This window comes from Henckelia pumila, chromosome 3 (assembly GCF_033568475.1).
Source record: "Henckelia pumila isolate YLH828 chromosome 3, ASM3356847v2, whole genome shotgun sequence".
In the NCBI taxonomy this organism is placed as follows: Eukaryota; Viridiplantae; Streptophyta; class Magnoliopsida; order Lamiales; family Gesneriaceae; genus Henckelia; species Henckelia pumila.
The window spans coordinates 39,697,314-39,768,647 of record NC_133122.1 but is presented as its reverse complement, the minus strand read 5'-3'; the positions used below and the strand labels follow the sequence as shown (position 1 = coordinate 39,768,647).

General features: G+C 35.9%; 6 protein-coding genes across 14 annotated transcripts; 4 read left to right on the top strand and 2 right to left on the bottom strand.

Moving 5' to 3' along the window:
* Positions 1 to 22,829: 22,829 nt before the first annotated feature.
* Positions 22,830 to 25,715, top strand: LOC140889580 (metal tolerance protein 4-like). The gene is made up of 7 exons (XM_073297295.1): positions 22,830 to 23,123; positions 23,342 to 23,514; positions 23,622 to 23,820; positions 23,920 to 24,098; positions 24,178 to 24,328; positions 25,019 to 25,152; positions 25,245 to 25,715. Exons 1-7 carry the CDS (start codon positions 22,928 to 22,930, stop codon positions 25,422 to 25,424), a joined length of 1,212 nt encoding a protein of 403 aa, XP_073153396.1. The 5' UTR covers positions 22,830 to 22,927; the 3' UTR covers positions 25,425 to 25,715.
* A 6,427-nt stretch (positions 25,716 to 32,142) lies between these two features.
* Positions 32,143 to 35,777, top strand: LOC140887864 (PHD finger protein ING2). Of its 7 annotated transcripts, none has more exons than XM_073295428.1 (8): positions 32,143 to 32,403; positions 32,647 to 32,740; positions 32,832 to 32,903; positions 33,044 to 33,252; positions 34,307 to 34,370; positions 34,832 to 35,088; positions 35,208 to 35,246; positions 35,497 to 35,776. In XM_073295428.1, exons 2-8 carry the CDS (start codon positions 32,695 to 32,697, stop codon positions 35,599 to 35,601), a joined length of 792 nt encoding a protein of 263 aa, XP_073151529.1. In that variant the 5' UTR covers positions 32,143 to 32,403; positions 32,647 to 32,694; the 3' UTR covers positions 35,602 to 35,776. The 7 variants fall into 7 exon arrangements, with proteins under 7 accessions (XP_073151529.1, XP_073151530.1, XP_073151525.1 ...); XM_073295429.1 differs by having other exon boundaries at positions 32,629 to 32,740; XM_073295424.1 differs by having other exon boundaries at positions 32,143 to 32,434.
* A 1,204-nt stretch (positions 35,778 to 36,981) lies between these two features.
* LOC140892957 (uncharacterized) lies at positions 36,982 to 38,487 on the top strand. The gene is made up of 3 exons (XM_073302023.1): positions 36,982 to 37,099; positions 37,197 to 37,913; positions 38,218 to 38,487. The coding sequence occupies exons 2-3, from the start codon at positions 37,301 to 37,303 to the stop codon at positions 38,427 to 38,429; spliced, it is 825 nt and encodes a 274-aa protein (XP_073158124.1). The 5' UTR covers positions 36,982 to 37,099; positions 37,197 to 37,300; the 3' UTR covers positions 38,430 to 38,487.
* A 70-nt stretch (positions 38,488 to 38,557) lies between these two features.
* LOC140890545 (uncharacterized) lies at positions 38,558 to 44,915 on the bottom strand. The gene is made up of 8 exons (XM_073298414.1): positions 44,351 to 44,915; positions 43,350 to 43,709; positions 43,012 to 43,271; positions 42,527 to 42,668; positions 41,990 to 42,361; positions 41,737 to 41,868; positions 41,132 to 41,260; positions 38,558 to 41,023 (listed from the first exon to the last, which is right to left on the bottom strand). The coding sequence occupies exons 1-8, from the start codon at positions 44,528 to 44,530 to the stop codon at positions 38,945 to 38,947; spliced, it is 3,654 nt and encodes a 1,217-aa protein (XP_073154515.1). The 5' UTR covers positions 44,531 to 44,915; the 3' UTR covers positions 38,558 to 38,944.
* A 4,021-nt stretch (positions 44,916 to 48,936) lies between these two features.
* Positions 48,937 to 50,647, top strand: LOC140891913 (uncharacterized). Its single transcript, XM_073300605.1, has one exon. It carries the CDS (start codon positions 49,000 to 49,002, stop codon positions 49,588 to 49,590), a length of 591 nt encoding a protein of 196 aa, XP_073156706.1. The 5' UTR covers positions 48,937 to 48,999; the 3' UTR covers positions 49,591 to 50,647.
* Positions 50,648 to 58,824: 8,177 nt separating this feature from the next.
* LOC140886281 (kinesin-like protein KIN-7K, chloroplastic) lies at positions 58,825 to 70,836 on the bottom strand. Of its 3 annotated transcripts, XM_073292805.1 has the most exons (25): positions 70,561 to 70,836; positions 70,304 to 70,359; positions 69,722 to 69,984; positions 69,538 to 69,635; positions 69,267 to 69,356; positions 68,878 to 68,930; positions 68,083 to 68,148; positions 67,947 to 68,000; positions 67,629 to 67,688; positions 65,295 to 65,373; positions 64,971 to 65,038; positions 64,793 to 64,855; positions 64,536 to 64,640; positions 64,028 to 64,132; positions 63,665 to 63,772; positions 63,447 to 63,590; positions 61,896 to 62,078; positions 61,580 to 61,738; positions 61,209 to 61,442; positions 60,888 to 61,025; positions 60,673 to 60,795; positions 60,534 to 60,584; positions 60,172 to 60,219; positions 59,891 to 60,085; positions 58,825 to 59,616 (listed from the first exon to the last, which is right to left on the bottom strand). In XM_073292805.1, exons 3-25 carry the CDS (start codon positions 69,973 to 69,975, stop codon positions 59,047 to 59,049), a joined length of 3,048 nt encoding a protein of 1,015 aa, XP_073148906.1. In that variant the 5' UTR covers positions 69,976 to 69,984; positions 70,304 to 70,359; positions 70,561 to 70,836; the 3' UTR covers positions 58,825 to 59,046. The 3 variants fall into 3 exon arrangements, with proteins under 3 accessions (XP_073148906.1, XP_073148904.1, XP_073148905.1); XM_073292803.1 differs by having other exon boundaries at positions 70,304 to 70,836; XM_073292804.1 differs by lacking the exon at positions 70,304 to 70,359 and having other exon boundaries at positions 58,826 to 59,616.
* Between the last annotated feature and the right edge of the window lie 498 nt (positions 70,837 to 71,334).

The window sequence follows — 71,334 nt, the reverse complement described above, 5'->3', positions numbered from 1 at the left end:
TATAGGTTGGAAGGGAGCTGGCCGATCAGAAATTCCATGGAAAAGCTGTAGGTGCGCAGGGTTAGGGTTATGGGGAAGAAGGCTCTGCTGGCCCCTGCATGGCCATGGACCAGCGGGGCGTGGCCTAGGTTAGGACCGACAGGACCCTGGGAAGGTCTTGCCGGCGGCGCTCCGGCCGACCATGGCCGGAGCAAGGCGGCAGCAGCCCTGAAAGGGCTGCTGCTGCTCGCGCAGCGTATGGAAGGGAAAGGGGGGGATCGGGTTGGGCTATGGGTGGGGGTTGGGTTGGGTCCTGGGGGTCTGGGTCGGGTTTGGGTAGTATTAGGGTCGGGTCAGATGGTCCGGGTCCGGGTTCGGTGGGTCGGGCTCGGGTATTTTAATTTTTAAGTATTTAATAGTTTAGGTGTATTTTGGATTTTTTTAAATTAATTAGAAAATTATTTGGGCCTCCAAATAATTTTATTTGGGCCTTATATAATTTATTTAAGTTAGCCCAATGATTTTTATGGGCTTGGAAGCCCATGAGAATTTTTGGGCTAGTCAGTGGATTTTTGGGCCAGTCTAGAATTTTATTGGGTTTAATTCAGTTAATGGGCTTAAATATTTTTATTTAGGCCCAGTTAAGTATAACTAAGTGATTTAGGCTAAGATATGATAATTAGGCTTTTATTTAAGTTTAATGGGCTTAGAGTGAGTGACCAGCAGTCTGGACCAACCCATGAAAAATAAATAAGTCCGAAATATATATTTAATTATTTTTATGCATAAAGTCTATTTTAAGTATAAGTATATTATATTATGAAAAATTAATTAAATATATATTACGGACATATTTTCAGTGCATGCATTCATGAATAATTTTATGGCATGATTTAATGTTTAAGGTTGAGCTAGAAAATAATTTTATGTTGGAAGTTGAAGTAGTGTGACAATTTAAGGGGGACCAGTCCCCACATGTTAAGGGCAGTTTACTGTCAATTTAAGGGTAGTTTACTACCAGTAAGAGGTGATTCGTCACCACCGCGTACGTTGGTTCTAAGAGACTGATCAGTCGAACTTTTAAGTTTAAGGTTACACTACGGATATGACCATGCGATGTTAGAAAATGTTATGCTCAACAATGTTTATGTATGTAATATATGATTATATATAAGATCAAGTTTAAGCAAGATTTTCAGTCATGATTCATGATTTTTAAGCATGCTCATTCATGTATATGATATGTATTAATGTAATTATGTGATGCATTATTTTTAATCTTGTTATAAAGGATTAGACATGTTGAGCCTCTAGGCTCACTACACTTATATGGTGCAGGTGAGTACGTAGAGGAAGATGTAGTTCCTACCGGTGGTGAGGACGTGTGAGCGGACGCGCAGTGATCCCCCGTGACCGCCGACTGAGTTTTCATGGATATTTTAAGAATTTTAAAACTCTGTTTCTTTTATGTTTTGTCAGTGGTGAATTTTAGTATTATTTTTATTAAGTAATTTTATTGCATGCAAACTTTTAGGTAGATTGTCTGACATTATTTTAATTAAGTTTGACTCAGTTATTTTAGTAAAAATGTTGCGTTTTATTTATATTATTTTTAAATCTATTTATTTTGTGCATATATGTATGGGCATGTATGTACATCTATTTTACTTAGTATTATTTAAAAAAAAAAAAATTCCGCATATGTTATTTTAGAATGTTTGGGTCGTTTCAATTGGTATCAGAGCCGCGTTCTTGGAGGGGTCATCACTGCTGTGCGAGCTCAGAAATCCACGCTACCGTTCTGTAAGTTTTAATTGCTTTTAGTATGATTTAGTAGTAGCATGTTTAAGACTTAAGCATTTATGTTAGCATAAATTTTTTAAGTACTTAGTTATGCATGGCGATTTACGTAAAGAAATATGTGGTGGTGCAGAATGCCTTCGAGACCAGTTAACAGACGCGGGGACCTCCACCTCCACCTCCGCAGAATCCGCTTTCGGCATTGGAGCAGGCCAATGCAAACATGATGGCTGGGATTACTGCTCTGTTGGAGCAGCAGGTGGCACGTCCGAGACTTTCCCATGATGAGGACGTGGCTGAGAGGTTCCAGAAGAAGGGACCGAAGGAGTTCTCAGGTGCCACAGATCCACTCGTTGCTGAGGGGTGGATCCATTCTTTGGAGAGCATCTTTGCTTACATGGGGTTGACTGATGCGGACAAGGTGAGATGCGCAGTGTACATGCTGAAGGGTGATGCAGACTTATGGTGGGAGAGTGCATCACGGGGAGTGAATCTGACTACTATGCTATGGGCATACTTCCGGAAGATGTTTTTCTCCAAGTATTTCACTGAAGACGTGCGCAGTAGGATGATTCGAGATTTCATGAGTCTCCGGCAGGGAGACAAGACAGTTGTGGAGTACATCCGTCAGTTCGAGAGGGGCTGTCACTTGGTGCCATTGATTGCTAACAGTGTACCTGAGAAGATGAGATAGTTCATTGAGGGGCTCAGGGCAGATATCAAGCATGACGTTCGTATGGCGGATGTCCTCACTTATGAGACTGCAGTCAGTAGAGCCTTGCGTTCGGAGGATGGTAGGAGAGAGATCCACAGGGAGCAGCAGGGTAAGAGGCAGTTTCAGTCTGGATATCAACGACCATCTTCGCAGCCTCCTGCGAAGAAGCAGTATACTGGGCCCGAACCAGCAGAAGCCATAGCAACAGAGACAGCAGCCTAGGGGCGGGGCCCCTAATGCTGGAGGATATCCTACTTGCCCGAAGTGCCAGAAGATTCATTCAGAACCATGTCTTCTAGGAGCGGGCGTCTGTTTTCATTGTAAGGAGCCAGGGCACCAGATGGCCAATTGCCCGAGGAAGAAGAACACTACAGGGAGAGTGTTCGTGATGCAGGCTGAGGAGGCAGACCCAGATACCTCCTTGATCACCGGTATATCTTACCCCTAGTATTTTATAATTTCTTCCTTTGGTTAAGAATTTCAATTTTTCTTTGTGGAATAATTTGTTATTTGGGATTTTTCTATCTGCATGTTAGAATAGGAAACATGTTTTACTTGTGATTAGAATTAAGGGTTATTAGTGACTCATCTTTGGGGAAAAAGTTTAGTAGTGGTATGAAGTTGTTGGGATTCTTCTGTGTGCAGGGAGAATTCTAGTTGGAGGCAACTCCACGTTTGCGTTGCTAGATTCAGGGGCTACGCATTCGTTTATCTCCCTAGAGTTTATCAGACGGATAGGCATCACACCTGAGATTGCCTACAGTGGTTATGATGTCACTATTCCATCAGGACAGATTATTTCTACCTCTAGTGTCATTCGAGAGCTGGAGTTGGAGCTGCAGGGGCACTACATTCACGCAGATGTAGTGGTTTTGCCGTTGAGCGGTTTTGATTTGATATTGGATATGGACTGGTTGACAGTCAATGGAGCTTCGATTGATTTTCGTCGGAGGACAGTGTCAATGAAACCACCGGGAGGCGACCCGTTTACTTTTCATGCATCTCAGAGCAGTGATATTCCTCAGGTGATATCTCTTATTTAGGCGAGGAAGCTGTTGAAACGGGGTTGCCGAGGTTTCCTAGCGAGTATTGTCACGGCCTCAGAACCAGCCAGTAGATCATTATCAGAGATAGATTTCCGGACGTCTTTCCGAAGGATGTTGCAGGGATTCCACCAGTGAGAGAGGTGGAGTTCAGTATCGACTTATTGTCAGACATTGTGCCTATCTCAAAGGCACCGTACAGACTCGCTCCTACCGAGATGAAAGAGTTGAAGGAGCAGATTCAGGAGTTATTAGAAAAAGGCTTTGTTCGTCCTAGCTTTTATCCATGGGGAGCTCCAGTGTTATTTGTGAAGAAGAAGAATGGCAGTATGAGAATGTGCATCGATTATCGAGAGCTCAACAGAGTCACCGTGAGAATAAGTACCCACTGCCGAGGATAGAGGACTTATTTGATCAGTTGCAGGGAGCTTCTGTAGTAACCCAGGTTCCATTTTAAGATAATAATATGTTAAACATGATTAATGGTTAGTAATTTCAGAGTGTTATTGGACTTTGGAGGAGAATTTGGGCTTTTGACTTTGGGCCGGATCGGAAGCTCCGAACCCAGATCGGAAGCTCCGATCCCAGCCACTTCGGAAGCTCAGCGGAAGCACCGAGATTGGAAGCTCCGATCCTGGAACGGAAGTTCCGATCTCCAGCTGCCAGCAATGCTCGATGACTCAGCCGCGAGTTTTGACAAGTGTTGGACGTAGAGCAGATCGGAAGCTCCGATCGGGCGATCGGAAGTTCCGATCCTGGCGTGTCCTGCATGCACGCAGTGAGCTGGATCGGAAGCTCCGATCCCGAAATCGGAAGTTCCGATCCTGGCAGGGAATTTTGCCTATAAATAGGGCTTGTTCGATTTCATTTTGAAATACGAATTCCCGAGTTTCTTTCTCCAGTTATATAGTGTGAGATATACACTTGAGGGCCCTATCGGTTATAATAGAGGTTCTGGAATAACCAAGCTGTGGTTATAGTCATCCGGGACTAGCGACTCCAAAGGGCTAACTACGGACGAAGGTATGGTCCGGGAATTTGTTTACGTTTTGGGAGTACTTATTAGCTTAGTTAAGGCTTTTAGAACTTGTGTAGTGATACAGCGAACTTTTGAATATAGGCTTGGACCCTAGGATCCTATTATACTTGAACTAGCCTAGAGGTACGTACACATTGACTGAGATTTCCAGCGAGTATACATGTTTATATGTTGCATTTATTTGGCATTATTATATGGCATGATATATGATTTTCCGCTTTCTATATTCATATGTCATGTGCATATACACTTTGAGCCTATACCTTGTTATACCTGACTATAGAGCCGCTCAGCTCTATACTCAATAGTCTGTCACTGAGAGTACAACGACGGCGGGGGCATTTATGTCTATCTACTCTGGTGTACTAGACGAGTGTGGTTGCACCCAGAGGTTGATCCGTGCGGTGGCAGCACTCATATGGCGCCGGTTCTGAGCATTACTTTTCAGATGACCTTGTACCAGTCATCATGTTGCATGCATTATATACATATGTTTACTCATGTCTATGTACTGGGCGTTAGCGCTCACGTCCTAGTTGTTATCTTGGACACCCTATTCCATGGGGCAGGTCGCAGGATGGACGGAGCTGGTAGTTCAAGGCAGGACTAGGGAGCAGGAGCCTTGAGGATTTTACTATACAGCAGGATTCGATAGCTGTATAATGTTTACTGTTTAAGATTTCGATTTGGTTGTATCACTACAGATTTAATCCTGGATTATATTACTAAGCTGATATGTAAATTATGGTTTTGTTTCCGCATGTTTACTATGTTAAGTTATTTTGCTGTATTAAGTTTAATGCATGCTATTAGTTGCCAGTTAGTAGGTGATACCATGAAGGGTCACTACATTTTTGGTATCAAAGCATGCTTAGATTTTGGGATAAGTACTTGGGATTTAGTTTAGTCTTGAGTAATTTTTGCACATTTGGGATTTTAATGTGCAATTCTTTTCAGGATATGGCTGACGAGAGTCACGGTAGTGTTGGCCAGGGAGGTGGTCATCATCATCGTCGCCATCATCATCATGATGATCATCATCGTCATCATGAGGGTAGACGTCGCTACTCTATCAATAAATTCATGCAAGTAGGACCGAAACCCTTGGTGGGAGGCGAGAATCCTGAACAGGCGAGGAGTTGGATGTCTAAACTCGAGAGTACTTTCGTGCTTTCGATTGTACTGAAGATCAGAAATTGGAAGTTCTAGAATTTGTTCTAGAGGATCGAGCACGTTTTTGGTGGGATACCAAAGCTGCTCAAGCACGTACTGAGAGAAGACAGGTGACTTGGGGGATTTCTGTCGGGAGTTCCAGAAATTGTATTTTCCTCCGGCTGTTCGCCAAGCACGATCTATGGAGTTGCTTACTCTGAGACAAGGATCAATGACTATTGATCAATATCAGCAACGATTTCTTGATCTGCTACCTTTCAGTCCTCATATTAATGAGAGTGATGCATCGAAGTATGATATCTTTCTACAAGGTTTGTGAAACATCCTAGAACTTCTAGTGAATTTTTTTTTTTAAATCTCTAATTATAAAATAATGAATATAAATATACATATGCCCATACATATATATATCATACATAAAAATAACTTTACTTAATTTAAAATACAAATACACAAAGGATACAATAAAAGTACACGCATGCAATCAAATACTTAAAATTAATTACTAAATAATAATTTATAAGAATGCCATAATAAAATTCCTAAATAATATTTCTTTCACAAAAATTCAGGAAAACTTAGAAAATAAATACTTAAATCTAAAATTCATGCATATACTGAAAAATCTATAATAATAAAACATATGCAGAAATAAATGTTCTAGTCTCAATATAAAATTCATCTTAGAGCAATGGTCACGGGTTCTAGCCGCCTGGATACTTATACGCCCTCGCCGCCAGTCGGGAACACATTAACTTCATTAACATTCTGCTCACCTGCACCATTTAAATCTAGTGAGCCTAGAGGCTCAGCACGTTCTATCTTTACATAACAAAATGAAACCACACACAAGCACACATCATATAAAATACGTGAATAATAATTATACGTGCATGATCTTAAAATTATATGCATATAAACATAAATAAATAATCATACTGCTAAATCATCATGCTATAACATAATTCATCATACTTTATAATTTTCGTAAAAATAACATATCATGATTTCTTAGTTCTCAACAGGTCGTATCCATGTCGGTGGCATCATACTGAGCGATTGATCAATCTTAAACCAACGTACGCGGCGGTGGGATTTCCACCTCTGTGCTGCCACTTCACCAGCCCTCTCAGCTGGATCCATAAGCTCATCATACTTATACATCATTAGGAAGGTCACCGGGCCCAGGTATCCCGGCCTCCAACCACATCACTTTCCATCTTCGCTTCAACTTCCATAAAAATATATTTTTCTTAACATGCATTTAAAATTATCATAAAAATTGTTACATGATGCATGAACATAAAAATTCTTATTATTTCTTTATTTTCATGAAAATTTGTCCGTAAATATATATTTAATTTATTTTCTTAAAAATAATACTTATATATCTAATAAAAATGCATACATGAATTAAATATATATTTACGAACATTTATTTTTCCAAGGACTTGTTCGAGCTGCTGACCACTAGACTTAACTCAAAAATTCCTAGACTGGCTCAAAAACCAAAAAGCCCAACCTGACCTGGCCCATTAAGCTTCATGGGCCCCAGGCCTATGAGAAACTAATGGGCTCACTAAAAACATAATTTAGGCCCATTAACTAATTAACTTAAAATTAAATTAATAAAATTATTAACTAACCATTAACTTATAAATTAGACCGATAAAATTATTAAACCCGACTTCGCTTGGCCCAATAATTCTCATGGATCACACGGCCCATGAAAAATTAGTGGGCTCACTTTCATAATTATTAAAGCCCATTAAATTAGTCCAATTAATTAATTAACCAAGCCCAAACCCATTAATTGTTAATTAATCTCTTATTTAATTTAAAATAAAAACACCCGAGCCCAACTAATAAAACCCAAACCCGGACCCAAAAAAATTGACCCAAAAAAATTTAGACCCGACCCGGACCAAAAAAACCCGAGCCCGGCCCACTTAAACACAAGACACAACTCTAGCCCCTCTTCCTTTCAACTTCTCACGGCAGCCTCACATGTTGGCCATTTGGCCGTCCTGCTCCGGCCACCCCTGGCTGGATCCCCGCCCACAGGACCTCCCCAGGGTCCTGTGGGTCCTTCCTGGTCCAGCCTTGGCTCGAACCATGCAGTGCATGGCTAGGCCATGGCTGGTTTTCTCAAGCATAAAACCTGTGCACACATGCTTCTGTACACACTCACTTCCCTTTCCCTTTTCGACCTGCTCCGGCCATTACTGGCCGGAGCCCCGGCTACTGGACCCTCCCATGGTCCAGTCACAACATGTGACCCAGCCCTGGCCCGAGCCAAGCCATGCATGGCTCGGCCAAGGCCCCTAAATCCCATACAAAAATCTGCACGCCTAGCTGCTGTCATGGCTCATTCCCGCATGGTTCCAGCTGCTTCCAGCCCTGAACCAGCCTTCCAAACCCGACCCTAAGGACCATAGATCAGACCCCTAGCCCTTGGTCAGCCCCTCGAACCAGCCTTAAGCAGAAATCACAAAAGAAACCGGCCATGCACATGAAAAACGTGAGTAACTTCATGATCTTCAAATAACTTCATTCAAAACTTAAATATCATGCATTAACAGAACATTCATGATTAAAAAAAACATTGTATATGATTTAAACGGTGTTCAAAGATGGATTCAAAACGTTCCTTGTTGAAGATTTGGACCAAACAAAGAAAACGACGCGTATCGAGCTCGCCGGGACGAACGATTTTAAAAATCCTTGCCGAAAAACCTCAAGAAAATTGTGTGTGCTGTGTTTTTGATGATGGAAAACTTTCTGAAGGTTGATGGAGGCGGCTAAGGGAGAGTAAAAACGTGAGGTGTGGGGTTGGGGTAGGGTTAGAATGTTTCTAGAAAATAAAATATCTAGTCTACTAATTAAAAAAAAAATAGTATACCCTACTTAAAGATTTTTAAATACAAGAATTAATCTGATATTAAATCCTTAATCCCGAAATAAAATAATAGGGTATTTTTAAAATTTAATAAAAGTCATCAAAATGACTTAATTTGGCTAAAAATAAATCCTTAAATAAATATATAATAAAATACTAATTGACAAAATACCTTAAAATAATATTTTAAGGCTCATAAACTCATAAAATATTTTTGGGTGAAAAATCACAACTCGTCCGTCCACGGCCTCGCCTACGCGATCATAAAATAAACTTTTTCAAATAAATTCATAAATCACATCATACATATTTAAATGCCGAAACAATATTTAAAACATGCAAATAAATCATTTAATTTAAATAATCACTCATAAAAACAATTTAACACATTTTCACATTATTATAAAATTATAAAATCCCCTAGTTATGCATGCGAATTTACGTGACGAATTTCTGGGCGTTACAGTTTGAACCAAGATATCTACTCTCAGGTTGCCGTCTGTGATGACCCGGTATCTTTTGAGACTTTGGTGAACCGTTGCCGTCTTGTGAAGACTAGCAACAGGCGGGCACAGTTGATGATGCCAGGACAGCCTAGTGGATCTTTTGAGCCTCGAGCTCAATCTGTTGTGCAATCTGGACCTACGTCTTTTTCTACTCCTACTACTTCATTTGGATCTCGTGGTTCATGAGGTATGTTTCGTTTTGGAAAGAAGAAGAAGAAGGAAGAATTTTGTAGTCATTTTGGAGGGAAGCATCCTGCAGCTTCATGTCGGAGAGCTACTGGTGCTTGTTATATTTGCGATCAGCAGGGACATCTGCGGAGATATTGTCCTCAGCGCATGGGTTCTGCTAGTGGATCGGGATCACAGGTTGGATCTCAGACTTCTATTGTTCCACGTCAGCAGCCAGCACCACAGAGTTCTTCTGGTTATCGTCCCCAGTCTCAAGGGCAGGTGTTTGCTCTGTCTCAGGAGCAGGCAACAGAAGGAAGCGTTCGCATGTTGGCAGGTACCTTTCTGTTTTGTGGTATTCCTGCACTTGTATTAATTGATACTGGAGCATCGCATTCCTTTATTTCTAGTCGCTTTGTTAAGAGACATAGATTACCTTATGTATCATTAGATATGGATTTAGTTGTATCTACTCCGTTGGAGCAAGAGATAGTAACTAAGCGTCTAGTGATGGGTTGCCTTCTGGAGTTTGAGGGTAATGTGTTAGTAGCTAATTTGATGATATTAGCGATGACAGATTTTGACTGTATCTTGGGAATAGATATGCTGACTTTGTATCATGCTACTGTGGATTGTTATCAGCGTCTGGTACAGTTTCATCCGGTTGAGGGTGATAGCTGGTATTTTTATGGTGAGGGTGCGCGACCTCCGATGCCACTTGTTTCGGCTCTGAAGGCATGTCATGTCTTGGAGTCAGGTGGGGAGGGCTACCTCATTTATGCAGTTGATATGTCCACGAGTAGTACGGGTATTGATCAGTTACCGGTTGTCAGCGAGTTTCCTGATGTATTCCCTGATGAGATTCCTGGTTTTCCTCCGGTGCGAGAGGTTGAATTTGGTATTGATTTAGTACCAGGAACTACGCCTATATCCCGAGCACCTTATCGTCTGGCACCGTCAGAGATGAAGGAATTGAAACAGCATTTACAGGATCTGCTTGATAAGGGATATATTCGTCCGAGTGTTTCTCCGTGGGGAGCACCTGTTTTGTTCGTCAAGAAGAAGGATGGATCGATGCGATTATGTATTGATTACAGGCAGTTGAATCGTGTCACCATAAAAAATAAGTATCCTTTACCATGGATTGATGATCTGTTCGATCAACTACAGGGTACTTCTGTTTACTCTGAGATAGATCTGAGATCTGGATACCACTAGATGCGGGTACGAGACTCAGATATATCTACGACTGCTTTCAGGACCAGATACGGGCATTATGAATTTCTGGTGATGCCATTCGGTTTGACGAATGCACCGGCAGTCTTCATGAATCTGATGAATCAGATATTTCGAGAGTATCTGGATAGATTTGTCATCGTCTTCATTGATGATATTCTTGTCTATTCTCATGACAAGGATGAGCATGCACAGCATTTGAGGATTGTTTTACAGACGTTACGAGATAAGCAGCTGTATGCGAAATTGAGCAAGTGTGAATTTTGGCTTGATCGAGTAGTGTTTCTCGATCATGTGATTTCTAATGAAGGGATATCTGTTGATCCTAATAAGATAGAGGCAGTGCTGAACTGGTCTCGTCCGACGACGGTTGCTGAGATTCGTAGTTTCTTGGGTCTAGCTGGATATTACCGTCGGTTCATCGAGAATTTTGCACAGTTGGCAAGGCCTTTGACACAGCTTACTCGGAAATATGTTGCCTTCATATGGTCCTCGAATTGTGAGGAGTCATTTCACGAGCTGCGTGGACGTCTTACTACTGCACCTGTGCTAGCTCTACCTTCTGGATCGGGAGGTTATGTTGTTTATACTGATGCCTCTGGTCAGGGGTTAGGATGTGTTCTGACACAGCATGGATATGTTATTGCCTATGCTTCTCGACAGTTGAAGACGCATGAGACTAATTATCCAGTGCATGATCTCGAGTTAGCCGCCATTGTATTTGCGCTCAAGATTTGGAGGCATTATCTTTATGGCGAGAAATTTGAGATATTCACGGATCACAAGAGTTTGAAGTATTTATTCACTCAGGCTGAGTTGAATATGCGACAGAGACGCTGGATGGATCTTCTGAATGATTATGATTGTGAAATCAAATATCATCCAGGTTCTGCCAATCTTACTGTTGATGCCTTGAGTCGGCAGGTGAGACTTTCTGCACTTCAGACTAATGAAATATCTCATATGATTCAAGAGTGTTGTTCATTGAGTTTTACGCTCAAGCACAAGAAAGGGAGAAATGGGATTCGGTTGTATACTATTTTGTCTGAGCCAGCATTGTATTCTCGGATCAGAGATGCTCAGATATCTGATGTTAAGACTCAGCGTTTGGCACGTCTAGCCAATGGAGTTAATACATCTGGATTTCATTTCCAGGCAGATGGTTTATTGTGCTTATCTAATCGAGTGGTTGTACCTAATGTTGCGGAGCTCAGGAACGATATTCTTTCTCAAGCTCACAGGAGTCGATTATCAGTTCATCCTGGTAGTATGAAAATGTATAAGGACTTGCGAACTAGATTCTGGTGGAAAGGGATGAAGCGAAGTGTGTATCAATTTGTTTCGAGATGTTTAGTTTGTCAACAGGTCAAGGCTGAACATCGACGACCAGGTGGATTACTGCAAAATCTTGAGATTCCCGAATGGAAGTGGGAGCACGTGACTATGGACTTTGTTACCTACTTGCCTATTACATCACGTCAGTGTGATGCTATCTGGGTCGTTGTTGACCGTTTGACGAAATCAGCACACTTTATTCCTTACAACCGGGAGTATTCGTATGATCGCATGGCACGCTTATACATCCAGGAGATAGTGCGATTACATGGGATTCCAGTGAGCATAGTCAGTGATAGAGACCCACGATTTACCTCACGTTTTTGGGGTAGTTTTCAGGAGGCATTGGGTACCACTCTGAGTTTGAGCACTGCATATCATCCGAAGACTGATGGGCAATCAGAGCGGACGATTCGTACGCTGGAGGATATGCTACGTTCTTCTGTCATGGATTTTGGCTTATCTTGGCAGGATCAGTTACCTTTGATCGAATTTGCCTACAATAACAGTTATCATCGTAGTATTGATATGACACCTTTCGAGGCATTATACGGTCGACGGTGTCGTACTCCGTTATTCTGGGATGAAATCGGGGAACGACAAGTCGAGGGTCCTGAATTGGTGCAGCAGATTATAGACAAGACAGATTTGATCAAGCATAGGATCAAAGTTGCTCAAGATAGACAAGCCAGTTATGCTAATATTCATCGCAGGCCACTTCAATTTGAGCCTGGTGAATATGTGTTTCTCCGAGTATCACCTTTCAGGAAGGTGATGAGATTTGGCGTGAAAGGCAAGTTGTCTCCTCGTTTCATTGGGCCTTTCCAGATATTGGAAAAGATTGGAGATGTTGCATATCGTCTGGCATTATCGCCAAATCTTTCCAGTATACATAATGTTTTTCATGTGTCGTTACTTCGACAGTATATAGCTGATGAATCTCATGTGATTCAATCTACTGATATTCAGCTAGAGCCAGATCTGTCTTTTGTTGAACGACCAATCTGTATCCTAGACAGGAAGGAGAAAGTTCTTCGGAACAAGATTATACCACTTGTGATGGTACAGTGGCAGCGCCGAGGCGTTGAAGAAGCAACTTGGGAAACTGAGAGTCGTATGCAAGCGGAATATCCAGAGTTGTTTGCTTTGTACTTTTGATTACCATGTAAGATGTAATTACAGTTGTTGTAATAAAACAAGGTTTGATGTTTCATATTGTTATCTTAATTTTGTCTTTAGATGTTATTTCGCGGACGAAATATCTAAAGGTGGGGAGAATGTAGTAACCCAGGTTCCATTTTAAGATAATAATATGTTAAACATGATTAATGGTTAGTAATTTCGGAGTGTTATTGGACTTTGGAGGAGAATTTGGGCTTTTGACTTTGGGCCGGATCGGAAGCTCATAACCCAGATCGGAAGCTCCGATCCCAGCCACTTCGGAAGCTCAGCGGAAGCACCGAGATCGGAAGCTCCGATCCTGGAACGGAAGTTCCGATCTCCAGCTGCCAGCAATGCTCGATGACTCAGCCGCGAGTTTTTACAAGTGTTGGACGTAGAGCAGATCGGAAGCTCCGATCGGGCGATCGAAAGTTCTGATCCTGGCGTGTCCTGCATGCACGCAGTGAGCTGGATCGGAAGCTCCGATCTCGAAATCGGAAGTTCCGATCCTGGCCGGGAATTTTGCCTATAAATAGGGCTCGTTCGATTTCATTTTGAAATACGAATTTCCGAGTTTCTTTCTCCAGTTATATAGTGTGAGATATACACTTGAGGGCCCTATCGGTTATAATAGAGGTTCTGGAATAACCAAGGTGTGGTTATAGTCATCCGAGACTAGAGACTCCAAAGGGCTAACTACGGACGAAGGTATGGTCCGAGAATCTGTTTACGTTTTGGGAGTACTTATTAGCTTAGTTAAGACTTTTAGAACTTGTGTAGTGATACAGCGAACTTTTGAATATAGGCTTGGAACCTAGGATCCTATTATACTTGAACTAGTCTAGAGGTACGTACACATTGACTGAGATTGCCAGCGAGTATACATGTTTATATGTTGCATTTATTTGGCATTATTATATGGCATGATATATGATTTTCCGCTTTCTATATTCATATGCCATGTGCATATACACGTTGAGCCTATACCTTGTTATACCTGACTATAGAGCCGCTCAGCTCTATACTCGATAGTCTGTCACTGAGAGTACCGCGACGGCGGGGGAATTTATGTCTGTCTACTCTGGTGTACTAGACGAGTGTGGTTGCATCCAGAGGTTGATCCGTGCGGTGGCAGCACTCATATGGCGCCGGTTCTGAGCATGACTTTTCAAATGACCTTGTACCAGTCATCATGTTGCATGCATTATATACATATGTTTACTCATGTCTATATACTGGGCGTTAGCGCTCACGTCCTAGTTGTTATCTTGGACACCCTATTCCATGGGGCAGGTCGCATGATGGACGGAGCTGGTAGTTCAAGGCAGGACTAGGAAGCAGGAGCCTTGAGGATTTTACTATACAGCAGGATTCGATATAGCTGTATAATGTTTACTGTTTAAGATTTTGATTTGGTTGTATCACTACAGATTTAAGCCTGGATTATGTTACTAAACTGATATGTAAATTATGGTTTTGTTTCCGCATGTTTACTATGTTAAGTTATTTTGCTGTATTAAGTTTAATGCATGCTATTAGTTGCCAGTTAGTAGGTGATACCATGCAGGGTCACTACAGCTTCAGTGTTCTCTAAGATCGATCTGCGATCTGGTTATCATCAGCTGCGAGTTAGAGATGCAGACGTGTCCAAGACTGCTTTCCGGACACGTTATGGGTATTACGAGTTCTTAGTGATGCCATTTGGGATGACCAATGCTCCAGCGGTTTTCATGGATCTCATGAACTGGGTATTTCAGCCGTATATTGATCAGTTCATCATAGTCTTCATTGATGATATCTTGGTTTACTCTAGGAGCGTTGAGGAGCATAGACAGCATCTACAGACAGCCTTGCAGACTTTGAGGGAGCATCGTTTGTTTGCCAAGTTCAGCAAGTGCGCGTTTTGGCTTGAGCAGGTGGCATTTCTTGGCCACATTATTTCTATAGATGAGATTGCAGTGGATCAGTCGAAGGTTGAGGCAGTGCAGAAATGGGGTATTCCGAGGAATGCTTCGGAGATTCGCAGTTTCTTGGGTTTGGCAGGATACTATAGGAAGTTCATCAAGGGTTTTTCCTCTATTGCAGTACCCTCGACTTCCTTAACCAAGAAGAATGCGAAATTTATTTGGAGTCCAAACTGTCAGAGGAGCTTCGATCAGCTAAAGGAAGCACTCACTACCGCACCGGTGTTGGCGATGGCAGTACCACACGAGGAGTTAGTGGTGTACACCAACGCATCTAAGCTAGGTTTAGGCGCAGTACTTATGCAGTGTGGTAAGGTTATTGCTTATGCGTCGAGGCAGTTGAAGATTCACGAGCAGAACTACCCGACACATGATTTGGAGTTAGCAGCAGTGGTAATCGCTTTGAAAATCTGGAGGCACTATCTGTATGGCGAAAAGTGCAAGATTTTCACGGATCATAAGAGCCTCAAGTACTTCTTCACTCAGAAGGAGTTAAACATGAGGCAACGGAGATGGTTGGAGTTGGTTAAGGATTATGACTGTGACATTAGCTACCATCCAGGTAAAGCTAATGTAGTGGCCGATGCTTTGAGTCGGAAGTCGTCAGTGGTATCGTGTTTGACAGTGCAGTTACCACTGCAGAGCGAGATTCAGAGGTTTGATTTGGAGTTTTACTCGAGTGGTAATGCACCGATCTTGTCAGTGTTGATGGTGCAACCGATTATACGAGATCGAATCAGAGATGGACAGTCTACAGATGAGGAGTTGCAGCGTTAGAGGCAGAGAGATGAGGCCAAGGGTGGTCTTCTATATACAGTTATGGATGACATTGTTCAGTACCGTGGTAGGATGTGGGTACCGAACGTCGATCAGTTGAGAGATGAGATTTTAGCAGAGGCTCACACATCTCCATACTCCATTCAACCCGGAAGTACGAAGATGTACCGAGATTTGCAGCTATTGTATTGGTGGCCCGGGATGAAGAGAGATATCGGGAGAGTTGTGTCAGAGTGCTTGACTTGTCAGCAGGTCAAGGCTGAGCATCAGCGTCCAGCAGGACTTCTTAGACCTCTTCCTATTCCAAAATGGAAATGGGAGAACATTACGATGGACTTTGTAGTTGGCCTTCCGAGGAGTACTAGAGGGTGTACCGCTATTTGGGTGATCGTGGATAGACTCACCAAGTCAGCTCATTTCTTGCCGGTGAGAACTACCTACTCCTTGACACAGTATGCAGAGCTTTACATCAAGGAGATTGTTAGACTGCATGGCATACCAGTGTCGATAGTATCAGACAGAGATCCGAGATTCACGTCTGCGTTTTGGAAGAGTTTGCACACAGCATTGGGGACTAGACTTTTGTTCAGTACAGCGTTTCATCCCCAGACAGATGGTCAGTCTGAGAGAGTGATCCAGGTTCTTGAGGATCTACTGAGAGCTTGTGTCATCGACTTTCAGGGCTCGTGGGAGACTAGACTGCCATTAATGGAGTTTACCTATAACAACAGTTTTCAGTCGTCTATAGGTATGGCTCCTTATGCAGCATTGTATGGGAGAAGATGCAGACCTTCTGTGCATTGGGATGAGGTTGGTGAGAGGATTTTACTGCGTCCTGAGATCGTGCAGCAGACAGCTGACATTGTGACTCGGATTCGGGATCGTATGAGGACTGCTCAGAGTCGTCAGAAGAGTTATGCAGATACTCGACGACGAGATTTGGAGTTCGCAGTAGGTGATCATGTGTTTTTTAGAGTGTCACCTATGAAGGGAGTGGTACGATTTGGCCGGAGAGGTAAGCTTAATTCGAGATATATTGGACCTTTTGAGATCTTGGAGAGAGTTGACACTTTACCGTTTGGCCTTGCCACCAGGGCTTGCGTCAGTGCACGATGTCTTTCATGTATCCATGCTTCGGAGATATGTCTCTAACCCGTCGCATGTGTTGAATTACGAGCCTTTGCAGTTGCCACCTGATCTAGTTTATGAGAAAAGGCCAGTACGGATCTTGGCTAGGGAGGAGCGGAGACTTAGGACGCGGGTCATACCGATGGTCAGAGTCCAGTGGTTGAATCACTCAGAGGAGGAAGCTACTTGGGAGACCGAGGCAGACATGAGGACTCGCTACTCGGAGTTGTTCGGGTAAGTACTTTAATTTCGAGGACGAAATTCAAATTAAGGGGGGGAGAATTGTAACACCCAGTATTTTTTTTATACGTAAATTCGCATGCATAATTAGGAAATTTATTATTTAAAATTTTAGATTATGGGTTAAATATTTATGTGAAATTATTTGTGCATGTTTTAAGTTATTTTCAAGAATTTAACCCATAATTAGTGATTTTCACGATTTATGGAAATTTAATTATTTTATCGCGTAGACGGAACCGTGAACGGACGAGATACCAAATTATTTAGCCAAAAATATTTTATGAGGTTTATGAGCCTTAAAATAATATTTTAAGGTATTTTGTCAAGAAAATTTTAGTATTTAATTATATATTTATTTAAGGGTTGATTTTTAGCCAAAATAAGTCATTTTAGTGACTTTTATTAAATTTTAAAAATTTCCTATTATATAATTTCGGGATTTATACTTTGATATCAGATTGTTATTATTATTTTTTAAGAGTTTTAAAGATTATGTTAAGGTATAAATTATTTATATTGAGTAATATCTATTATTAACACATTATCTACCAAAAATTTAAACCTAAATCACTCCCTAAACTTATTCTAAACCCCATCAGCCGCCTCATATAATCTTCATCAGCCTTTCTTCACGTTCTTTTCCAGAAATTCAACTTCTAGCCGATCAACCTCAAATTCTTTTGAAGATTTTGTCCGTTCGTCGTCCCGGAGCCTCGTATACGCGTCTTCCTTCGTCAAATAAATTCAAGGCATGTTTTCTTGCACACCATATGAGCTATTTAGATCATTCATGACAGATTTTATTGAGTTTTGGTGGTTATGCATTATTATGATCACGTTTTTTGGGCTTGAACTTAGTTTTATTCTCGGTTTGTTGCATAACTCTATGTTCATCCTCACGTTTTCTGTTTGGGTGCGGATCCGACTGCTGGTTCAAGGTTCAAGGGTTGTGTTAGAGTCTTAGGGGTCGAGCCATGGTCAGGTTATAGGTTGGAAGGGAGCTGGCCGATCAAAAATTCCATGGAAGAGATGTAGGTGCGCAGGGTTAGGGTTATGGGGAAGAAGGCTCTGCTGGCCCATGCATGGCCATAGACCAGCAGGGCGTGGCCTAGGTTAGGACCGGCAGGACCGTGGGAAGGTCCTGCCGACGGCGCTCCGGTCGGCCATGGCCGGAGCAAGGCGGCGGTAGCCCTGAAAGGGCTGCTGCTCGCGCAGCATATGGAAGGGAAAGGGGGGATCGGGTTGGGCTATGGGTGGGGGTTGGGTCGGGTCCTGGGGGTCTGGGTCGGGTTTGGGTAGTATTAGGGTCGGGTCAGATGGTCCGGGTCCGGGTTCGGTGGGTCGGGCTCGGGTATTTTAATTTCTAAGTATTTAATAGTTTAGGTGTATTTTGGATTTTTTTAAATTAATTAGAAAATTATTTGGGCCTCCAAATAATTTTATTTGGGCCTTAAATAATTATTTAAGTTAGCCCAATGATTTTTATGGGCTTGGAAGCCCATGAGAATTTTTGGGCCAGTCAGTGGATTTTTGGACCAGTCTAGAATTTTATTGGGTTTAATTCAGTTAATGTGCTTAAATATTTTTATTTAGGCTCAGTTAAGTATAACTAAGTGATTTAGGCTAAGATATGATAATTGGGCTTTTATTTAAGTTTAATGGGCTTAGAGTGAGTGACCAGCAGTCTGGACCAACCCATGAAAAATAAATAAGTCCGGAATATATATTTAATTATTTTTATGCATAAAGTCTATTTTAAGTATAAGTATATTATATTATGAAAAATTAATTAAATATATATTACGGACATATTTTCAGTGCATGCATTCATGAAATAATTTTATGGCATGATTTAATCTTTAAGGTTGAGCTAGAAAATAATTTTATGTTGGAAGTTGAAGTAGTGTGACAATTTAAGGGGGACCAGTCCCCACATGTTAAAGACAGTTTACTGTCAATTTAAGGGTAGTTTACTACCAGTAAGAGGTGATTCGTCACCGCCGCGTACGTTGGTTCTAAGAGACTGATCAGTCGAATTTTTAAGTTTAAGATTACACTACGGATATGACCATGCGATGTTAGAAAATGTTATGTTCAACAATGTTTATGTATGTAATATATGATTATATATAAGATCAAGTTTAAGCAAGATTTTCAGTCATGATTCATGATTTTTAAGCATGTTCATTCATGTATATGATATGTATTAATGTAATTATGTGATGCATTATTTTTAATCTTGTTATAAAGGATTAGACATGTTGAGCCTCTAGGCTCACTACACTTATATAGTGCAGGTGAGTACGTAGAGGAAGATGTAGTTCCTACCGGTGGTGAGGACGTATGAGCGAACGCGCAGCGATCCCCGTGACCGCCGGCTGAGTTTTCATGGATATTTTAAGAATTTTAAAACTCTATTTCTTTTATGTTTTGTCAGTGGTGAATTTTAGTATTATTTTTATTAAGTAATTTTATTGCATGCAAACTTTTAGGTAGATTGTCTGACAGTATTTTAATTAAGTTTGACTCAGTTATTTTAGTAAAAATGTTGCGTTTTATTTAGATTATTTTTAAATCTGTTTATTTTGTGCATATATGTATGGGCATGTATGTACATCTATTTTACTTATTATTATTTTTAAAAAAAATTCCGCATATATTATTTTAGAATGTTTGGGTCGTTTCACTTAAAGCTTAATTGAGATTAAAAGAGGCTTAATAAATCTTTTTAGAACACTGATAAAAAGTGAATTATTGTATATATGTGTGTGTATATATATATATAAATTTTTTTTCAAGTCATTTTTAATTTTTATAAAGACACAATATCTTAATCTCTACACTTTCATATCGTCTTTAATTTTTTTTAAAGCTAAAACTGTTTTATTAGACTCATTACACACGATTAAAAAAATTGGAAAAGTTTCCACTTGAACAACGGAAATATATATATATATATATATATATATATATATATATATATAATCAATAAAGAGAGATCAAAATATAAAATAATATTTAACTTTGCGAGTAGAAATATATAAAAATCATGAAATCAAATTAACAGTGTTTAGAGCTCAAGTGACGCATATGTTCAAATTGAAATTTTATTGCTGCCGTGGGGAAACCTATTTAAAAAAACAATGAAATGATGTGAAATCCGAGTGAAAATCATGGTGAAATCTTTGACCATATAATTAGGGACGGCTCATAAGAATAATCTCTCTAAGAGCACCCCAAGGAACGATCAAGCTGGGCGGTCAAGTTCAACTTGATTGCCTCTTTTTTTCCTCACCCCCTTGGAGGGGTGAGAAAATCGCACGCGAATGTTTTTGCGTGCGGTCATGTGGGTGGGTTTCGCGCGGAAGTCAAGCCAACAATCTTCTTTTTTTTTATATAATTTTTTTCCATGCGGGTCCCACCATTTATCCTTTTTTAATTTTTTTTCACATGGGCCCACCATCATTTTTTAAAAATAAATTAAAAAAATCAAAAAATTTAAGAATAATTAATAAAAATATTAAAAAGGTCAACCACTATATTGCATTTTATTTACTTATTTACTTGTGTCAAGTATAATTCATGTTTATTTTTTAATGTTTATTTTTTTATTTTGGAATATTATGTATGCCTTTAAAATTATTTTTTTATATTTTAAAAATATTGTTTTTATTTCTTATATTTATGTGCATTTTTTAATGTAATTATAAATTTAATTAAGTTTATTTTTTATTTGTTATAAATTTGTGTATTTTATTATGTTTTAAAAACATTATTTAATATATTAAAAAAATAATATTCCAACATAACCACATCATTGTATAAACATATAATGAAGTTATCAACGCTGACATCGTCATGCGATCAAGTTACCAACTTGACCACATCAATTTCCTCGCATCCCTGTATATGCTCTAATGGCACCTCAACTTCAATAATAGTGGCCGAATCCTAATTTCAGTTTCATATTAGGGACTGAATCTGTTTTGACCCAAATATTTCAAATCATCGTCATTCAACAATTTCACTTTATTTTCCTTACATCAATAAATAGTTTGTTCGTATTAAATCTAACATAAATCCCGCCTTTATTTTTCTTACATCTCATATTCAACGTGATAAACCAATTTTCTCGACGATGAATGAATCAAAGTATTCAAAAATTGAAATTCGGGTCGCACACTAGGGTAGTGTTTAAGAGAGTCTTTGGGAAGCATTTATCGGCTTTTTTTAAAAAATATTTTGAAATTTTGTAAAGAAAAAACTGATAAGTGCTTTCTAAAAAATCTCCCAAACATTACTTAAATACGGTGGCTTCACAGTTTTTTCAATTAACATGAATTATGGTCAAATTTTTTATTTTATTATTATTATTATTATTATTTTTTTAAAAAAGGATGAGATATATATTAACAAAAAAAATCAAGAATCTTGGGGTTAGGTGCCTCATTAATGAATCCTGATATGACTGAGTGCTGAAGGACAAACCTCATCTGCCCTCATTTATTGTATCTATGCACAATGCCTTAATCGCAACAAATTGTACCAATCCCAACTGGCTCATATCCACATCAATCACCCCATTTTTACCCTCCAAATACAATCATTAAGAGGGAAATTTTTGGCACCCTTCATTTTTTTTAAAAAAAATGAGTACATGTACATCTTATGTTTACTTATATAATAATATAAAATGGATAAATATTATCCAAGCCTTAACTAAATCCTCCTCACCTTAGTATTACTTATCCTTGTTTTTATCTTACACATAAATTTCATAATTACCATTTTCCCACCAACCTAAAAATCACACATCCAATAAAATATAAATGACATTTTTGGAAAAAAAATTTTTAAATCATTATTTAATCTTACTCTTAAAAATCAAACCAAACAAAATACTATTTTCAACACAAATTACCAATCTTTATTTATCATGTCTTTTATCATTTATATTTAATAATCATTCAATAATCCTATCAATTGAACCAAACACTGCCAAATTAAATAATTGTTCATCTTACTTCATGTTCGAGTGAGTCTCTTCTACAAATAATATAAAAGATTCATGTTCTCATGAAAAATGATATTGTTTTATCGTGAAATATAAATTGATAGTAATATTATTTGTGTTATTGTTCAATGTCATCTTAGCAAAATTGCTATTTTAAAATTCCACATATTCTTACGTTTATCATATTATATTATATTATATATATATATATACAATTTTGCTATCCTGCCCACCCACCGTGCCCACCATGACGTGGCACTCAACTATTGGATGTGATGAATTGTGCGTCCAATAGTTGAGTGCCACCTCATGGTGGGCACATTAGGTGGGCACGATGGGTGGGCAGGATAGCAAAACTCTATATATAAATATATATATATATATATATTATCTGAGCAAACTTGCTATTTTGAAAGTAAATATCATTTGTATCAACTATCAACCTCTGTATCAACCTTTCTCCAAAAAACCTAATACTATTATTTACACAAAAAATAGACAAAGTTGGAAACGAAATTTGATGGGATTGCGACCATAATAAAAACAAAACAAATGAGAGAAAGTGGTGGAGCCCTTGCCCTTGTTAAGAGGAGCTAAATCACATGTTTTAGGCGGGTAGGAAGAGAAGTGGAATTTATATATATATATATATATTTCCAAGAATTTTCCCAGCCGATTTTTCTTCTTGTATGGTATTCTGGGATCGTTTTCAGACAGGTGCGGCGCTGTCCCTTCGGAATCTTTGCGATGGATGCAGAGACGCCATTGTTGTCGAGCATGCAAGAACCCGTAGAAACGTTGTTGAAGCATCAAAAGAGTAGATATTCAATCAACACTCTGCGATGTGATTTCTTGTCCAAATTGCCCGACAAGGTGAAGTCGGGCCTTGATCCTGAATCCCCGTTTCTCATCGACTTCTCCAAAACACCCGCCTTAGCTCAAGGTACCCACAATAAAAAAAAAAATTATTTCTTTAGATTAATCTCGCTGTTTCTTGTTTCTTTCTTTGTGGGTTCTTTTGAATTCGTTGAAAAATGGGCATTCTTTCTTTCTGAGATAAATTTGAGCTAACATAGCTGGTAGATTTTCCGCTGGGAAAGTTGGTATCTTTTATATATTCAATCCATCTGTATGGATCTACCTAAGTTGTTTGTATTACAGGCGAGAGAGAGTACTATGAAAGGCAAATCGCGACCTTGAAGTCCTTTGAAGAGGTTGACTCCCTGCATTCATCTAATGCCATAGATGAAGAGCTGGAACTTCAAGAACTGGCGGAACATGAAAGGGCGATGAACATTTCGAACTGGGCCAACGTCTTCCTCCTCGGGTTTAAAGTAATTAATTTGTAATCGATGATGGTCATTGATTTTTTGTGGTATTGGCTTCTCCAAAGCTGAATTTATATATGTTATATAACATATTCAATTTTTGGGTTTCACAGATATTTGCTACTATAAAAAGTGGGTCGCTAGCCATTGCAGCTTCAACACTGGATTCTTTGCTAGATCTCATGGCCGGAGGAATACTTTATATCACTCATTTGTCAATGAAAAACATCAACATCTACAAGTATCCTATTGGGAAATTGAGAGTTCAACCAGTAGGCATTATCATCTTTGCTGCTATAATGGCGACTCTTGGTGGGTATATACAGAGGTGTTCTTTTAAGCATTTATGGTTTTATATTCTGCAGAGGAACATATATGAATGGAATGTTGAGCTTTTTCGTATTTTTTTAGGATTTCAGGTGCTGATGCAGGCTTTAGAACAGCTGATTCAAGACAAGCCTACAGAAAAGATGAGTTCAAATCAACTGGTCTGGCTGTATGTCATCATGCTTACTGCTACTGGAGTCAAGCTGGTTCTTTGGATTTACTGCAGAAGGTCTAAAAACAATATCGTTAGAGCCTATGCCAAGGTCTACTCTCACACCAATTAATCAGTTTTGAGGATGAAAGTTATTTCACTGAATATATTGATATACATGACCTATTTAGGACCATTACTTTGATGTGGTAACAAACGTGGTGGGATTGATAGCTGCGGTTTTAGGAGATAAGTTTTATTGGTGGATCGATCCTACCGGTGCTATTTTTCTGGCTCTTTACACCATCATCAATTGGTCTGGAACTGTTCTGGAAAATGCAGGTTTCTTCTTTATATACATTTACACATCACACACAGTGTTCTGTTTGCATAGGAATAACTTGACCATGTTACTATTACCATATTCCCTTTTAAGAAGACAAACCCATTCGTAGTTTTAGGTATGTTTGGTAAGTTTCTTTCAAGTTCTAGATATACATGGCAGGTTTCATTCAAGTTTCTGTGGTAACGAATACAGAGGCTTGTTAGAGGCGATTGTTTTTAAAAAGTTTGAGCTTATGAGAGTTGGAGACAACAATAGTTTTTCTATTCTAATATTGCATCTTAAATCTAAGTTGAAGATTGGGGAACATTTGACCTAAAGAAACATATGATGCACATACCTGAATTTTGGTCAGGTATCGAGCTACGAAGACTCGGAAACTACGTCTCAAGACCAGCTTAGTCCAATATTTCTAGCTTGTGAGCTTTTGCTCTTGCACTATGTGAAACTAATCTGTCCCAAAAGATCGAGGCATCGAGCTAATGGAAAATGGTCAATGATAGCTTTATACATTCAACAAACTTCTTAATGATCTATATTAGGAATATCTGCCATTTAAGTGCAAGGGTAATTGAATGGCTAGAAAATTTATAACCGCACGTGGACCCTATGGATAGAGTTTCTTGTAAAACTTCAAGTAAAATGCTCACTTTTGGCTATTGTGTAATGGTTGGATCATGTTTTTGTAGTTTCATTGGTGGGACAATCAGCTCCCCCTGAAGTGCTGCAGAAACTTACCTATCTTGTTTTGAGACATGATCCTCAAATAAAACGTGTCGACACTGTCCGTGCTTACACCTTTGGTGTTCTTTACTTTGTGGAGGTAAGTTGAGCAGCTTGTTCCGTATGGCTTCCTCCGTATATATTTATGTGAAATCAAGCCCGGCTTACTCATGTGCATTCGAATGGCTGCAGGTGGACATTGAGCTTCCAGAGGATCTGCCATTAAAGGAAGCTCATGCGATCGGAGAATCACTGCAGATAAAGATCGAAGAACTTGCCGAAGTCGAAAGGGCTTTTGTCCATTTGGATTACGAATGTGATCACAAGCCTGAACATACAATTCTCAGCAAACTTCCAAATAATGACTCCTGAATTACAACATTTGCTCATTTTCTTCTTAATTCCTCCATATACAGTCGTTCCGAAAATTGTGGGCAGAAAGTAACATGTTTTTGGGACCGGGATTTAGGTAGCTTTGGATTGTGGTTTCTATGTTCTTGCGTATACATTAGTCAATGTTTATCAAAGTGTACTAATGCTTCTCATATTTGAAGAGATCGTCATCATATTATTGATAATGACTTGATGAGATATTATTATGATTTGTTATGACGATTGGAAGAATTTTTGAGACGTTGTAATGTCATTTTCATTCATATTTCAGTGTGATTGTGTGAGCAAATATAACAGGGACATAAAAAGTATCAACAATTACAAGTGGACAATCTGTTTGAAAACTTCTAACATCATTTTCAATAAATAAATGTTCTGATGTAGATATCTTGCTCAAATATTGAAATGTAAATAACTACAGTTTCATTTATAACGAAAATATATTCTATAAATGCTTTGTATTATCTATCAAACACTTATCGACTCTACTACTAACCATCGAGGTTTAATATTATCTATATGATTTTATTATGTATCTTATTGACTCTACTAACCATCGAGGCTTAATATTACTATATACTAGCGATGAAAGCACATGCAGTTGCGTGTGTCATATAATATATAATATTTTATGAGTTTTTATGGTAATTGAAAATTATTATTGAAAAGATAATACAAATTTAATATGCTAATATAATCAATTTGATATTTGAGATATATACTTGTGAAATTAATTATAAAACAAACATGATACAATTTTTAAAAAAAGGGTTGACCCGAAGGGAACCCCATTCCACATGAGTCAGAAGCTCATTGGCTCATGCAGAAGTTAAATCGAGGGATGTGCACGAGCGGCAGATACCTGAAGGAGAGAGCAACATGGCCAACTCCAGAGCATACCTCCACAATATTTCAGCAGAGAATATGCTTGATAAGTGCATTTTGTGTGCATTATTTCATGTTATTTTTATATCTATTTTGTGTGCATTCATATTGTTTTATGTGTGTGTTTATGCGTTTTAGTTTATGTGTATGTATTTCACTCCTCGGGTTGATTTTGTAGGAAAATGGATTTTTGAAGAGTGAATTACGGAGCAGCTTTGTTCAAAAAATCAAATTTAATTTTAGAGAGATCCAAATCCGATCTCCACCGTTCAGAATGAAGTTCAAGATGTTTTGGAGTTGCTGATCCAGACTCTATTTTTTTGTTTTGCGCGCGCGAGAGTTGCTGATCCAGACTCTGTTTTTTTGTTCTGCGCGCGCGCGTGTTCCAGCATCAGATTTGTTCCGAAAGATCCTTGTTTTGGAATAAAATTAATTGGTATGGGTTTCGGACCATATAAATAGAAGATATATCATATTTTTGGGGGTTCCGAAGTTCCAGAACGCAGACAACGCAAGGGAGGCGGCTACAAGGCTTGGGAGAGAAGATTTTTCTTTTCTTTTCTTCTTCTTCTTTCTTTATTTTATTTTTTAATTCTAGTTTCAATTATTGAGTAGTTTATTTTCAACCAAGACGGCGTGATTGGGCCGAACAAATTCATGTAGAAAACTTGGATGTTTGTTTGTGATTTTTCAGACTTGATTTTATTTTATTGATTGTCAGATTTATATTTGTCTTGTGAATAGCCTGATCAACTATTTGCTTGCATGTTAATTGATTCCAAGTGACGAAGGAGGTATTGATTTTGATCACTCTGATAATTAACACATGGTAAAACCGACTAGAAATAGAATTCGGTTTCAGTGTGCGGTTGGGGTGTAAACTGAATTTTTACAAATATTTAATGCATTCAAATTTGATTAGAATTACGAAAGATTAATCCGTCAATATTTGAATAGGTTTGATTGTTCTAGAAATAGATCTTTGAACAAGATAGAAAAATTCCCGTGATCTAAGATTAAATCCGAGTCCTGAATCAACTACATGTTACATGATTTGTTTGGTACCTACGTGTGTCTTGGTTGTCTCGTTTTAATTATTTTTATCTTTAGTTATTTTTTAATTCTTATTTCTTAAGCAGTTTTTATTATAAATTCTTATTTTATTTAAATCAAATTGTTTTTTATGATTTTGTCTAGATTAAGATAAATAATTAATTCTTGAGAATTGACTGCAGTCCCTGTGTGATCGATACTTGGACTCTCAGTCTACTTTACTATTACTTGACCTGGTACGCTTGCCAGTAGATTCATATCACACCGATTTAGCCGGTCAACGCTTCACACGAGGATCGAACCCGCAACGTTGGGAAATCTTTTTCCACGTCACCTCAGGTTTTACCAACTCGTCTATGCCCCTGTAGGCTAAACAAGATACAATTTGGTTGTAGAAAAGGTGGAAAAGGACTAAAGGAGTGAGAAAAAGATGTTGAGAAAAAAGGTGAACAAAGAAGGGTAGAATTGAAAAATGGTTTTTGGTTTGTCATGACACACCGAAAATTAGTTATTATAAGGTACTCAACTTTTATATAATAGTATATATATATATATATATATAGGACTTTTCAGCTGCCCAACAATATTTTTCCACCTCGTTCCTGATCACTAAAATCCGGTACCGGGTTTTAGTTGTTTTTTTAAAAAAATTTGCATAACTAAAACACGATACCGGGTTTTAGTGATCGGGGACGAGTTAGGCATCATTGGTTGGGTAGCTAAAATTTTCTCTCTCTCTCTCTCTCTCTCTCTCTCTCTCTCTCTCTCTCTCTCTCTCTCTCTCTCTCTCTCTCTCTCTCTCTCTCTCTCTCTCTCTCTCTCTCTCTCTCTCTCTCTCTCTCTCTCTCTCTCTCTCTCTCTCTCTCTATATATATATATATATGGTTTACTATGTATCTTCACTCACTACGTATACATATTATATACTTATGCTTGCATATATTTTTAAAAAAAATTGGAACATCAATATATTGTAAAAACTCTTGTGAGATCGTCTTACAAGTTAATTTCATGAGATGGATCTCAACCCGACCTAAATCATGAAAGTATTATTTTTTATGCTCAAAATATCGATTTTCATGGTTAATATGAGCCGGGTTGATCTATCTCATGGATCAAAACCCATAAGACGATCTCACAAAAGACATATTGTAAGACCCTGAAAATATTAAGATATTAATTACGGAATTCGAGATTTAAATTCAGAATTTGGGAGAATATTAATTGGAGAATTTATGAAGATTAGAGAATTAATTTTCGAGTCGAAAATATTTAATTTGAGAATTTACGGATATTGAGATTTAAATTTTAAAATTCTTAAATTAAAAGAATAGAATATTTTAATTGATTATTTATGGGAATTAAGATTTAAATGTTGAGTTTGAAATTAAAAAAGATTTAATTAGAAGTTTAAAAGTGAGTAAGGACCGATTTGCAATTTGTCAAGAACTCAAGGACCACAGTGCAATTTTCCCTTGCTAGTGGGAAATCACACGTGTGATTCAAATAGGAGAATTGCATGTACTCTTGTATTCATTCAGCATCAATAGACGAGAGAAAGAGAGAGAAAAGCTTCCGAAGCCAATTTCATTATTTTTAGTCCCGATTAAATTCAATCCGTCCAATAGAATTTCAAATAAATCATATATTTGTGATCACGGCTTCGAGTGCTACACTTTAACGTAAGTTTGATTAAGTTCTACCATGTTTGAATTTTAAGATGTTGTTAAAATTAAGATTTGATTGTATAAATAAGTTATAGTATATACGACAATAACATATTTAAATTGGATCGCGAAAAAATCCGTTTGAACATGTTTTTGAATTATCGAAGATTTTCTGAAATTTTTAAAAATATTGGGCTGTTGAAATCGTGTTAGGCTGCTGGTATTGAGGATGATATTGAGTTGACATGATTATATTTATGGTGTTTATGAATTTGGAAATATCAAATTTGAACCATTACGCCGTCGGTTTACGTTTGAATATTTTCTGGAAATATTGGCTGCTGATTTCGAAATTGAGGGATAGAAATGATGATGATATGTTGTTTAGATTGTTGTACTGATGTTGTTATGCTTTTAGAAATATCGAATTTAAATCGTTCCGCCGCCGGTTTGAATTCTGATTAAGTGATTGAGTTTTTGAGTTATGAAGTTAAGTTGTTAAGTTGTATAAGATTGAGAAAATGATGTTTGAGATTTATAAACACTTCATTTCAGTTGGAAGTGGAAGTTATCGAAGTCTAATCAACGAGTTCGAGTTGTTGAAGAGTTGATCAAAATGAATCAACTAGAAAATGGAATAGCAAGAAGGGATTGGGCAGAATTTTTATAGTTGTCATTGATTAAGAAGTGAAAGAATTTAGAGATTTGAATCAAGAGAAAGGTATGATTCGACATTAACCTCGACAAGTAGAATAAATCGAGAACGTGGTGGTTTTCGAGTTTATCAAATCACATACATGCATGATTAGTTCTTCTTACTTGATCTTATTTGATCTACTTGACTTAGTTAATCTTGTGGCTTAATAATGAGTTTGTTTGATTTAAACATGCTTCCTTAATTGAGATTGATGATTATAGATTTCTTGGAGTTTTGTTAAATGTGTAGGTTGTTTATAGAGTTTGAATGTCAACCTCTTGAGACACAATTCTTTCGAAATCCTGAAAATAGAATCGAAAAGAAAATATTGGGCGTGGTGGATTTATATATGGGAGGCGAAGGAACAGACTTAAGTTCTATTGCCCCGATTTCCAATATAGTGTTCACAGTCCAGGGAATAAGAGCTTGTTACCACCCCAAGCGGGAGCGTAGGTGGGAGGCCTGATTTTTGTGCCTCATTCTATTTTCGAGATCCCAACGAGATGATTTATGAAAAAAAAATATCGATTCTGTGAGATTTGAATCCTTGAACCCTCAACTTGTACTTGAGTCTCTATGATCATGATTTTCTTTGAAAGAAATCCGGCAGGTAAGGGTAGATAGAAATTGTGATTGGTGATAGTTGAATCTTGATTTGACATGTTCATATGTTTTATATATATATATATCTTTCATACTGAGATTTATTCTCACCGGAGTTATCCGACTGGTGTTTTGTTTGTATGTGTGCAATGCATCAGGTTGAAGCTTAAGCGAGTCAGACTTAGCTTGGGGAGCACGAGAAAAAGCCTTAGAAGTAGAGATCTCGGGTTTAGCAGATGTTTTTGCTCCTTAGATGTTGGTCAAGCATGCTTAGATATTAAGTGTACTTGATTTGTGCAAGAATACTTGTTGAGTACTTAGTTTACTCTAGCCTTTTTATGTATTTAAGTTACTAGACAATGTGAGAAATGCATATGATTATACTTGTTACTTGGTATATGTATTTATGCAAGATTAAAGGCTTGAAGTTCTGGGCAAGATTTGATAGTTTTTGTAAATTTTTGCACCGACCCATTTTGGTAGAATGAGTATAACTTTTTACTGAAAATTCCAATTATGGTGAGGTTGGAGACATTGGAAAGCCAAGACAAAAGATCTATAACTATTAACTTTTATGTTGATCATTTTTCCAAATTCTGTGTTGCACCTCGAGCACAACCCTGTTCCAAAGTTTCTGCCCGAAATATTGAAGGAGCGCCCGAGCTGCAATATTTTGCAGCTCGAGCGCACCACTGTTTGGATAAAAAATAAATAAAATTTGTTGTTTGCTTAGATCTTTGCTTGAATTTGATTAAGTTTAATTGCCCAATGAGAATTGAGATTAGCACCCGAGGTTCCCACACCTATTCTAAATAAATAAATATACATATATATATATACACACACACACACACAATTTTGATTATCTCACCCTAATATGCAGGAAATTTGTGAGCAACTGCATAAAAAAATGCTAAAACATAATATCGTATTTTAACGGTCGGCCACGAATTAGATGCAACAAATCAAAGCTATAGATAAACATATATAATATATACTAGCGAAAAATGCACACGATTTGCGTGTGTAAAAGTGAAGTTTTTTGTATTTATATTTTTTTTAAAGTAAAACATGGAGAAGTGGAAGAGATTTAGTGAGTATTTGATAGGAAAAAGTAATTATGGAATAAATAATTTTGGTATCCTCAAGGTAGTTATAATAGTGTGATCAATAGTATAGATATATGCTTATATATACTAGTATTTTTTTCTCACGCAATACGTGCATATATATTAGAATTTTTTATTTGTGAAAAAAAATATATATATATTAGAATTTTTTGTGTTAAATAATAATTTTTTTTGAATTCAATAGATTATATTAAAATAAAAGGTTTTTATATTAATTTTTTATGTTATGAGTTATATGATTATTTAACTTAAAAATTCAAAGCATAGATAAAGATATAAATAGATTTTGTTAGAAATATAAAGATTAAGATAAGATATAAATTTACTAAAATGGGTTTATAAAAAAAAGATATTTTGTAATATGAGAAAAAAGTATATTTGGATTATAAAAAATTAGCAAAGTTAGATATCACTGTTACTAATTTAATAATGCTAGAAGGTGCTAGAAAAATCAAATTTGATATTTTGACGTGAACTTTCAAATATAATTCTCATATAAATAACATGGTGAAATATTATTCAAGGATGTAATTTTGCTATCTAATTCTCAACAAACTAGTTTTTTTTTTTAAAAATTGATCTATCATCGAAAATTTCAACAATAGTATATGATATTTGTTTATTTTGAAAATTGATATTTATTTATTTCGTTAACAAACAGAACGTATACATGGCCACTGGTTTACAATAATTTACCGAGCTGGCGAGCTTGATACTCCGGTTCCTGTAAGAAGATGACGTAATTAAGGAAATATTTAGGAATAATTTTTCTAAAATCCCAAATCAATTTTGGTACATGCGTTCTTGCTCCAGCTTCCGAGCCCTAGAAATCAATCAATCGTCCCTCCGCAAATTCTACAACTCCGGCTGTCGATTCCTGGTCCTCGTCCGTGAAAAAGTTCCCAATTTCGAAGCCCTAAGTGGTAGATAAATCAAGATCAGATTCATCTCGAAGTAATTGCATGAGGATAATTGTCTTATTTTTATCATATTTTGCTGTATTTTTTAAACAAAAAAATTCCTAGCTTTATGGTAAGTGAAACTTGAAGTATGTGTAGCTCAATTGTCATCCCCGAAGTTTAAACTTTTGGTCAATTTCTATGTTTGTCTACACGTTCTCCATTATCTTTGTATCTACCTCATTTCAGTGTGCTGTTAAACTGCAGAAGAAGCGACTTTGTTAGCGATCGAAACAATCTTTTTTTTTTGAAGAAATGGCTATTGCAAGGACGGGAGTTTTTGTAGACGACTATGTAGAGTGTGAGCTTTTCATTGCTGTGTAATTTCGGTGTTGGTTAGCTTATAGCGGGTGATATTGATTATTTGTTGTTTTTTGGGTATGTAATGAAAGATTCCAGCACACTCCCGGGAGAGTTGCAGAGACTTCTGAACACCATTCGCGAACTTGATGAACGCTCCCAAGGTTTAGCCGCTGTCATCTGATGTTGTATTTGTTAGTGTATGCTTTCTTTTGCATGATCGATTGCTTATGTTGCTGCACTCAAGGTATTGATATGGAAAAATGACTGACATTGCCCCTGCATCTGAATGTTCTCAATTAAGCTATGATAAACCACACGAGGCAGCAAACCAAATACTCTCTGGGCTTGGCATCTCAGGTGAACTCTATGTGGAGGAAAAACAAGGAGGTGGAAGAGGAGGATGAGGACGAGATATTTGAAAAGCTTCGAAAGGAGATTGAGGCAAACCAGGACAACGCCCTCAGCCTCTGTACTGAGAAGGTTTTACTGGCCCGACAAGCTCATGACCTTGTAAGCCCTTCAATATATATTTGCTTTTGTTGCATTGATTACCAGTATCAACTATCATGCGGAAAGTTTCTTTTCTCTTCATTTTGATTATTATATGTGTTCAATGTTTTAACTGACTTGCGGAATAGTTGTGTCTGAATCTGTCCTTTTACCCTGTTGGCCGAACTATTTCACCAAGCTTTTGATGATAAACCTTTTAGCTCAGTTAATGATGCTTGTTAAGTGTTTTGTTTGTTCAACAAGGTTGGTTCTATGGATTAAGCACTTTTACTCTTCCACACCGATTACCCACAGCACATCCAAAACATTACAGAGTGAAATTTGAAATGGCCAAATCCAATTCTATTGCCTCCCGCCAACACCGCCCCTTCTCCCACTAGTGCTGTTGTTTTTGCCTCTCGTAACGTACATAATGTTGTTGATATGGCTTCTTTTGAATGTACAAATGTGGTGGTTGAAAGTTAAGGCCTCACTGCTTGTTCAGATGTCTGCGGTTTCTGGTCTGCTTGGTAGATAACGTGTTGATAGCCCAACTGCAACCATCTATCGTTCATTTGATATTTTATCGTTCATTTGATATTTTATTTTCTCAGGGAGGGGGTGCTACGTAGAAATGAATTGAACTGATCGGAAAACATTTGAGAAGTGTTTGATGTTTAACTGCATTTTCGTCAACATTGTTTGCACAGTGAAATGCCTTTTCAACAAGCTTTGGCTCAGAAATTTCTGTCACTTCTATATGTTTTGTAATACTTTATCTTGTTCCCATGTTTGACACTGGAAAAAAAAATGTGCTTTTTTTTTTTGGCTTCTTGTTTCTTGGTTTTGAGTGGTGAAGTAAGGAAGGATTTAGGTAGTGTTTGAGATAGCTTCTAGGAAGCACTTCTCAACTTCTCATTAACAAAATTTCACAAATTTCAAATTTTTGTTAATGAAAAGCTGAGAAACGCTTCCTAGAAGCTTTTCCAAACACTACCTCAGTCTTCTATCTTTTGGGGCCATGTCTATATATTTGGGAAGGTGATAATTTTCATCATTTGCAACTTTCCATCAGATTGACAGTCACATTAAACGTCTTGACGAGGATCTGAACAACTTTGCGGAAGATCTCAAACAAGGTATTCCTAAAGATTTTAATATAGTATGTTTCTATTTTGGATAACAGGTAGATAATTATTTTTCTAGTAAATTAGCTAGGGCCCTTTGACTTGTAAAAGTTTGACAAGTTCTTTATTGTGGATTTTCAAGATCCCATGATATTCTTTGGTGTGGATTTTTACAAGTTATTTGTTGTGAATTTCAATATTGTGTATTGCTTGGAAAACAGCTAGATAATTACTTTTCTAATAAATGGTCTAAAAAGATTTTTTTTTGAATGGTATTTATTTCCTAACAGTAATGTCAGCTCTTTATGGACCAACAAATTGTGTTGGCTTATATTTTTCTATGCGGTTATAGTTTCTGTTCTTAATAAGGTGGGTGTGAACTAGTTAGCTAACAGGCCTGTTTCTAGTATAACTTGCCAAAATGATTATAATTAATGATGGTCGATGGATCATGCCCGTGATAATTTTTGCAGAAGGTAAAATAGCACCAGATGAATTGGCTGTGCTTCCTCCGTTACCTTTGGTTCCTAAAAATGAAAAGCGTAGGTCGCTCTACGGAACACCTCAATCAAAAAGGATTGATTACAGGGATAAGGATTGGGACAGGGAGCGCAATAGAGATTTGGAGCTCATGCCGCCTCCTGGCATGCTCAAGAAAGAATTCGCTTCTCCGGTTGAGCTTGATCAACCCATTGATCCAAATGAACCTACTTACTGTGTTTGTCATCAGGTCCTGAGTTCGTTTCCTTGATTTCTAGTTCGAGTCCACTGCTTCAGAATCAACACAATATTGTATGAAGCGGTAATGAGATACTCTTCTTTGAGACTGAAGCTATTCTTGTTATGCAGGTTTCTTTTGGTGACATGATTGCTTGTGACAATGAAAATGTAAGTTCATTTTCCCCTTCATTTTCTCATCTCTTCCCTGAAATTGAACAAAAATTAGTCTTCATTCGTTTCTGGTTGCACCATTTGATCTTCCAAATGGGTCTGAGAATTCTTGAGGCCTGTTAGAAGAGGTTGGCACTTGGCAGCTTCCAGCAATCGACACCACATTTCTGAAATATTTTTTTGGTGTAATGTACTGAGATGAACTTACATAATGGGTACATTTTTCACACTTGGATTTTGTTGACAGTGCCAAGGGGGTGAATGGTTTCATTACGCCTGCGTCGGCCTCACTCCAGAGACGAGATTTAAAGGAAAGTGGTTCTGCCCAACCTGCAGGCTATTACCACACTGAAGTTATTTCATTGTTAACTGCAGTTTGCTGTTGTCATAAAAGGGATTGTCGTCCTTTTACAAAATTGTTGATAGAAAGCTCAAAGGTTTTATTTTCACTGAAGAAAAACTCATTCTAATATTTTGTATACCAAGACCCATTCTTCAAATCCAGTAGATCTTTATCCAAAATTTATTTGAAGTTAATTTACCGAGTTCTGATAATAAAAATAGAATGTCAATGTATGAATAAATATATAATTTTTAAAAGGTACAAAAATAATAGGTCCACAAGTTTGTTTTTCACACGATTAAATTAAATTTTATAGTTAAATAAATTAACTTAATACAATAATGGTCAAATATAATTAAAAGTCAAATGAAGTTATTGCTAAAATTTTTCTTCTTGAAGTTTCGTTATTAGATTCCTCGTGGTCATAACTTATTTTGAATATCTAGTTCGTATCTTAGTATTAAATAAAAGTAAATAATTAATTAAATTTATATCAAATTAGTTATTTAGTATCGAAGATATTGAATAAATTTTATTTTAAAAAACTATTATAAAACACATTAAGAAATGTGTTTATTAAAATATTTATAGGATATTTTAATTTTAAAAACATATTTGATTATTTTTATGAAAAACTTTGTATTCTAAAGTAGATATTTTTTGTTTAAATAAAAAAACCGTAATAAATTTTATTTACATATAATAACATTATAAAAAAGAATAAACATGTTTCTCAAAAAAATATTTATGTTGCAGATATATGGTTATTTATAGTTTTTGTTTTTCATTTTTTTCTTTATTTATTATTATTTAGGTCCCTGTAATTTAAAATATAATAAATTAGTCCCCAAAAATATATGTAACAAAAAAAACTATAAGGACTAATTGTTGCAATTTGTAAAATTTAAGGACTAAAAGTGTTGCTTTGAAATGTTTAAAGACAAAACGTTTTGATGTGAAAGTATAAGAACTAAAAATGTACTTTTTCCTTAATATGAATGTAAAATTAAAAAAAATATTAGTTGTCTATGTAACAAAAAAATATTTGAAATAAATTTATCATAAAATTTAAAATGTAATCAATATAGTTTACTGAAAAATGAAACGTATTTCAGGAAAGCTAAATTTTATTTTTATTTTTTCCAAATTGGATTTCTGTTCGTCATTTAAGTCTCCTCTATAGTTTAAGAGGCAGTCTGAAAAATTTTGTTGATAATCATAGCAATTTATAAACATGATAGTGTTACCTCAATTAACTAGTAAACTTCGCATATCCAAAGGCCAAAGCCCCAACCACAAAGGCCCAATAACACGACTTTGCAAGGATCCAGCGAACTATACATTTAGCCCGCAGAAATCGCGAACATTTATATGCATTTCCCTGCTCTGCTTCGCTCCTGCAAATTGCAAAATCTTGAGGATAATAATCACAGCTTCTTCTTTCCATCGCCCGTCTAACACTGTGGCCGTTTGCTAAAGTCACCGCAGGATTTTTCAATCTTTTCAGGTATCAACTGGTAAGATTCTTGGTCTGTTAGGATTTTGCTTTTAAAACTATATGCTCTGCGGCTGATTGATGTTCTGTCTTTGATATTGAATGACAGCATTCAGAGCAGAACTGCGGAATTTCAGTAATCTCGGGTGATACAAGAACTCTACCTTTTCTGGGTCTTGTTTGTTTCACGTAGTATCGAAAGATTTGATTTTTATGTGCTCTATGTATTCAATCTCTTCATTTCTTCCACTTAAGCCATCCTCCCATGTAGTAACCTCGTATCGCCAGTTACGGCCTCTTTGTAATGTGGATCATTTTCATTACTCCCACTCTCATCACCGGCGGTCTCCTCTCGTTTCCCTCGATTCTGCACGTTCAAATCGACGGTCCATCGGTGGGGCAATTTCTTCAAACGAGGGGAAGGTTTCTGTGGTGGAATTTCAAGATTTTGTAGAGAAGGATTGGTCATTTCTTGACACGGACTACCCGAGTTCCGATGAAGAGCATAGACTGAAGATGGACAGAATCATTTCTGCCGGAGGCGTTTCGGAGACCTCGAGGGTTCTGGTCTCCGTTGGTTCTGAAGCATTTGTGGATAGAGTTGTTGAGACATCACCTGTCGGAATGTTGCTTATTGTTCATGACTCTCTTTTAACTTTGGCTTGCATAAAGGAGAAATATGACAAGGTCAAATGCTGGCAAGGTGAAGTGATTAATGTACCTGAGAAGTGGACACCTTTTGATGTTGTATTCCTATACTTCCTCCCTGGGCTACCCTTTGAACTCAATGAGGTTCTTGGAGCTCTTGCGAACCGTTGTTTGCGAGGTAACATGGAATTTTTCGCAATTCTTCAGGTGTCTTTTTCTAGTTTTGGTTGGATCATGGATGTTTTCTATATGCGCTATTGTTCAAAACTCAAACGATGGCAAAAGGACTGGACGGAAGACTAGACAATGCCATGTTTTCAGCTTTGATTATTTGAGTTGTAGTTCTTGGGGCTCATTTCTGTTTCTTGGTCAATGCTTTACTCCTAGTCTTAGTATGTAGTAAAACTTAAGTCTCGTTTGCGTTTACAGATCTAGTGATGGCTGAATTTTGACTCTGCTGTTTATGTTTGGATCATTTGAAGGTGCGCGAGTTGTGATGAGCCATCCACAAGGAAGGCAAGCGGTCGAAGAGCAACGACTCAAGTATCCAGATGTAGTGGTTTCCAATTTGCCAGAGGAAACGATGTTGAGAAGTGTTGCAGCTGAGAATTCATTCGAAGTGGTTGAATTTGTGGACGAACCTGCTGGATTCTACTTAGCCATTCTGAGACTCAACGCAATGCCAGACTTGTAAACATATTATTGTTATTTCATTTGATACAAGTTTGTTCCGTTGGCATTTAAACAGTGAATTTGCATTAGTTTTTACTAACAATTTATGTCAAAAGCTAAACTCCAAGCCATGTCAAGCATAAAGCAACTATCTGCATGAAGAACCAGCCAAAAAGAGAGAAAATTGTTGAAGTAATGATCAAATATTATGTCCCAACAAAAATTTTGCAGAGGACCAAACAAATAAAAATTGAAGTAAAATCACCACCAAACATAAATGGAAGTCTCTAAAACTCTCTCACGGCCTTCTTCCCATAGAGAAGAAAAAAAAAAAATAGCACTCCCACGAAGCTGATTATCGTGCACCAAATCAAAGTAGAGCACTCAAATCTGCCATCACTCAGTACTCAGGCATGAAGAAACTGTTTTATATCGAAGTGCTCAAAGCTTCCACCATTCGATAATGAAATAAGAAAAATACCAACCAGAAGCCACTTGAATCACTCACTTCAGAGTAAAATGAAAAGTATCAAGACTTCAGGAGAGTGAAAATTGTATGCCATTACTGGCTGCAAACAAGTTGTACTCTTCGATTGCATCTTTCTTATTGAAGATTTTATCGCCATCATGACGCTTGGCAGAAGAATCCCATGTAGTTCCTTCTCTTAATGAAGCAGTATCGACATTAAACCCTGTTGAAAGAGCTACAGGGCCGCCAAAATGGAAAAGAGAGAAACCTTGGTTATCCCCCACATCCACTTTGTTAGACTTCCCATTCTGTGTGGCATCCACCACCATCGTTGGTTTTGCAAGATTCTGGTCAGTTTCAGTCATATTCTCTATGTTCTGTTGCAATTCTTTCTGCCCACTTAGATTGGAAACCTTCGCATGTGCCTTTGGGCTAACACCCTTGACCTGTGCGACTGGCTGGAAAAATGGTATGTGAGCAGGGTTCAGCAATGGGGGTGGCAGATGCTGTAAGGTTCCGTACTGCATTAACCCTGCATTTCCATTCAAACCATAACCAAAAGTGTTTGGGAATAAATATTGGTTGGAGTGAGGTAAGGACATCAATCCATTGGTAGAACCAGCTGGCCAATTTAGTGAACTCGGATGGTAACAGTTAACGGGTGGGGCATGAAAAAATGCATAATGTGGAAGCACATTTGGAGGATGAGCAGCTCCCAAACTGACATTTAATCTCCTGTTGTCATTATATGCGGTTGCTTCTGAAGGAAAATTTCCCAAAGAAATGGTCCTCGTGGAATCAGGTCCCTGGATCTTAGTATCCTGCCCTCTCTCTGTGTTGTGGTCTATCACAACACTGTGGGAAGCAGTGAACTCATTTTTGAAGTAACACGAACTTTCTCTTCCATCTGAGTTTTGTGATTCCTCCTTTGAATCTGATATGGATATTGTTTCAGGATTTTGAGAGTTTGAAGAGGATGTATTACTGTCTCCCTCACTTAGGCATGAGTAGTTATCAGAGTTAGGAGAACTGATAACTGATGACTCTGGTGTTTCACGTGGAGATCCTGTCATAGAGCGTAGCTTGGGATCCTCTGCTACTGCGTCCTTTGAATATTGTAGAGGCTTTTCTATTGAATGGAACACATTTTCTGTTTCTCTGCAATTCTCAGCTATGGATCCGGTCGACCCTCTTACATCATTATCCACAAGATTGCTTTGTACTGGAATGAATATCACTTCATCAGAACCAGAGGCACCATATGATTCAGGGAGTTGATCTGATTCAGGGGCTTCAATTTTAGGTGTGGATCTCAAGGTAACATCAGAGTCTGAGTTGCCTTGCGTACATTTCTTTCGTGAATCCAATGGTTCCCAAACTTTCTTAATATTAGGAGGGTTCAGGTGGCGAGCAATGAACTTGCTTTTATGTCGCCCATTAATCTCAGGTACGGACTCCTGTTGAGGATACTTGTTGCTGCGGTGATACGGTTTTGATAAATCTGATGGAGACACCGACTTAATTCCATATTTAGGCTCTTGGGTTGCTTTTATAACGTGGGACTCTGGTCTATTGAAACCACTTAGGCTTCTTGCAGAATCAAAACCATCTGCATGATTTCTAGATGCAAAACCGCTCATGATTGCTCCACTTTCTGACACCGAAGAGCCTTTTTTCCTATCAGACCATTTCAAACTTAATTCTGGCTGGGAATCTTTGCGAAACCTCAACTTCCTGCGAGTGTATTTAACGCGATCAGCTAGGAGACATGAGTTCCAGTCTCTCCTCTTTCCAAACTCCTCCCCAGTCACACTATTTTCAGAGCGATTGACCATATTTGAATAAATGTAGTCCGTAAAAAGCAGGTTGTCTCGAATATCAGGGGACAAAGGACTGACTGGTGTTTCACAGACTAAGTCACTGCTGCAAACATCAGCTTCCTCGTCGACACATAATGTCGATTCCTCTGTAATATCAGGAGCCTGTGAATCTATGCTTGATTCAGTACCACATTTATTTTCCCACTTTTCCTTATTTCTTAACCTTTCCTTTCTTCGGAGTTTCTTCTCCTTTTCTTTATTTTTCCTGCGTTCCTTGCGTTCTTCTTCTTCACGCTTTTCCATTTCTTCTTCTTCAAGAAGTTTCATCTGCAGAATCAAAAATTGAAAGGGATCAATTATGGATCCAAATTAAGAAATTAAATTCTAATAGGCCAAGAGCAAAACACGACCGTCACAATATTATAGATTAAATACCTGCTTCTCTAAAGTTATAATTTCCTTGCATGCGACGTGCACACGTTCCTCTAGCAGCTTTAAAGCAAGACATACAAATATGCCATGTGCATTTTGTCGAGCTGTACCTTCTCTAAAAGCTTTTTCAACCTACAGAAAATGCATTGCCAATTTAGCAAACTCTCAAGTTTCAATAATGAACAAGTAAACCCAAAAAATTAATAAACTAGCCAACTAAGTATTCCACAACTTAACTTCATTAATCGAAGAACTTGTGCTAGTTCCCTAAGCATACTAGTTCAATTTAAATGAGTAATAGATTCCTCTGCTTAGGGACTTTCTTGTAGTAAAATTTTTCCATTTCTAACCGAGACTTTGAGAGACAAACATCTACAAAAAACTGGCCAGTCTTGAGTGAATTATAGTATGATAAAGCACCACGTCATCAAACAAATTTAAACATTAATTACTTCTAAAAAAACATAAATATGGTGAAACAAATGGAGCCTCCCATTTCTAGATAACAATGATACATTAAATGACAGTAGAATTTAGAATAAGTAGGTTCATGCTAGTGAACTTAAAAGCTACCGCTAGCTAGGATGGGAAGAAGAAAAGAAACACGCCTGTTCTTTGAAAATGACAGTAGCAGCATCTAAGAGAAATTCTCGAGCTAGCTCAGGGCTCTTCGCATGTTTCTGGGGTCGAGAACAATCACTGTCAAGCTCATTTCCATCCTTGTCCTCTGAATCATCATCCTGGAAATCACAAAAATAAAATACGAATATGATGAGAACAAACAGACAGGAAAGGAACCAAATATGCAACAGACATTTGGAGCATATATTTCTAAAAGAACGAATCTGACATTTGGATTACCTCATCTTCCTCAGCCTCCTCTGCGTGTGCAAAGAACCTTCTGATGCTTTCCCCTCTTTTCATTGTAATAAATCCATCACCAACCACAAGCCTGCAATGAACGCATTGTTGCCCACGCAAAGCATGGGCTTTCACACATAATTCATTGCAGCGTCCATCCTTCTTCCAAGCACGCAGGGTTATGTAGCAGGCATTCAAACCACTCAAATCTAGACCAGTCACTTGAACCTTTCCACTCAAGCCAACATTTTCAAACTCCAAAATATCAGATTTCCCTTCTCCAGTTCCAATAGCCCATTCAAAGTGATGAAATGCCCCAAAAGAATCTAAAAATGTTTGATGCCAATCAGCTTGAACTGTATCAAAAGATACCTGATGATTGAGACAGCACACATTATAATTCTAGAAACATAGTCGTAAGCCATAACTTGAATTGAAAATTACAATTGATTTGAAGAATCAAGGCGGTTCTCATGATACAAAAACTATATGAACAACAAGGGAGTACACAACAACAAGACAGTCAAAATTGTACACCTCATATTGGAAGGCCGTGTCTGCAGCACAAAACCAACTAGTGCAGCGAGGTTCCATTCGCATGCGCTTGAGTTCCTTCAGCTCCTTAAACTCCCGTATGACATTTCTCCTGCAATCTCTGCAAAACCTTTTGCGGTAAAACCTGCAAACAAGAAGTTTATAAACCTCTTTTGCAAAAAAAAAAAAAAAAGTGATCCCCAAAATGCATTATATCTTTGTGATCATGAAGGCCAGAATATATGGACCCTGTCATCTACTAAAAACTGAAGTTTCAGTAGTAAATAGGCCACCAGTTAACAAGTACTTCTCTGCCCAACAAAAGCTAACTATTCACTATGTTTTCTGTTTAAAAGGTTGCTCGCCAATGAAATGAATAGGTTTCAATTTTCATGGAATGTAGATAACTCATATGTAGTGCTCAGCATGAGCTACAGACAGACATTTTGAGATAGCCAAAACTGTCAAACTGTTATCGAATCGCACACCTATACATAAGTCTTTCAACGAAATCATCTTCTTTCATCCTTAGAAGAGACTGTTGAGTCTCTTCTCCAAGGGCAGTCCAGAAATCTGTCAATGTCTCCACGGACAATCTGGCGGTGTGAAGAGCACATGTTTCTCTTATTCCATGTACTCTACCATATCCTACCACTCCTTGGCTTATCCATCCTCGACCACTACCCCCGCATGCGTCAGGATAAAGCAATTCACGTTCCCTTTCCCTCGCACGAGCACTGTCAAATACCTGATGCAAATCAAAGCAATTTAATGGTATTCCCTGAAGGAATAATACATAAAACCGTAGCATGGAAATAAAATTTACATTTTGGAGCCCCTTGAAAGATTTTGAACAAAGATAACAATTCAACAGTGTGAGTGTTCCATCCTTAGCTGTGGTTAATCCACCCCATGGATGGACAGATGGATCTAGAGAATCATTGTGGCAGCCACTTGCAACACATAAGTCATCATCATTGTGATTGTCTGTGACTTTTACACAGCACTGTCCACCACATGGGACCTGCTGTAGCGACTTTCCATACATGACAATCTGAAGAAAACCTTCAAGCAGCATCCCATTGCATCTGGAGCAATACATTTTCTTACGAGCATGCTCAAATAATGTCTGCTTGTCTATCCTCATAAGTTTCTGACGAGCTTGTAGCGTCAGCTCACACCAAAACTGCAAACAAGAAAGAATATCGTTCGTGACTATTTGAGTAACTAGTAAATTGGCCAACAAAAAGCAATAGTGATAAAGGGAGAAAGGTGTTCACGAATAATCCCAGAACCACGAGACTTGAAAGCTTAGTTATACACAAGGCACCCAACAACATAACTCCGACACAAAGTGGTAACCAAGCACGTGAATGAATTTTCCAATATTGGTGCAGATGAATATAATAACTTAATTACAAACACGGACATTTCTGGAGAAAGTATGGAGCTTCTTACATTATCCTTCAGGAATCAAATATATATTTAAATAACAAATGGGATACAATCCAAATCTTGACCCATCGAATACTGCTGTTTATTGCTTTGCCATAGTGCACAATCAATCCACAAACTTTTGAAAAAAAAATTATGAACTAAATAAACATAAAAAATACCTTGTATCTAATTCCCAAACATAATATGGATCTATAACAACACTATCAATTAACTTTCAGTAAACTTGCAATCCTGAGAGATTAACTATACAATTCAAAGAAAAAGATCCAAATCTCATTTCCTCAAATTCAAAAAACCACCCATAAACCCACGTTACTTCAGTATTTCTAAAATGTCAGCAAAACTAAAATTAAAAGCAAACACATATACCTTTTGCAGCTGGTTGTAGCTCACGTCATCGCGATGCTTCAACCAGAATCCATCATTAGAACCCGACGATCCATTGCATGTATGAAACGGAACCATTCCATTCCCCACCAATGTATTCTGATAATCACTATCGATACTATCTTCACTGATATTATTAATCCTCTGCGCTATTCCTGGCATTTTCCCCTAATTTCAGCTCTTCATCAGCTCAGAAGAACTCGCCTCCGCTCACACCCCTCCAAATCAAAATTATCCAATTAATCAATCACGCAGATTAAATGATACGCCGCCGCTTGATTATTCGTCATCCATGGATCGAAAACAAGCTAAATTTCAGATCAAAAACAACAACTGATCGAAAATTATATCGCAGAAATGGAATATATATCAATAAAAAAAATAATAGAACATCTATACGTGCACGCGCACGTGTGAATCAGATTTAGTGGTTGAAATGAGATCAAAATTTTGAAGGTGAAGTCTGAAGAGAGATCGAGATGGATTGGGAATTGGGGTTGGGAGATAGAGAGGTTGCGCAGATGAGATTTGATTCTCGAATGCTTGCCGTGGCCGTGGGTATATATAATATACATATACATATACGAATACAATGTGTACCTATATATACATACATTACATAATTATAAATAAATTTTTTTATTATCATCATTAGCATGATTTAATCTTAATTTTTACTATTATACCAAAGCTCGGATCCTTGTGGTGATTCTTTGGTCCTTATCAACATCTAAGTAATATTACGTATATATCTATATTATATATAAAATTTTAGACATTTATAGTAACTGAATTGGTTCATGACACTGATGTCATTTGCTCTGTTAATGTGACACCCACATCACATTATATATCTATCTTGTAAAAAAACACATTCATTTCTATTGATAATAGAAATAGATCGAAACCAAAATTACACTTTCTATAGTTTGATATAATCAATTATCATATGCAACTTAAACATTATAATAAATGCTTATCACCTTATCTTCTATCCATATATTTCTTCATTCTTAATCTTGCTTAGTTTTTTTATTTACGTAATTTTAATTTATTACGTTACACATACGTCGATTGTGTCTGAATCGCTAGTATTACTTAAAGGTTCGGACGTTTTATAGCAACTATTTGGTCCGTCTTGACACACCAAAGCACATGCATATTTCCCTGACAAGTAATAGAATTAGGGCTGCAAACAATTCGAGCTGGTTAGTAAGCTTGTCGATCTATAAATATTTTATTAGTATTTGAAGTTATCGAACTCGAGCATGTTCGTGTGTGTCTCAAGCGCTAATATTCCTTAAAGGCTCGGACGTTTTAAATTAACTGTTTGGTCCGTCTTGACACACCAAAGCATATGCATATATCCTTGACAAGTTTTAGAACTAGGGCTACAAAAAATTCAACCTGGTTCTCGAGCTTTTCGAGACGACTCGATAAATATTTGATTAGTATTCAAAGTTATCGAACTCGAGCATGTTTGTGTGTGTCTCCATCGCTAGTATTCCTTAAAGGATAGGATGTTTTATAGTAACTGTTTGGTCCATCTTGACATACCAAAGCATATGCATGTATCCCTCACAAGTAATAGAACTAGGACTGCAAACAATTTGAACTGGTTCATGAGCTTTTCGAGCTGACTCAATAAATATTTGATTCATTTTTTAAACTATTTACTTCAAGCATGTTAGTTCGCGAGCCGTTTGTGAACTAATATTTTATTTATATAATATAATATATATTTAACATATATGCATTTAGATCTTTTCGGACATTTCGTGCTTCCGAATCTTCATTATCGAACCTCAGTGTTCAAAAAATAATTCAAATAGCTCGCGAATAACATTCGAATATTTCGAGCCGAACTCGAGCCATAAAATCTAAAATTTTCGAGCTTCAAACCAAACTCAAACTCAAACTCGAATATACTTAATTCGAGCTAAAAATCTAAACTTTTCTAGTTTCGAGGTGAGCTCGAACATGAATATACTTAATTCGAACCTTAAATTTTTTTAATGCTAGTATCATTTGCACTTGATGCGTGCATATATATAATTTTTTTCCAATTAATTTCATAATGACATGATAAATTAAATATTTTGTTTATATACGTGCATATATAAAAAGTTTTTTATATTAATTTTAGGATGATATGATAAATTAAACATTCAAAAATTTATATAAATATAAAATTATATTTAGATTTTAAATTTTAAAAGTAAATAAGATATTGTAATTATAAATAAACTACAAATAAATTAATCACTCTAAACTTCTTAACCTTATTAATATATTGTAGGTGTGTAAAAGAGGATAAAATTGTAATTTTCATTTAAGTTTCGCCAATAAGGTCTTCTACCTTAATATATAATTTATATTCAACTCATTTCGATTCATTTACACTCATAAATAGAACTCCAAAAAAATTAATATCTTGTTGTTTAATGATATAGAAAATTATATGACATAACCATGTTATTTATTTATGCATTTATAAGTTTTTGCAGCTTGTCAATATATAATTATATATATATATATATATAAATAAATAATTATGCATAGTAAACATAATATTCATATATTATGTTATACACACAGCGTGTATATATGTTTCATTAGTCATAAATAATTTATGGGTATTTCAAATGACGATAAAAATGAGATTTATTGGACAAATGATATATATACACACACATGTATATGTATACATTAATTATTGGCATCGATCTATAGGTTATGATTGTCATCCTCTAAATTTATATTTTATATCATCACACTTCTTTTAAAACAATCAAATTGATGATTATGTACATATCATTTACCATCAGTATTCAGAGATACTCGACTAATCTGTGACGTTTGTTACTTGAAATATTGAAGTTTTCGAGTGAAAAGATTTGGCATTGTAATTGTAAGCTTGTCACACTTGATGTTTATACCTCTTTGTGTTGTAGTGATTCCACATCTCTTTGTGTCGTAATGATAAGCTTGTCACACTTGATGTTTATACCTCTTTGTGTTGTATTGATTCCACATCTCTTTGTGTCGTAGTGATATATGCTTATGATAGTTTGTAATTCATTAATTTCTTCTCAATTTATGTTTTCAGGAGTGTGAATAAAAATAGCAACAAAGAGAAACTTATCATTAAAAAATATTTATTAAAGTAATTAAGTTCTAAGAAATGGAATTTGCATACTCCTTTTGTTTGTCTAGGGTATTTTTGTAAATAATATGTGTTGTATGCACTCTTCTTTATGTAAGTGTTTTGCTTAAGTTGATTAATGACGTACATATTGAGCTTATCGTGTATCATTGGTATTCAACTTGATAATGCATATCAATTTAGGTATTACTATATATGATAGATGATCTAAATAGCATACATGTTCTCACAGACTTAGCTTAATTATAAGTTCCTAGACTTTGTTCATGCGAGTACTAAAAAAGCATCATTAGAGAGCGATTTTACTTTTTAATTGCACAACAAACAAAAATAGGTTGGATAATCTGTAAAAGAGAAAGTATAACACTTGGTAGAGAATGAATTGTTGAATGTTGAGTATAATTATTTCGCAACAATCGTGTTTTGAAGGAAAATCAACTCCTCCTTCATTGAGTCAAGCTCTCCAATAATGTGGCCCTCCAACGTTTCCAACGATATTTGCAGCTCACTCAATATGTTCTCCAAATTCTGCGGCGACCATCTCCAAAGAACTATCAATTCCTGCATTCTAGACACATTAGTGTTGTGGAATAATTTGATTTTAATCCAATTTTCTACATATTTCTAGATTGTTTAGTAAGCTTCTAGACCAGACATTCTCCATAACATTCTATGTCATTCAACATGAACTTAGAACAAAGGCTTTTCTCAACTTTTTTAATTAGAACATTCTTTTGCATTCGACAAGGTTTCGAATGCCACCAATAATATGTGGCAGCTCTATATGCCAAATTTCTTGCATATCGTCGAAATTATCGAGCCATGACAATGCACTCGGAAGAACATGACAAGTAAATTATAATCATTAAAAAACACTGGAATTGGATTTTTTTTCACTTACTCAAATCTATCAAATATCTCTTATCATTTTAACGAGCTAACTGATATAGTCTATATTTTTTCAAATAAAATTACGAACATTTAGAGATTGAATGAATCAAAAGTAGAATATAACTTTTGAAATATGGTTTCACAGATATTTATAGAATGAAAAATAATCCATTCGACATAAAAATTTTATACTTTTTCATTGATCAGATCAAACATGAGATATGTCTCGTAAAATTAACATGAGAAATCATATCAGATGACTTTTTGTCTCAAAAGCAATAAACCTTCACCATATTGTGATTATTATATTTTAACATGTCAAAATTCTAATAACATTAAATTTGATATTCCGTTTCCCTTTTTAATTCAAATTAAAAAAAAAAACGAGATTATTTGGATTGAAATTACCGCCGTAAGTAAGTAAACAAGAGTAATTAAATTAAATTCCCAGTCAAACAAGGAGAGGAGAGGGTTAAAAATATAATAAATATGAAGTCACCAAATTTTGGGCAAATACAAATAGATTCTCTTTCTCTTCTCTTCTCTTCTCTTCTCTGATCTGCCAAGATTCCCAATGGCGTCGACCCTGTTCTCCAGCTTCAGATACTCCGACAGCCTCACGGTGGTCGGGATCTCCGCCTGCACCGCACTCGTTTGCGAAGCCATCTCGTGGCTACTCATCTACCGTACTTCCTCCTACAAATCCCTCAAATCCACGATCGACAAAGCGTCCAAGAAACTCGAGACCATGAAGACATCCGACGCCACTACGGTCTCCTCCAATCTCGTCAAAAAGTCTTCCAGAACCAAGAAAATCGACCGGGTCGAGACGTCGTTGAAGGAATCGAGCCGCGATTTGTCCTTGTTCAAGTTCAAATCGGGCGCGGTCGTGGCCCTTGTCTTGTTCATGGTTTTCGGGTTGTTGAACAGTTTGTTCGAGGGCAAAACCGTGGCCAAAATCCCTTTTGTACCGATTAAATTGGTGCAGAAGATGAGCCACAGGGGGTTGTTGGGGGATGACATGACCGATTGTTCGATGGCGTTTCTGTATCTGCTGTGTTCGATCAGCATAAGGACGAATCTGCAGAAGTTTTTGGGATTTTCACCGCCGCGAGGGGCTGCTGGCGCTGGACTTTTCCCCATGCCCGATCCCAAATCGAGCTGAGCAATGGATTGATTCATTCACGCGTTTTGGTAATGATTTATTTTTTTTCCTCTTTACAAGGGATTATGATTAGATGAGGCATTTAGAAGGATTGATTAATCATTGGAACTATATATTTAATTATTGGGATTTTCAATCAAGTACTTTTGGTTAACAGACAAATTATCAAACACTATTCATGTGTATGTGGAAAATTCATATATATTCATCTGTTTGTTTTCCTTTGTTCATGTTATTTATATGAATGCAAAATAATGGGATTTGAGCTGCCACTAGTATTTGATTTCATAACTAGGGATTGAACCACCAGAAAGTGGTATCAAAGTCATATTAATGCTGACGCATATAGTTGTTGGGGCTATCGAGTACTCGATACTGATTGGTGTCAAGGACAAGATTCAACATTTTTGCATCACGAAACAAGTGGTTGAACCGATCCTCGGCCGGCTCGCCACTGCACATGGGTGTGCATGGGTCGGATGAGGACCATCCAATGGGCTACGAGCCTACGAGCCTACGAGTAAAGTTTGTTCTTATTCCTCCCATCTATTCAATGCGCTAAACATATCTCACAGAGCTCAAAAGATCATAGGGATGTTTATAACAGCCTCGTGTCTAGTGTAAAGCGAATTAAGTTAATGGGATTTCCCCTGTTCAGTAAATGTCATTGTTTGTTGACAAGAGATGTTAGGATTTTAATGTACCATGTGTAATTTATTCGCTTTACACTAGACACAAGGCTGTTGTAAACATCTCTGTGATCTTTTGAGCTCTTTGAGATATGTTTACTGCATTGAATAGATGGGAGGAATAGCACCAATCTTTATTGATAAGCCAAAAAGAAGGATGAATCCCCCTTGCCTCTTTATCTTGATATATATGCTGAAACTGTTCCATAAGCACATAAGAACAGACATTTTAACAATGTTAATGTGGAAAGTCTTATGAGCCAGGGTGGGTGCATAAGCTGTGTTAGATGACCTTGACAATAAAAATCGATCTGATAATCAATTCGAGTACTTACGAAGTAAATACAATATTTGGAACGAGGTTACTGAGTTTTCTTGATGATATCTTGTCTAGCATGTTGTATTTATCTGTCTTTCTCATTGATCAGTGTTTGCTATAGTTGGTTTTGATCATAGGTGAAATGTGTTGTCTATCAAATTTCCATTTTGAGACAGCAAATTTTTATGGCTCGTTAAGCCAAGTGACGTGTTGCCTCAAATTATACAGATTTCATTTCATATAGTCCAATATTTTAACATTTTTTCTTGTTCCACTGTTAACAAAGTCTTTGAAAACGTGTCACAATTGTTTGAAAGAATTAAATAGAGAATATAAAAAGTTCGTTTATAAAATTTATTTTTCTAATGATTTTTCCACAATTTCACAAACAATCCAATATATTTGATTTATGAAGTTATGAACTGGCCTGGTCTGTGCTGGCATGTGGAATGATTGTATATGCCCAACCCAACCAAGCTTTTATGATCTGCACAAAGACATCATTTTCTGAAAATAGTTCTTCACTAAAAAATATTCATTTATTAGAAGATTTTAAATAACATTAAAAATATATAGTTTATGTTCATCACCAGTCGCTTTTAGTACAAATAAATGTAAGCAGTGCAACATTAATTGACAATCTATCCTACACAGTAATTGACAATTAGGTTTTGGGTATTGAAACGCGGATGATTATTAAATATTATAATAAATAGTAAATACAACAATGTAATCTTGTCGTTAAATTATTGGCAACGGGACTGACTTTCAACGCGGTAGGCTATGATAAAATTTGGATACAATGATTTTGACATGAGAAAAGGATACCAAGGAATTTGGATACAATGATTTTGACATGAGAAAAGGATACCAAGGAACGATTTCAATTAACTATAAGTAGAATGAGTAGGTCTTTTGTAAGAACGAATTACGGATAAAGAAAATTGACTTATAATACAGCCTGCTATGAGAAAAGGATACAAACGAAAGCTTTCAAATAATTATATTGTAGAATGAGTAGATCTTAGTGAAATCGTCTTACTGTTAGATATGTTAATTTTATCCATATTTATAATAAAATGTAACAATACCTTTTGTATAAAAGATGACACTTTTCAACGGGTAACTCAAATAAAATAGAATATCTGCCTCACAAATGTTTTTGAATTGCAAAATTCATCACTTATCATTTTACAAAAAACTATATTTAAAGTAATATTGCAACTCAAATATTTTAAATTGGTCAACACTTCAAATGTAAGGTTCAATAATCTTCACTTGAATAATTGTACCTCTTGCAATTAAGGAGAATCAAACTCTTAACTTGCTTCTTATATCCATTCTAAAATCAAATGTTTGTCGTTTTATAAAAAATTATAACTAGTGCCTAGTGGTAACAGCAGAACTCAAATCTTTTAAACGGTATAAAAACTCAAATATCATGATTTGATCACTCTTTTAGTAGTGAAAATAATTACATCCCAACAATATTCTTTAAAATTTTAAATGTTTTGATTTCAAATCTAATCTATTACTATATATATATATATTTATAACTTTCATTTCATCCCTACTCCAATTTTCTTCCCTTAGTCCTTACCCACGGTCAATTATCCAGCAAATAATCATCGTTATTTTTCCTATTCCATTTTTTTCCTGTCACACAAAAGAAAGTATTTGGAAATTTAATCTTTGTCATCGGATATCCAAATTTAAATTCAAAATCAGTAGATGTTCATCCGATGACAAATAACAAAATTTGTAAAACAAAATTTAAGGGAGTTTCTAACTTTATGTGGACTAGAAATAAATATTTTTGTTTGCATATTATGACCTAATATATATTTGGTACCACAGAGGATGAGACAGACAAGTACAACCAGCTGTAGGCATTTGTGGGTCAGGATAGTTTTCCTTACATTATATAGATTGACATTTGTCTATGAATCTAATATCAACTAGTTATGACTCATAGATTCGGTTACAAGATACAGATATAATACCATCTTAATTTAAAGTTAATGAACCGCAATACCAGAGACTGTTGTTATTTTGTATATATTATTAGTATTCTGCCATTCTGGTGCTGGTGCTGGTGCGGTGCACGTGTTATATGTTTGTATAGTTTGTTTTTTATGGGAAAAGAACAGAATAAAAAAGTAGTAATTTTTTTAAAAAAAACAAAAAATTAGCGTTTGCATTTATGTGTTAAATTCTATTATAAAATATAATTTTATGTATAATAAACTTTTCTATAGATTGTAATTATTTTTTCCTTATGTTTTTTAACCCATAAGAATAATAGTGTAGTGGTTGGATTATGAGGGGAAAAAAATTGGTATGCTTCTGAGATCAAATTACTCGCCATAAGGATTTCTTATTACATAATAATGATTTAAATAGTATATATGAGATAGTTTCACGGATATATATATATGTTTGTGTATGATATGGATCGATCCAGTTTACATATACATGTAGCTGAATGTAATAATTTGACGTAAAAAAAAGTAATATTATTTTTTATAAATGGGTCGAGTCGAGTTGATGAGATCGGTCTCATACTCGATGGAGTTTTTGTGTTAAAAGATAATATTGGTTGAAATGGATTTTTTTTTTTAAAAAAAAAAACTTGACAGAAACATATTTTAAACAAGATTATCAGCATATACGCCTTAACTTGGAATGCCTCAAAAGTTTTGATTCTCAAGGCCCAAATCCAGGCTGAGATATATGGATCGAGTAACTATTATATATGCAAATTAGGAATCTGCACTTATTATGTGCATATTAGTTCGTATTTATTTAAATAAATTATTGATATTTTGTGAAAAAAATTATAGATTATATTAAAATTAAATATGTTTGGAATGGGTTTTTTAAGAATTTTTTTATGTTTATATTATAAATTAGAAAAATATTTACATAGGATGCTTTTAGATATTTTTAAATTTATGTTATTTTATAATATTTTTTTAAATCGTGAGTATTATGATTGTTTAAATTAAATAAAGAAAAACTTTTATAATAACTAGCCCTCAGATGAATTTTTATTTTAATGCAATTAGTCTTGTGTAAAAAAAATTGAAATTAGAATCGAAAATTTTGAATTTTTTTGAATTTTTAATAAGTTTTTAGATTTTCTGATGCGAAAAAAGAAATAAAAAAAAATTAGGAGGTCTAAAAAAGGGGGGAAAAAAGAAGCTATTTTGAGGATTTTAAATTAAAAATTATGTCATTATATTATTTTATCAAGAAACACGATAATCTCTTGGGTATGAGTCCATAAATCATAATCTCAACAAATACAATTTACCAAGTTCGCTTCCTTTTTTTAAAATAAAAATAAAAATTGGAAGTTCGCTTCCTTTTTTTAAAAATAAAAATTAAAATTGGAAGTTCGCTTTTAATAATACACTTTTGTCATATCTAAAAAATCGTACTTTGTTCACACTTCACACTGTCACACACACACACAAGGAGAATACCATTTGTTTTTGTTTTTTTTTTTTGGTTTTTGTTTTTTCCTTTTTTTTAACTTATGTGTTGTTATCAATTAATTCACAGTTTTAATCTAATAATTATTTAACATTTTTTTTCAATTTAGGTCATTTTTATCTTAAAAAAATAACATTCCAATTGACATTGTTGACGTGGACCTCAGATATCACCGACATATCTAATGTTACGTCAACATTCTCGTTAAAAAGACCAAAATTGAGAATTTTTTTTTGTAAGTTAGTGTATTAAAATTATGAAATGACTGTAAAATAACAAAAAAAAAAGGTACAAATTATAGATAAAAAATATATATCACGCGCACAGAAAATCTACGTCTACAATCAGGATTAATTGCAATGATCGATATAGTTGAATTTTGTAGATACAAATTTGCAATTTCAGGAAGAATATATATAGGTGGCCCACGGACACTAATTAATTTTCTTAATCTGGTTTATATTAAAGGGATTTAAAGTGAGATCTATAACGTATTTTACAAGTTAAATTAGAATCTAAGAAGTTATCAGAATCTGATAACATACTAGGTTTTTATTTTTCCCCTAAAAAAAAGAAAATGATGAACAATTGTTAAGGAAGATATAACACAACAAAATTCCCTTATTCATAAAACAAGAGCACTGATCATCAAAATTAATTTAGTTAGCAACCCTGATTAATTAATTCGAATATTATAAGATCTTGTGAATTTTGCTTCTTCTTCTTTTTTTTTATTTTTTTATTTTTTTAAATGCAGTATTTACTTAACAAAAGCTAGCTTCTTTGTTAAATATACATGATCCAAGTGTTTTTGCCAAATTCTGATTTTATGGAATTATGTAAAAGGAATATCAAAATAAAAGAATTACGTATAATAATATTCGATTTTTCCCCTCCTTTTTTTTTTCTACGTGTCTGCTGAGGAAAAAGCCTGCATTGCATGCAGAGTGAACAAAATCTCATCTCATTAATTCCATGAAATTATATTACTGTAACTCAACCATAAATTAAATAATCTCTCTTTTTGCTTTTTCTGATTTTCTTGCGGAGAATTATAAGACGAAAAGGGAACAAAAGTACCCCCAGATGATCAAAAAGTAACACACATATATATATATATGATGAAATTGTAGTGATTTCTTTCTTTCTTTATTTCTTTATTTCCTTCAAAATTTTTGGTATAAATAATACGCAAAAAACCATAAAATATAATATATATATTTCACCTGCCTGCTTCGCAACCACCTCCTAGCTCTTTCATTTGTTTCCTCATATCATGAATACCCTCTTTTAATTCTCTTTGTTCCCATTCTCCTAAAAATATGCATGGTCCGCCCACCGGAATGGCGAAGAAGCGAAAAGAAGGCGGCGGCGGAGGCGATAAAGAAGAGATAATGAAGCTGACACAAATGGTGAAGGCATGGGAGTTCACTTGTTCCTTCTGCTTCAAGAAATTCGCATCGGCCCAAGCCATGGGAGGTCACCAGAATGCTCACAGGAACGAGCGTTTGGAAGAGAAGAGGCTGTTCGTGAGGGATCCCATCGGCTACAGAAAGCGTGCATATGTCCGAGCCTTGAAATCCTTGGAATTATATCCCAATTCTTCTTCTTCTTCTCCGACGTCTCTTATAAATCTGCATGCAGCAACGAAAATGGTGGTGAAACATGAGCTTAATAATTTGCAACCCTGCAAGATATTTTCATCTTATAATGATGATAATAATAATAATAATAAAAATAAAAGATGCCCTTCTTCTTCTTCTTGTGTGGTGATGAATTTCTTGCCACCAAAGGAACTTTGTCTTGTGGAGAGTGTTGGGATCCATGCAGATCATGAAGAAGCTGACAAAGCTGGCAAACAAATATGCATCCAGTTCAGTACTGTGGAGAAGCCCGATTTGACTCTCAAGCTTTAGAAACATATATATTATTATGATTTTATGTATTAAATGTAATTATCTCTCTTTTTTAAGCATTAGGTTTTTTTTTTATTTTTTTATTTTTTATTATCAAATTCAGTGAAAGTACTGCATGCTATCAAAAAATGGCGTGCAATAGAAATTAAACTTTATGTGTATCACATGAAGGAAATTAATATTTTCCTAGATTAATATATAAGAGGGGCCGGATGGATTATATATTATGACCACAATCCTCAAACTGCTAATTACTTTAATTTTACAGCATCGACTATATATATATCGTGTAAATTTTTCATGATACACGTGTGTTTTTTCTTATTATAAGTGACGAGTGATATAATCATTGAAAACAGGTTTCATTTGATGAGATCGATAGACGAGTAGTTCTCGATTCATTGCATTAAATAGTAATATTTTTTTTTTTGATATAAAAAAATAATGATTTTTGGTGTGTCAAATCGAGTCATGGACTCGTCTCATAAAATTGATATGTGATATGATCTAATTGGAGTTTTCATGTGATTTGACGAGGGCTATAGGTTGTGATGAAAATTGTCCAACGATCACGTACCCATCTCACAAAATTATATTTATCAACCATGTTTTATGCCATGGGCTTCTGCAGTCTTCCACGCGGATTTTGAAACTGGGAAAGTGATCAACATGACAAGGTACAGGAAAGAATTATATAGAAATTAGTGGGAGAATAATGTAGTGTTTTGTGAAGGAAAGTTGAGAAGAACTCAATAAAAATTCTGTCAAACATTATACCTAAGTAGAGGAGACTAAATGCATCCGGCCGGCTTGTCATAAAACATCTGAAAAATTAATTGGCTAATATGCTCTTAAAATTTCAAATATTTTACTAACACCACCCTGAGACCGTTGTGGTGAATCCACATGCAATAAATGCAAGTTTTTATTATATTTTGGTATTTTTTGTATAGGAAAAACTGTAAATTTGGTCATGTATGTTTGTCACTTTGCGATTTTGGTCTTCTATGTTTTCATATTTCAGTTTTAGTCCTGCATGTTCCGATTTTTGGCAATTTCGGTCATTTTTATTCGAAAATGCTTATATGGCACTGTACACGTCAGCTCCACATCAACACTGAATTGGTGTCACGTCAGCGCCACGTCGGAAAAAAGGATTAAAATTGTCAAAAAAATAAAGATAGCGGACTAAAACTGTAATTTGAAAATATATAGAACTGAAATCGCAAAGTGACAAACATACAAGACCAAAAAAACAATTTTTCCCTTTTGTATGTATCTTGATTTAATTGCCTGTATCTTGAAAATAAAAAATATTCTTATTTCTTTTTTCAAGGGGATGTGAGTCTGGGGTACAACTAAAAAATATTTGAATTTTCTTTTAAAAATATATAGCTTGTTTTAACCTTAAATTAAAAATAAATTTAACTCTAATATACTAATTAACTTATTTAGAATACATATATTTACAGATATTATGAGAACTTATAATTCACGCGAGATTATTTTATTTCAAAAATATTTAAATTGTATATCTATTTTAACTTAAGTAAATTATAATAAATATTTTTTTGTAAACTATATTATTGCATATTTAAAAAAAATATACACAAAACAAAATAGATGACACAAGTTAAATTTTAATTAATAAGATCAAAATAGATTAAAAATTGAGTTAAATTTAAATTTATTTTCCCCTTAAAAAACAAATTAGCTTCATAAACTAAAAATAAAAATGAAATCAAATTATTCTAAAATATTATATTAAAACAATTTTGTTACACTTTTTAAAATTTTATTATTTTCCTTATGTAAAAACCGTCTTAAATTTTAAAATAGACTAAACTAGTGAGTTAAATTTTAATTTATTTTAATTCAATAATTAACTATCTTAAATAAAAAAATTTAATCAAATTATTTAAAAATATTATATTAACACAAATTTATTTAATTTTTGTATTTTGAATATAAAAAATATTATACTCTGAAGTCTGATCATTTATATAAAAATGAAAATATGAAATCAAATTATTTTATTATTAAATTTTAATTCGTTGCATTTTAAAATAATTCGTATGGACAGTCTATATTTTTATCATTTTCCTTATTCGTTTTTTTTTGTTTTTGCTTTTTTTAAAGAGCAATACTACATGTACAACCAAATTTGTACAACAATTTTTACACCACAAAAAAATCAATACAAAATTTAATTTATCAAATCTCACGATACATTGAATGCAAAATCTCAGGATATCATATCAAAATCTCACGACATAATAGCAAAATATCACGACATAATTGTTGTATATATCGTTGTACGATATATTGGTTATACCTCTAGCATTATTCTAAAAAAGAATAACATAAAAAAAAAAGAAAGAGAAAAAAAATTGGTTGCCGTGAAAAACACCATCAATAGACAATACTGCATATCTTGCGTTCTTTCATTTGGAGTTTTTATTTATGTATTTAATTTATATTATTAAAATATTATTAAGGGCATAAAAGTATAATTAAATATTTATTAAATTGAGATTGAGGCATGTGAGCTAAGTATTTAAAAGTTCAATGACATATTAACCTATTAATTTTTCATAAGAACTTTTGTGACAACTAACATTTTCACAAGATGATAAGATGCATTTATCACAATAAGTAAAGAGGAGACCCTTCTTGGTTTTGAGGCCAATTATATCTAAAAATCCAGTTTCTTTACATAGACTTTGTGTTACAAGTTGAAATAGATATAAGATCAAATCCTCACACAAAATAAAGCCATAATCTCAACATTGCCGTTTTGTTTACAAACCACACGTACGAGTAACTTGTGAGAAACAACCCGATGTTACGGTACTTATCAACCAACACAAGACATCATCAATGCTTAATCAAACCATCGTCTAATGCTAGCACATGCAAATACAAGTTAGAAATTTAATTAAACTCACGATCAAGTACCAGAATCACACCAACTAGCAAGCACTAAAAAAGTCCTAAAAATATTTTCCTACCATTTACAAACACATAAAAATCATTAAAATAATTGATTATTCTGAATATCAAAGTCATCATGCTTCTGGTTTTCTCTAGTTAGTTCATCAGAGTCCAGGCCTTGAGATTTTTTAAGTTTTGCGGTGAGTATCCACATGTTTGCAAGTTCATTCTCCAGGTACGCTTCTTTCTGTTTGGATTCTTCGAGTCTCTTCAGCAGTTCGGATTCTGTTTCAACCTTTTCGGCCAAGGCAGCTTCATACGAGTGCTCTCTTTCGCGGCTGAGGGCCAATTCTCTCTTGATATCAGAGGTTAAGACAGCACCTTGGGGTTTGACATAACTATCTCTCCGACCATTCCTGCTGCTAGGTATGGCAGTTCGGCGTTGGGTTGGCAATTTCTTTTGGGTTTCAAGCTCAGAGGTTAATCTTTCGTTCTGATTCATTAGCTTCGTAACCTCTTCTGACAGTGCCTTCAATTCAACAGCAGCAGCAGATGCTAATCCCTTTGCATATGAACTCTCGTCTGCAAGTTTATTATTCTGCAGCTCTAGTTCATTCTTTGAATCGGTTAATTCAGCTAGTTTCTTCTTTAGTTCTTCAATTTCACTTGTCTACGAGGGGTAAAAAGCATAAGATCAGCATTCCAGAAACATAGATCAAACATTAGCTAGTACTCGACACAGTAGGCGGCTATCTTCACTTGTTACTAAATGACGGGGACTATTTCATGGCACTAAGGCAGCAAGTGGTCAATCCCCTTTCATTTCGCACACCCAGCATAGAAATGGAAATTTCTCTCGAAACAGAACGTACTCACTACACACCTAAAGACCAAAAACATCTGTCGAAAATCACGAAAGGAGTTAAGGAAGATATGATTTGAACCTTAGCTTGTAGAAGCAAGGTATCATTTGAATCTTTTAGGGCTGCATTTTCTTTGCCCATCTGCTGTACGCGAGTAGTTTCGGAAAAGCTTTGCAAATCATCTGTCAATAAACTGAAGCCTCCTCGATGTACAGCACCGGACAACAGTTGTTTCAAGGACACAACAGTTGCTTGCAATTCTTCACATTCCAAAGTCTGATACAACGAGCACACTAATATATTTAACCAAAATGATGAACATTTAACAGATTCTTGCAAATACAGATGAAACAAGGCGGCACCTTTTGGTTCAGCTGCTCCTGGATTATTCGATTATCGGCAGCTTTGACCTGGAAACAAGAAAAACGAAACTATTGAATTAGGAATTCCATTTTGTAGTGACTCCAGCTTCATGATCTACATGATGACAAACCAGGCACTGAGGATAGATTGAGAATAGACAGCTTGCCAAAATCCAAGGCCACAATCGGCAATGTATTCTAGTTATCACATGGGCCACTAGAGTAAGGAACAGATATTCAATTCCAAAATTTGTCACAAGACTTCAGAAATGAACTTTATCTTAGTTTTCAACAGATGGATATCTGATAATTTGCAAAAATAAAGAAAAAAATTATGGTCCAGATGTACAAAGGTACAATACCTCAAGTTCAAAAGACTTCTCATTCAACTGTTCCATCAGTTCAGTGAGGGACTGCAGTATAAAATAAACATTACATTAGATTTATGAGTTGAATCCAAGTACCAAAGCATTGCTAGAAGTTGAGAAAGTCTAAAATTACTAGCGATTCTTCTAATTTGTCCTCCTTGCCGTGAGGAATGATGGATTCTGATATTTGCTTTTCCAATGAAGCTATTTGATCATTCTTTTTCCCAATTTCTTCCTTCAAATTTCTAATCTCCACCTTAATTAAAAGAAAGATAAAAAAAGTCATCTATGATGTCCAAGAAAACAGGAACTTGTTCAAATATGGGTAATGGGATTAAGAAATTTTACCTGGATTTGCTCCCTAGGTTTTTTTGCAGCCTCCTCAGATAATCGTTTCAGTGCACTTGTTTGAAGTGCGACTTCACCTGACAAAATCTTATGCTGCTCTCTCAGAAGGTCAATCTGGTCCACAGTCTTTATGCTGGTCTGTTGGACATAAGATAAACGTGGATGTGATGGTTCACACACCAAACCTATGGATCAATAAGGATTGTATTGTCTAATATGGCAGAAGAAATTCAACAAAGATTACATAAGTTGATTTCGTTATTTATATATCATCAAAGCACTCTGCGTACAAGAAAAAACACATGAGAATTCGTGTCATACCAGTGAATTCTCTAGCCCCGAATAATTATCCTCAGGCTCAAACACTTCATAATGTCTTGAGTTAGATAAATGATTGGCAGAAGGAGTGCTTTCTGTGAGAAAAGAATGTGATTGCCTTGCTTCTATGTGAATATTTGTGCTATCAGCTTGAGGAGTTGAAGGACTGCTCGTTGATTTAACTCCACTGGACTTCTCACTAGAGCTTGCCAATGTCCCAACTCCACTATCTCGTTTCTAAGATCTCAAAAACTTAGCAAGGTTAGTTTATGAAATGTGAAACTTTAACCAGGGAACTGAATACAGCGAACGGAAAAATATGAAACATCTTAGAATGCAAAATCAATAAAAACTAAATGACGGATCACACACACCCGTAACTTCAACCAGTTCAGCAAACCGTTCTTCTTTGTCCTTTTCTCTTCTTTCAATGGGTCATCAACAGTTTCAGCATTGCCATCAGGAGAAACATAGAGATCCATACTTTCATCATCCAAGATGTGATCTCTTCTTCTATGCGGAAGATAAGCAAGCTGCCAAGGAATCAAATGGAAGAACCCAAAAATATGAAGTTTTAGGCATTTTAAAAATCGTAAAAGGCACATTTAGGATTCATTTCACCCACGCAAAATCTGCAGTGAGGAGATCAAAGAAGGAAACAGAGAAAAATAAAAAGAATGGAACTCAAACCTCTTCTTCTCCAAAGGAGTGTCTTCTTCTTGGTCCCGGACGGTGAGGAACTCTTGGTGACTGTGGAGCTTTTGTTGAAACAAGAATAAGTTTTGTCAAACGCTGTATTCTCCCCATTAAAGCAGCTTTGGCTTCTTCTTCTTCTTCCAATCTTGACTGTAGTCGCACTTGACCGTCTTCAAGCTTCAGAAATCAATCCAACACAAAGCATTAAATCAACTGAATGCATGAGTATGACAAACCATTTTTTTCCCAAATGGTGGATTCAATTTAAATGGATTATTGAACTTCAAAGAGGAAACAAATAGTTGAAAGACCAACCAAATTGTCAGTAAATGACTGGACGAATGAGATACTCTCACCCACACTTTCGTGCACAGATTCGGAGGAAAAAACATCAAGATGAATAAGTTTTTTTAAAAAATCAAATTAAAACTGATCATGGTTATCAATAAATAAATATATTTGTGGTAAAACATCTTAGAATAAAAAATAAATAAAAAGATGGAAGTTCTCACTACAACAAAGCTTTTTGTTCTAGAAGTTCTTCCCCCACAATTCCCTTTGAGATCCTTACTAATCTTTTCCGGCAGTTCTTGATTCAAGTTGTCATGTGCACGCATGCATGCATTTAGAATATAATCAATGGCACTCCCAACAAAAAGAGAGAAATAAAAGCATCTTGTCCTTTCAACTACTTAAGGCAAAAGTCCAGAAATTTCACTCGATATGTAGAGCTATAAAACCTTGATCTTGCCAACAGTTTGGGTCATCATAACATTTTGGTCATATCAAGATTTTCCAAGCAGTCATAAAATACAGTTGAACATTGTTTATGATGAAAAAGGCAATAATTGACTGGAAGCAAGCGTTTCGAGCATGCTTTTGAATCACATAATATCCCAAACTTGCATATCAAAACGCTAATCTCACATCTCAAGGCTACAAATGAGGGCGAGTGTACTGACATTTTTTCAAACTCCTATGTACATAATGATGGCACAGAGTCTGTTCCAGAAAGGAAGGGAAAGTTGAAAATTACACACTTTTTTACAAGCATAAAATCAGTCCATTCCAAATGCAAGTTTAGAATGGACTTGAGAGTTGCCCACATATAGCTTCCAACACAATAAAAAAGACACGAGACACTTGGGATACCAACTTCAGTATCAGGGAACAGAGCCTTAGATGCTTATAATTTTTAATTCTTGCTGTGGCAACAAGGTAGTAATTTGTTTGAATACTTCTGTCAGGGTAAGATGCGGGATTAAAAAAGAAAATAAATCTATATTTATTATATCAAGCATATAGGATTTTCAAACAAAGTTCTAATCCATCGTTGATAAAATAAACTTCAACTGGAAGATGCTAAAAGAGATTGTATGTTAACTATAGCAGCAAGACTTCTTCACGAAAATTACAATATGAGAACTCACAGAACTTCAGCATACCCTTTCTAGAAACAACTTCAATAACATAGTTCATAACTGTTTTCAATACATTTCAAGAATCATAAAAATTCAAGATGACTCCCGGAAACTAGTGGCTCACCTTCTGCTTTAGGAGAAGAATATCGTCACCCCCACCTTTTTTTTGTGGAACTGTCACTATGCCTTGTTTCAGTTGTTCCAGTTCTTCCTTCAAAGACCGAATTTCATTTTGGTACTTTTTGATAAGTGATTTTTCATCAATTATCTGCATTGCAAAGGCTTACTTCAATTAAATGGTTACAAAAAAGATTTCAATATGGATATATTTAAAGATCATACCTTGTTTTGTGCTGCTATAATTTCAATGTGCTTTGCCCGATGGGCAAACTTCAATGTGTTGTGTGTCTCCTCGGCATTGCTTGAGGAGGGCGTAATAGTACAAATCAGCTGATTAAGAAATAGTAAAGAGATAAGAACATATTTCTTTTGAGAGCATTTATAAGAAATCACATCATTGGGTTAACACAATTTTCCACCCAACAAATTGCAATACATGCTTTCATTAATCATTAAATTGACCAAAAAGCGAAACTTGTACTCCCTTTACTAAAGATAAAAAACCAAGATTAACACTCCATTTGTATTGGTGAAATACACTCCATGGACAACCCATATGCACGAGGTAAAGGTATGAACTCTTACAGATACACGCCCATGACCACTAAGTGAGGACTGAAGAAGCCTCGTCAATTTAGAGTCCCTGTAAGGTATGTGTGAAGACTTCCCATCTGTTAATTTTGATATAACCTGTTGACATCACAGATTGCATGATCATTAGCAAAAAAATCAGAAAAAATAAAAGATAAAGAAAAGACAAAAAGGAAAACAAATTAGGAAGGAAGAAAATTCAATGACGTGCTACGGCTACCTAGCGAAATTGCCTGGCAAGCAAATAAGAATATCAGGAATGTTGCTTAGCACAAGGTCATAAGACAAGGTTTGTTTTAGAAAATTAGAAGCATCTAGTGCCAGAATAATGGAAGCAAAATCGGAAAAATGCATCATTCTCACAATCTTATGATTTGCGAGTCCATGTACATGTTCGTGATTAATAAACATGCATGCAAGTCCCCTATATTGTTTGCATGTGCAGTTCATTAATGCATGTTTATTTTTCAGTGACTAAAATCAGAGTAGTTTGGGATCTCACAGTTCCAAGAGTCAGCAAACTCTTATTGATATAAGATCCCTCTTTTCTACGCATGCCTGTTGTTTCAGCCTTTGAGCTCTCAGAACCTGCCAGGTCAATGAGGTTCTGCAGGGATGAATATTAGAAATGAAAGTTCAGAGATATTCGGTTGAATCTAAATAGTCAACTTCACCAATGCATTGAGTAAATACGCTGAAATTGTGAAATGAGATTATACTAAGAGAAAGAGTGGAATCTGTTTAAGAGAAAGTATATACCAACTGCGACAAGGTAACAGCTTCACCTTCACTATTTTCTCCACAGGGACTACCCTCTATTGTCTGTACAGTCAAGAAATTTACAATACTTTCACATGAAATATTAACAGAAACAATAAAATAAGCCCTAAGAATTGCATTCTGTAAAATATTTTGATGCAGTAACGCTTCTAATTACCAGAGTGAAGATTGTATGACTTCTGCTGCTGAGTAAATTGAAGAATGTCGAACCCACATGTCTATGCTCTGTGGTCAGCATTGAGAAAAACAAAAAAACCAAATGTGAGCAAAAGTAAATGTGGGTATACGCAGTAATCCAGTGTCAGCATTCAATACCCTAAAAATATAAGGCACATGTAGCATGTGATATATGAACTTGTAACAGCGCACAAACAGCATGCTTGCTCAGGACCCAAGCCAAAAAGTTTGCACTCCAACTGATGCAGTAATTTATACTGTATACTGAACAGATTTGATGATAAATATAGATGCACAAGTTTACCTTCTCCTGCAGCTATAAGAGATAGGGCATGAGCAGGTGATAACACAACTTCTTCCTTGACTCCCTCAACAAAGGTTCCCTGAAACCAATTAAACATTAAACACAACAAAGTGCACAGATAATTATATAATCTGGGGCAGACTGCATGAAAGTACTTTAAATGAATAAATTGTGCGACTGATGTGAACATCATCTAGTCATTATTTGAGAAGTTCGATTTTATAATTTGACTTTGTAACATCAAATAAAATAAGTTTTCACTTGTTGCCTCTGTTCTAAAATCGCCGCCTAGGGGGAGGCCAAGGTGACCCACCGCCCCGGTTTTTAAAAAATTGGTGGCTCCAGGCGGCGCTGAAAAAATCGGCCACCTAGGCGAGTAACAAACAGCCTAGGCGGTTTGATTTTTCTAAAAAAAAATTAAAAATTGATGATTTTTTTTTTAAAAAAAAGTTGAACAAAGTTAGTCATATTTTTGTTGAAATATATCTACATAAAAATTTTATGCACATTAATAAGCATGAATGAAAAAATATTAGTTAAAATATTGAACATATTTATGCATATTTTGACTAATTTTAGATATAATAAAATATTTACATATTTTTAAAAAAAACCGCCTAGGCGCAAAGCGGTGGGTGGCCTATGAAAACTCCAAAATTTCAGTTTCAGTTTACCCCTTGATGTTTTGGTTATTCCATGGAGAAAAGCAAAATTCACAATTGAATATACTTGATTGCCTGAGCCTCACCCTCATCAACAAGGACAACCAAGGAAATGCATGAGAAAAAAACTAAATGCAAACTAACATTCGGAGGCTAGCAGTCTACTGCATTCTATATTAACTTCCAACCACCCTTCTTCTAATTAAAAAGGAAGGTACACCCCGGCCCCTGAAAGGGCATATAATACACATTTCTTTCCGGAGATAGGCTTTATTGAGAAAAGTCTAAAAAATTCTCTCTTTTGTCGTATTTTTCAACAAGCAACATCAGCAACTTTGATTATCACACACCACTTAAATAGCAGAGAAAAACCAAGAAATAACTATTCCAAATGTAACACAGCACAAAAGAAACTTAATGCTCAGATAAAAAAACAACTGCTAACAAAAGTCGCATCAGTTTTTGCCCTTATTAATCTCTGATCTTTTTCTGCTCCTTTATGTTTCACTAAAATCGATGGAAATCTCCACTCCTCATGTGACATGTCCCATAATTTTTTCGCTTAATTTGATGGACGCAAGTATTACGTCTTTGTTAGCTCCACTAAAAAATCCACATTTTTCCTCAATTAAACTACCTCCCAATATTTCTCGAGGGCAACAACCGATTAAAAAATTTTTGAGATTCATTTATCCGGAATACATATTTATTCCAGATTAGTCCCAATAGCATACATTATAAAGATTCAAAATATCTCACCACACATTCTCTTCTATACATGCATCATGCAAATCAGCTCCAGAAATTCCACACAGTGCATTATGACGACAGTGCCATGTCAAACCATGCTTTCCTTATAGTTTATATAACGAACCCAAAGGCATCAATCCCTCCATTTTATCTTTCAGAAGCTCTATTTCAAAACCAATCATATCATGTTATTAAATAATAGGATTTTGGACATAATATTACTCAGATTTCTAAGTCAGCAGATTTCAATCTTAGATGGCCTAAGTTAGAATTTTTAATCCCCAGAGAAGGGGAAAGTAGTTATGATACATGCAAAATGGTTGAGCATAAAACAAATTTCGCCTCGACAAAGAGAAATCAAATTAAGGTCGCATCAATTACATGATAATGCCTTTGAAAAAAATATAATAAATTAAGCTGATAGTTGCATCACTAAAATTATCATATATACCTCAAAAACTTATTTCAGAAAACTTTAGAAATTATAAAACAACTCGCTCTTCCAAATCATTGGATCACACACCAAGGAGAGCATCCTTAATCAGTGAGAGAAATGATACAGAATATCGAACCAGATCATCAGATACACAAGATACGGTCCGTTGTCTCATTAAAACAACAAAACAAAGTTGCCATAAACTTCAGTTGTCAAAAGATTTCTAGCCTTGATAGGACACTACATGATGATAATCACGGCAAAAACTTTCGCAAATTTGACCATTGAAAAAATAATTGAGACAGTAAGACTAATAAACTGTTCCTTATTAACCACATTCTATTTGCTTCTCGAGAAAAAATAAATAAAAGAGAAGTTGCTTTAGGATGAAGTAACTAATTGATTCTTAGAAGAGAAAGCTGTCCTATAATCAAGTACATAATATTTTAAAGATCAGAGATTCATTAATCAAAGAAAAAGGATCACCTGTGCATCTTCTCTTATTCTCAAATTTTGTCCAGCTGGATTCAACAAATCATTGACAACCTGAAAAGAGAAAAATGGTGAAGAGTAGTAAAGATAATGGATATAAGACGCATCATAAACTTCAATAGGATGAGTGCTACCAAATGATGATAAACCCATTCATTCAAATAATTGCTGACAGGACATGGATTGCATGACATTGGACTATTGGAGTCATTCAAGTTACTTTCCAATACTTTGCTTAATTCCGCGTAGTAATAAAAATTGAGCACAGGAAAAACGATCCATGAAAAATCAGGAGACTGGCTAGAGTTGAACCTCATTGTAGATTTCCAGATAAGAGACGCGTAGGAGAAATTCTCGGCTTGGAGTCTGAAGCAGTCATCAAAAGCACAGTTTTGATCAGATTATAATGCTTCAAGGATTGCAACTGAGACCAAACCATTTCAAGTACCTCTTGAATGATACTGAAGGCATCTTTCACAGCCAATGGAATAATCCCAGGAGACCTCTGATCGCCCTATGGTCCAGAAATTGCAACCACATTAATTAATGAGTTTCTGCCACTAAAATCTTGCTGTGTCAGAACTTAATTTGCAATTCATCATGGTTACATATTTGAGAAAATGAAGAGTAAAGAGAATGCAGGATATTACAAGAAAATTCACGCAAGCTCAAGTACGACCTAGATTTTAACCAAGCAGATGAATTCATCAATAAACACACTGAACTGTCAAACAGAAGGAATTTGCAAGACACTAAATCAATTATGCTAAAATATACTCTTGGAATGTATAGATATTTGCATTTGAATTTCATACCCTGATACCCCTGTTCCCTAGTTAGCCACTGCTTCAATAATAGTAACAGAAGCTGTTTAAGCTAATGATATTTGAAGTTATAAATACTTTAGTCATAGCATATTTGTAAGTACTTGTGAATTTCCTTATCAATTACGCTCAACAAAAGCATTTGAAATTGCATTAACGCACACAATATTGAGGTGCAAATGCAATAAAGCTAGTTAAAATGACTTGAGAACATGTCATGCTTGTTTATTCCAAATGAAGACCTGACCGATATATTTGAATCTGAAGACTTGAGATACCATATAGAACTGGCAACTCGCGAAAATCATTTTAAGAAAAACAACACAAGAACACTTCAAGATTAAGCATTCAGATAAAGGAACACTTGTCAAAAGACAAAACATGAGGAGACTGACAAAGCAAGAAGAAAGTTCCCTTACATGCATTGTGTGCGTCTTTCCGCTACTAGTAACGCCATATGCAAATATTGTACCTATAATTAGAAATAGGGAAATAAATTTGCCCAGAAATAAAGTTAACAATGCTACTTTAGGAAGCTTCTCACAATAGATAGGCTTTGGTTTGTTGCTGATAACACAGTAACACTTGTACATTCTGTCACTGGGATATGTAACCAATTGACATTTTACTCTTTAGATGCTCTTTAACTTCAGATCTAAGGGACAATGCAAAAGAATTTGCACTGCTTGTTTTAGCTTTTACAACATACAATAGCGGTTTCCGTACCTTTTTGTCGTTTATCTAAAATAGAATGTTGCTGCTGAAAAAGATGTGTATTGGCTAAAAGAGCAGAGCAAAAACTGCATACCATTTATTCCATCCATTGCGCCACTCACAACATGCTGAGCAGCAACATCATACACATGCCTTGTTGTGGTTGTAGGCCCAAAAACGCGATCTGGGAATTGTTACACGGGTAAAACTTAAAAGATTCATGAACGAACATTAATGTTTAAAACAGACATACAGGAGCATCGCTTATATTAGTAAGTTGATTCCTAGACCACCATATAATCAAAATACAAGAAGCATATCCAACCCTAGAGACCAAGCTCCCAAAAAGTACAAACGAGCCGTACCAAATGCATAAGCAACTGACTCATTATTCTCATTCCTTGCAATAGTATCCCCATCTGCATACCACGCAATCTCCTCTCCATTTCGAATTTCCCTTGGACTGCGCAACAAAAGCACTACGAAATCACCACAAAATTTGGAATGAAAAACCAACCAAACTACTTGTATTTCACAATTTTTATTTACCTAAGTGGACGAAACCTCAGCGTGACTGTGACATTCTCTTTCGATCTCTCGGCATCCAAAGATGCACTTTCTGAATATAAGAGCTGAGGTTTACTTCGAGCAGATGATGATGCTGGTGAACTCAGACTGTCAGCAGATGGCTCAAGATATTGCCGAGAAGATGAAGTAGTTGATGACGTTGGAGAGTTGTTGCTGACCGAAGCTGTTGTTCTTAAGCTATGCTTTTTGGGTTTCAATCCATGTATTGAAGCCATTGGTTTCACCTTTTGCACAGAAAAAATAAATAAACGAAATGTCCGGCATAGTTTAACTGAGGAGACACCTCCTCGTAAACTGGTCTGCGTAGTTTTCCTCTTTTACATAAAATGCTCCAAAAAACATACGCCAACTTGATCAAATAATAATATATAACCAACAAATTGAAAGAAAAAAAAAATTACTCGTCCATTCACAAAATCTAACCATAACTAGAACAATCTCATCAAAAACCTCTCCATATATATATATATATATATAGATACAAAAACACAAACAGGCAATCACATTAAAAGCAACAAAATCACATCGAGAATCGAAGATTACCTAAAATCGATAAAAACAAAATAAAATACTTCACATCACCTCAGCTCCAAAAGCAGCTGATAAACGAACAAAAAAACACAACCGTCAATTCGCAAATAAACGCCGAATGCAGGCTGAGAAAACCGGAGATCTTCCAAAAAAAAATCGCCATTCTCATCAACGCAAACACTCTCACCTCTCCTCTGACCTACATTCCACCACCTGACCTGCACATTTGCTCGAGTTTAGGTAAAAAAAACAAATTCGGATTAACTTGCCTTGGAAGCGATGCTCTATGACGAACAACGGCGGGCGGAATCCAATCTCCCCTCCAGCAGTTGATTGCGCTTTCTGACCCCCATTTTTGTCAAAATCATACTATTTTGCTTTCTTCTTTTGTGCAGCGGAAAAGGAACACTTTTCGGGTGTAGAATAAAAAAATACAAAACAAATGGAAAAAGGCAAACTGAAGATAAACAAAGAATAAAAGAAAATGGGAAAGTGGGAGAGTAGAGAGAGAAAGTGTTTCCGAATAAGGAGGGACAGAAAGAGGTCACCACACCACCGCCAGTTACGTTAAATTATATGCATTTGCTCTACGTATCATTTCATTTTGTAAACAAACCTATTTTTGCCTTTCATTTTTTTTTTTATAATTTTATTATTTATTATTATTATCGGTCCATCGTTTTCGAAATTTTTATACATAATATTCGTATTAATACAATAGTTTGTGAATCAAATTAGCCAAATATTTCATATGGAGTTCATCTAATCCCTCGGTTATTCTACCGATCCTGACTTTTTAACAGCAAACTAACCATTTTATTATTATATATTGAATTGGTTTATTGATTCTCGCCCAAAAAATTATTAGCATTTATTGATTTTTGCCGATTAAATGCTAGAGTACTCCATGCTAGATTTTTCTTTAATATAAAATATAAATGTGGATAGAGCACCCTATGCTTTTCTAAATGCTAGTTAGGTATGTCCAATTAATAAATGTAATCATCGTAGGCACTACTAATTAATTCTTTATTGTTTTTTTT

Excerpts from the sequence above, each read along its gene's own strand:
- LOC140889580 (XM_073297295.1), top strand. The coding sequence starts at position 22,928 with ATGGATGCAGAGACGCCATTGTTGTCGAGCATGCAAGAACCCGTAGAA. Across the intron at positions 23,124-23,341 it reads AACACCCGCCTTAGCTCAAG|GCGAGAGAGAGTACTATGAA; the intron begins GTACCCACAATA and ends TTTGTATTACAG. Across the intron at positions 23,515-23,621 it reads TCTTCCTCCTCGGGTTTAAA|ATATTTGCTACTATAAAAAG; the intron begins GTAATTAATTTG and ends TGGGTTTCACAG.
- LOC140887864 (XM_073295428.1), top strand. The coding sequence starts at position 32,695 with ATGGCTATTGCAAGGACGGGAGTTTTTGTAGACGACTATGTAGAGT. Across the intron at positions 32,904-33,043 it reads ACTTGATGAACGCTCCCAAG|CTATGATAAACCACACGAGG; the intron begins GTTTAGCCGCTG and ends TTCTCAATTAAG. Across the intron at positions 35,089-35,207 it reads CTTACTGTGTTTGTCATCAG|GTTTCTTTTGGTGACATGAT; the intron begins GTCCTGAGTTCG and ends CTTGTTATGCAG.
- LOC140892957 (XM_073302023.1), top strand. The coding sequence starts at position 37,301 with ATGTGCTCTATGTATTCAATCTCTTCATTTCTTCCACTTAAGCCATCC. Across the intron at positions 37,914-38,217 it reads TGCGAACCGTTGTTTGCGAG|GTGCGCGAGTTGTGATGAGC; the intron begins GTAACATGGAAT and ends GATCATTTGAAG.
- LOC140890545 (XM_073298414.1), bottom strand. The coding sequence starts at position 44,530 with ATGCCAGGAATAGCGCAGAGGATTAATAATATCAGTGAAGATAGTATC. Across the intron at positions 42,669-43,011 it reads GTTGAAAGACTTATGTATAG|GTTTTACCGCAAAAGGTTTT; the intron begins GTGTGCGATTCG and ends TCTTGTTTGCAG. Across the intron at positions 42,362-42,526 it reads ACACGGCCTTCCAATATGAG|GTATCTTTTGATACAGTTCA; the intron begins GTGTACAATTTT and ends CTCAATCATCAG.
- LOC140891913 (XM_073300605.1), top strand. The coding sequence starts at position 49,000 with ATGGCGTCGACCCTGTTCTCCAGCTTCAGATACTCCGACAGCCTCACG.
- LOC140886281 (XM_073292803.1), bottom strand. The coding sequence starts at position 69,975 with ATGGCTTCAATACATGGATTGAAACCCAAAAAGCATAGCTTAAGAACA. Across the intron at positions 68,931-69,266 it reads CGCAATGGATGGAATAAATG|GTACAATATTTGCATATGGC; the intron begins GTATGCAGTTTT and ends TTCTAATTATAG. Across the intron at positions 60,220-60,533 it reads AGAAGTCTTTTGAACTTGAG|GTCAAAGCTGCCGATAATCG; the intron begins GTATTGTACCTT and ends TCTTGTTTCCAG.